General features: G+C 49.6%; 1 protein-coding gene across 2 annotated transcripts; it reads left to right on the top strand.

Annotated features, from left to right (window-relative positions):
• The first annotated feature begins 9,236 nt into the window (after positions 1 to 9,236).
• On the top strand, positions 9,237 to 60,664 carry KARS1 (lysyl-tRNA synthetase 1). Of its 2 annotated transcripts, XM_075326049.1 has the most exons (15): positions 9,240 to 9,344; positions 13,853 to 14,026; positions 18,138 to 18,264; positions 18,484 to 18,646; positions 18,869 to 18,962; positions 21,886 to 22,072; positions 28,506 to 28,631; positions 28,710 to 28,829; positions 28,904 to 29,066; positions 52,498 to 52,671; positions 58,834 to 58,919; positions 59,687 to 59,772; positions 59,852 to 59,978; positions 60,260 to 60,403; positions 60,477 to 60,664. In XM_075326049.1, the coding sequence occupies exons 2-15, from the start codon at positions 13,893 to 13,895 to the stop codon at positions 60,558 to 60,560; spliced, it is 1,815 nt and encodes a 604-aa protein (XP_075182164.1). In that variant the 5' UTR covers positions 9,240 to 9,344; positions 13,853 to 13,892; the 3' UTR covers positions 60,561 to 60,664. The 2 variants fall into 2 exon arrangements, with proteins under 2 accessions (XP_075182161.1, XP_075182164.1); XM_075326046.1 differs by lacking the exon at positions 13,853 to 14,026 and having other exon boundaries at positions 9,237 to 9,344.
• The last annotated feature ends 8,109 nt before the right edge of the window (positions 60,665 to 68,773 follow it).

The raw sequence follows: 68,773 nt of genomic DNA on the forward strand, positions 1-68,773 counted from the left end.
CTTGATGAGCTTCAAGAGGTAGTCACCGGAAATTGTTTTCCAACAGTCTTGAAGGAGTTCCCAGAGATGCTTAGCACTTATTGGCCCTTTTGCCTTCACTCTGCGGTCCAGCTCACCCCAAACCATCTTGATTGGGTTCAGGTCTGGTGACTGTGGAGACCAGGTCATCTGGCGTAGCACCCCATCACTCTTCTTAGTCAAATAGCCCTTACACAGCCTGGAGGTGTGTTTGGGGTCATTGTCCTACTGAAAAATAAATGATGGTCCAACTAAACGCAAACCGGATGGAATAGCACGCCGCTGCAAGATGCTGTGGTAGCCATGCTGGTTCTGTATGCCTTCAATTTTGAATAATTCCCCAACAGTGTCACCAGCAAAGCCCCCCCCATCACACCTCCTCCTCCATGCTTCACGGTGGGAACCAGCCATGTAGAGTCCATCCGTTCAGCTTTCATACAAAGACACGGTGGTTGATCCAAAGATCTCAAATTTGGTCTCATCAGACCAAAGCACAGATTTCCACTGGTCTAATGTCCATTCCTTGTGTTCTTAAAGCGGGAGCGGGAGCGGGAGCGGGTGCTTTACACACTGCGACATCGCTAGCCGATGCTAGCGATGTCGAGCATGATAGCACCAGCCCCCATTGTACAGCCGATATGTGGTGATCGCTGCCGTAGCGAACATTATCGCTACGGCAGCGTCACACGCACATACCTGCCTAGCTGAGGGGCAGAGATGAGCGGGACGAACATCCCGCCCACCTCCTTCCTTCCTCATTGCTGGCGGGACGCAGGTAAGGTGAGGTTCCTCGTTCCTGCGGTGTCACACATAGCGATGTGTGCTGCCACAGGAACGACGAACTACATCGTACCTGCAGCAGCAACGATAATTAGGAATAGGGGGGCATGTCACCGATTTTGAACAGTTTTACAACGATTCAAAATCGCTAATAGGTGTCACACGCAACGACATCGCTAACGCGGCCGGATGTGCGTCACAAAATCCGTGACCCCAACGAGATTGCTTTAGCGATGTTGTAGCGTGTAAAGCCACCCTTAGCCCAAACAAGTCTCTTCTGCTTGTTGCCTGTCCTTAGCAGTGGTTTCCTAGCAGCTATTTTACCATGAAGGCTGCTGCACAAAGTCTCCTCTTAACAGTTGTTCTAGAGATGAGGTATGTCCAAACTTTTGGTCTGTACTAATATATATATATATATATATATATATATATATATATATATATATATATATATATACACACACACACTGTGTATATGAAAAAGTTTGGGCACCCCTATTAATGTTAACCTTTTTTCTTTATAACAATTTGGGGTTTTGCTATTTCAGTCTCATATATCTAATAACTGATGGACTGAGTAATATTTCTGGATTGAAATGAGGTTTATTGTACTAACAGAAAATGTGCAATCCGCATTTAAACAAAATTTGACTGGTGCAAAAGTATGGGCACCCTTATGAATTTCTTGATTTGATCACTCCTAACTACTTTTTACTGACTTACTAAAGCACTAAATTGGTTTTGTCACCTCATTGAGCTTTGCCCTTCATAGGCAGGTGTATCCAATCATGACAAAAGGTATTTAAGGTGGCCACTTGCAAGTTGTTCTCCTATTTGAATCTCCTATGAAGAGTGGCATCATGGGCTCCACAAAACAACTCTCAAATGATCTGAAAACAAAGATTATTCAACATAGTTGTTCAGGGGAAGGATACAAAAAGTTGTCTCAGAGATTTAACCTGTCAGTTTCCACTGTGAGGAGCATAGTAAGGAAATGGAAGAACACAGGTACAGTTCTTGTTAACCCCAGAAGTGGCAGGCCAAGAAAAATATCAGAAAGGCAGAGAAGAAGAATGGTGAGAACAGTCAAGGACAATCCACAGACCACCTCCAAAGACCTGCAGCATCATCTTGCTGCAGATGGTGTCAATGTGCATTGGTCAACAATACAGCGCACGTTGCACAAGGAGAAGCTGTATGGGAGAGTGATGCGAAAGAAGCCGTTTCTGCAAGCACGCCACAAGCAGAGTCGCCTGAGGTATGCAAAAGCACATTTGGACAAGCCAGTTACATTTTGGAAGAAGGTCCTGTGGACTGATGAAACAAAGATTGAGTTGTTTGGTCATACAAAAAGGCGTTATGCATGGAGGCAAAAAAACACGGCATTCCAAGAAAAGGACTTGCTACCCACAGTAAAATTTGGTGGAGGTTCCATCATGCTTTGGGGCTGTGTGGCCAATGCCGGCACCGGGAATCTTGTTAAAGTTGAGGGTCGCATGGATTCAACTCAGTATCAGCAGATTCTTGACAATAATGTGCAAGAATCAGTGACGAAGTTGAAGTTACGCAGGGGATGGATATTTCAGCAAGACAATGATCCAAAACACCGCTCCAAATCTACTCAGGCATTCATGCAGAGGAACAATTACAATGTTCTGGAATGGCCTTCCCAGTCTCCAGACCTGAATATCATTGAAAATCTGTGGGATGATGTGAAGCGGCTGTCCATGCTCGGTGACCATCAAACTTATCTGAACTGGAATTGTTTTGTAAACTGGAATGGTCAAATCTACCTTCATCCAGGCTCCAGGAACTCATTAAAAGCTACAGGAAGCGACTAGAGGCTGTGATTTTTGCAAAAGGAGGATCTACAAAGTATTAATGTTACTTTTATGTTGAGGTGCCCATACTTTTGCACCGGTCAAATTTTGTTTAAATGCGGATTGCACATTTTCTGTTAGTACAATAAACCTCATTTCAATCCAGAAATATTACTCAGTCCATCAGTTATTAGATATATGAAACTCAAATAGCAAAAACCCAAATTGTTATAAAGTAAAAAGGTTAACATTAATAGGGGTGCCCAAACTTTTTCATATGACTGTATATATATATATTATATATATATATATATATATATATATATATATATACACACACACTCCGTTGCTAAGTTCCATAAGCGCCATACTGGGCCCATTCTGACAGTAGTAGTAACATTATTGGGGAAATTATGACATTTTGGAGAAAAAAAAAAAAAAATCACAAATTCTTTCTACTCCTTTCCATTGGTCATCCCATTCCATGCATGTGCGATGGAGTACACAGCGCCATACACGGTGTAGTGGCCGTTCTTAGATACTGCAGTCTGGTTCCTTTTGAAGTGAATGGGAGCTGTGCTGCAGTACCAATGTACACGTTGTACTGTGCTATTCTGTGTATTCAGGGGCTGCACACAGCTGATCATAGGGGGCGCCGGATCCTCACTAATCCGATGTTGATAAAGATATGCCTAAGTTTATCCGCTTCAATTTCTGGCTAATAGGAATGGCAAAACTGGGCATTTGCCGAAAAATCTGCTTATGTGGGGGCCAACACACAATGCCCTGAGCTGCGGTCAGGGAGACTTCACCAGTCAGTCGTAAACACAATGGTGTTAACCTGCCATCTAGTGGCCATATACATTAGTGCAAGGAATCAGCAATATACAGTTGTCCATGAGATTGTGGGAAGCCGTTTTATCAGTACTGAGTGTATTCTACAATCCTAACTGATCAGCTTCCATCCTCCTCCTCTTGCCCCCTCTCCAAGCTTTGTGATGGGGTCAAAAGTGAGGGCCACTGCTGGTGACAGCCACCCATAAAGAGGGGAATCAGTTCACATGACCCTGTGCCTGAAAACTCTCCAACCTGCCGGTATCCTCTTCTGATTGGTAGACCGTGGTGCATTATCTCGTGCGCGTTCCATTGTAAAGATGATAATCTAGAAATCAAGGGATTCTAGCAAGTAGGGGGCTAGTCTCACAGGGTTCTGATGAGGCAGCCACGGACTTCCCGAAGAGGAGGCTGGACTAGGGAATTTATTTTCTCAAGGCTTCATAAAGAAAAAATGGTAGTGGTGCGCCCTGTGTACTGCCTGTGCCTTTGTGGGCACCATTACTGATTGAGGGCAGCATCTGCAGAGCTGAGTCGTGGGTGTGAGAAGTGATCATGGCGGTCAGGAGTGGACTTAGAAGATAAGAACATCTACAATCACAGATGGCACCTAGAAGTCCCTTTCTAGGCACCATTATTGACTGGGGTCAGTATCTGCAGAGGTGAGTCGTGGGTGTGAGACGTGTTCATGGTGGTCAGGACTGGATGGAGAAGATAAGAGAGAAATATCTGCAAAGTGAAACCGAAAATGGGAGAAGTGTTCATGATGGTCAAGACTGGAGAGAGAGCTGAGTTGTGTGAGAAGTGATCATGGTGGTCAGGAGTGGTCTAAGAAGATAAGAGAAAACATCTACAATCACAGATGGTACCTAGAAGTCCTTTTCTGGGCACCATTATTGATTGCGGTCAGTAGCTGCAGATATGGGTTGTGGGTGTGAGACGTGTTCATGGTGGTCAGGATTGGACGAAGAAGATAAGAGAGAAATATCTGCAAAGTGAAGCTGAAAATGGGAGAAGTGTTCATGATGGTCAGGACTGGAGACAGAGCTGAGTTGTGTGAGAAGTGATCATGGTGGTCAGGAGTGGACTAAGAAGATAAGAGAAAACATCTACAATCACAGATGGTACCTAGAAGTCCTTTTCTGGGCACCATTATTGATTGCGGTCAGTAGCTGCAGATATGAGTTGTGGGTGTGAGACGTGTTCATGGTGGTCAGGATTGGACGAAGAAGATAAGAGAGAAATATCTGCAAAGTGAAGCTGAAAATGGGAGAAGTGTTCATGATGGTCAGGACTGGAGACAGAGCTGAGTTGTGTGAGAAGTGATCATGGTGGTCAGGAGTGGACTAAGAAGATAAGAGAAAACATCTACAATCACAGATGGTACCTAGAAGTCCTTTTCTGGGCACCATTATTGATTGCGGTCAGTAGCTGCAGATATGAGTTGTGGGTGTGAGACGTGTTCATCGTGGTCAGGATTGGACAAAGAAGATAAGAGAGAAATATCTGCAAAGTGAAGCTGAAAATGGGAGAAGTGTTCATGATGGTCAGGAATAGACGCAGAGGTGAGTCGTGGGTACAAGAAATGTTCATGGTGGTCATGACTGGATGGAGATGATAAGAAAGAAGTATCTGCAGAGTTAAGCCGAAAATGGGAGAAGTGTTCATGGTAGTCAGTACTGGACGCAGAGGTGAGTCGTGGGTACAAGAAGTGTTCATGGTGATCAGGACTGGATGGAAAAGATAATAGAGAAGCCTCTGTAGTGTTAAGCTGAAAATGGGAGGTGTTCATGGCGATCAGGACTGAACGGAGAACATAAAAGAGAACATCTACAATCACAGATGGCGCATAGAAGTCACCGAATGCCATAGATGTGTATATTATTTGCAACTAAATCAGCTCAGTATGTTAATACCCAGGGACAGTGCGAGAAGAGCTCCAAAAACCTTAAACATCAAGGCCCCACAGCACTTTTTTTTTTGTTTTTTTTTTTAAACTGAAGTGGTTAAAAGTCATTCTAAAGCCTAAACATGTGAACAGAGAGTCGTATTACACGGAGATGCTTGTGTATCTTTTTTGAGGTTTTTGTGATAAGTTTTGCAGAAAAGGCATTGAGCGCACATGCCATTAGCTTGGTGAAGTTTCCTTCAGAGGAGTGACGCACTTTCTTTTTTTGTCCTCCAGGAAATACAGTGCTGTCACAGTGTTTCTGAGTTGCATTTCACAGAGTTTCTGCTAAAAAAAAATCCTAAAAAATCCTAAACCAACGGCGGAACTAGAGTCCGATCGGCCCCGTTTCAATATTTGGACCTGGCCCCCCCTGCATGTTGCATGTTGATCAAAGGTATGGGCCTCTTATAACATTATAAATCCATTAAAGACAGAAGTGTTGCCCCCCCCCCTAACCCCCCCATAATGTAATAATGCCCGCAACCTTGGCCATTTTTCAATCTTTCAATAGTAATGTCCCCCATCCTGGGCCCATTCTGTAATAATGTCCTCCACCCTGGGCCTCTTTCAATAGTAATGTCCTCCACCCTGGGCCTCTTTCATTAGTAATGTGCCCCAACCTGGGCCTATTTCAATAGCAATGTGCCCCATGCTGGGCCCTTACCAGTAATAACGTCCCCCATACCGGGCCCACTCTGTAATACTACACCCCACCCTGGGCCTCTTTCAATTGTAATGTCCCCCATCCTGGGCCCTTACCAGTAATAATGTCCCCCATCCTGGGCCCTTACCAGTAATAATGTCCCCCATCCTGGGCCTCTTTCAATAGTAATGTCCCCCATCCTGGGCCTTTACCAGTAATAACGTCCCCCATACTGGGCCCATTCTGTAATAATACCCCCACCCTGGTCCTCTTTCAATTGTAATGTCCCCCATCCTGGGCTCTTACCAGTAATAATGTCCCCCATACTGGGCCCATTCTGTAATAATAGCCCTCACCATGTGCCTCTTTCAATTGTAATGTCCCCCATCCTGGGCCCTTACCAGTAATAATGTCCCCCATCCTGGGCCCATTCTGTAATAATGTCCCCCATCCTGGGCCTCTTTCAATTGTAATGTCCCCCATCCTGGGCCTTACCAGTAATAATGTCCCCCATCCTGGGCCCTTACCAGTAATAATGTCCCCCATCCTGGGCCCTTACCAGTAATAATGTCCCCCATCCTGGGCCCATTCTGTAATAATGTCCCCCATCCTGGGCCTCTTTCAATTGTAATGTCCCCCATCCTGGGCCTTACCAGTAATAATGTCCACCATCCTGGGCCCTTACCAGTAATAATGTCCACCATCCTGGGCCTCTTTCAATTGTAATGTCCACCATCCTGGATCCTTACCAGTAATAATGTCCACCATCCTGGATCCTTACCAGTAATAATGTCCACCATCCTGGATCCTTACCAGTAATAATGTCCCCCATCCTGGATCCTTACCAGTAATAATGTCCCTCATCCTGGATCCTTACCAGTAATAATGTCCACCATCCTGGATCCTTACCAGTAATAATGTCCCCCATCCTGGATCCTTACCAGTAATAATGTCCCCCATCCTGGATCCTTACCAGTAATAATGTACACCATCCTGGATCCTTACCAGTAATTATGTCCACCATCCTGGATCCTTACCAGTAATAATGTCCCCCATCCTGGATCCTTACCAGTAATAATGTCCCCCATCCTGGATCCTTACCAGTAATAATGTCCACCATCCTGGATCCTTACCAGTAATAATGTCCACCATCCTGGATCCTTACCAGTAATAATGTCCCCCATCCTGGATCCTTACCAGTAATAATGTCCCCCATCCTGGATCCTTACCAGTAATAATGTCCCCCATCCTGGATCCTTACCAGTAATAATGTCCCCATCCTGGATCCTTACCAGTAATAATGTCCCCCATCCTGGATCCTTACCAGTAATAATGTCCCCATCCTGGATCCTTACCAGTAATAATGTCCCCCATCCTGGATCCTTACCAGTAATAATGTCCCCATCCTGGATCCTTACCAGTAATAATGTCCCCATCCTGGATCCTTACCAGTAATAATGTCCCCCATCCTGGATCCTTACCAGTAATAATGTCCCCCATCCTGGATCCTTACCAGTAATAATGTCCCCATCCTGGATCCTTACCAGTAATAATGTCCCCCATCCTGGATCCTTACCAGTAATAATGTCCCCATCCTGGATCCTTACCAGTAATAATGTCCCCATCCTGGATCCTTACCAGTAATAATGTCCACCATCCTGGATCCTTACCAGTAATAATGTCCCCCATCCTGGATCCTTACCAGTAATAATGTCCACCATCCTGGATCCTTACCAGTAATAATGTCCCCCATCCTGGATCCTTACCAGTAATAATGTCCACCATCCTGGATCCTTACCAGTAATAATGTCCCCCATCCTGGATCCTTACCAGTAATAATGTCCCCCATCCTGGATCCTTACCAGTAATAATGTCCACCATCCTGGATCCTTACCAGTAATAATGTCCCCCATCCTGGATCCTTACCAGTAATAATGTCCCCCATCCTGGATCCTTACCAGTAATAATGTCCACCATCCTGGGCCCATTCTGTAATAATGTTCCCAATTCTGTGGTACTTCTCTAATACATTAAAAAAAACCCACATATATTCTTCTCACCTTCCCTGGCTCCCTCATTGTGTGCCATCCTCCTCTGTAGCTGGGGTAGCTGATATCGATGCCTGCTATGTCACTGCTATGTGCCGCCAGTGACTGCACGCTGACGTCAGTTCCCGGCCTCTGATTGGTCGGTGTTGTGGATTGCGGTGCAGGGAGTCGGCGGGTCTTTGTGCCACAATGCATTTGAGCTGAATATATCCATCTGAAATAGGCGCTGGCGTCTGTGGGACCCCCTCACGCACGGGTATTACCGCGATAATTATGCCCCTGTCCCAAACCATAGCCTCAGGGAGTGGTCACACCTCCCCGAGTTTTCTAGAGGTTTTTGGAGCAGAAACGCTACGTTTTAAAGTGGATTATGGAACATTTTCGTTAGGCTTCTACTTTAGAAACTTCTGAAAAAACCCTTTAAAGAATTTTCCTTTGCTGTTGAAACATTCAGTCTGTTGAGCCTTTTTTTTTAACCGCTTCAGGTTGCCAAAGAAACCTGGGCAGAAAAAAAAAAAGAAGTGAGAGTTATGGCCTCCTGGCGGTTTAATCTATGAAACCACTGGATCCTTTACAACAGGAAGACTCCAAAAATGTCACAAAACCGTGTTTTTTTGTTGTGAGGCGTTTTTGTGACATGAAACACTAGCTTTTTAATCATTGCTATAACAATGTGAGAAAATCTCTTCATAAAACTTTACAAAATGTTAACAGAAAAACACTCAGTAACAAAATTGAGCAAAATTGATAAAACTAAAAATGAAAAAAAATAATAAAAATAATAATAAAAAAAAGATCCAATCAAAGCGCAGCTTACATTTCATATTCTGCTCTTGGAAAATGAAAGCTGAGCTGTGATTGGTTGCTACAGGCAACAAGGCGCAGCTCTGTCCCATAAGACACATATCAGTTACTGCCCTTTATAACCGTACAGCTCGGTCGATGACGTAACCACCTGTCATATATTTACACGGTGTATGACGTAACCACCTGTCATATACATACGGCTCGGTGTTCGCACAACATCGCCGTCTCATGACAGGATCCAAAACCCGCCACATAAGGTATGTCACTCCAAGAACCAATCAAGCTCTGCTACGTCACAAAGCCCCACCCCTTTGGGCGGAAGTAGTTTTTGCGGCATCTCGCTGCGCAGGCGGAAGTGCTTTCTTTTCACCGGTGAGGGCTGAGGACATGGCGGACGTTCAGGAAGCTGTTACCGGCGACTGCGAGGGAAAACTGAGCAAGAAGTGAGTGCTGCAGAAAGAGCGACGACATAAATGTGAGGCGCAGCTCCTGCAGCAGGCGCTTCTCTGCGGAGCATGTGCTCTGCGCTTCCATGCCTGAGGGATTCTGGGAATTGTAGTTTTTTACACTTGTCAAAGAATAGACTTCAACGGGCAGGAAACTACAACTCCCAAGGGACGACGCCCCTGGCTGATGTAACGAAGCTTTCTCAGCTTTGTGCAAAAAATTCTGGAAAGTGAAAGCAGCTTGAAGTGGATTTTAATTTTTTCTTTTTTTTTTTCTTATTCTTGTAAAATTAACATTTCTGCACTTTTTGTATCAAAACTGCTATAAAGGGAAATTAGTGCAGTTACCCATGGCAACCATATTTGTCCTTTTCTGATTGGTTGCTGTGGGTACCTTTCACTTTTTTCTATTCCAGATTAATTTTCAAAACCTCTGGTTGGGAATTATTTACATCCAGAGGCTAGAATAGTGTGAGGTCCCCAGGGGCTGTAACAGCTGAGGGTTTGTTACTGTGTGTGTGTGTGTGCGCGTGCGCGCGCGTCCGATCGTCTCGAAGGCTTTTACTTAATTGGGGGCTTTGCAAAGAAAATTTCATGTGACTTCAGCCTATGTACAAATTTTATCAGACTTCCCCTTTAAATGACAGGCCTTAAATGACAGGCCTGACCGACAACAATCTGCCTTACCCACGTCTGTGCCAATCCGACTTTGCATTGAACAGTTGGAGCTGCGTCTTGACTGTCTGGTTGCTATGGCTTCTTTGCCATGGCGACAGCTGCAGTGGAGTTGTCAGACAATATCATTAGTAGTCGCATCTTCTGCCTGACCTGGAATTGAGGGGTGAAAAAAATAGTTATGTTTTGGAAAAATCTAAGAATACACCTGGGTGGAGACCCCTTTAAATAGGACCTGTCACTTGCCGTAAATATGGAATCCTTCATCTGGTATAAATGCAAAAGCTAAGAATACACTTGGGTGGAGACCCCTTTTAAATAGGACCTGTCACTTGCCATAATTATGAAATCCTTCACCTTGTGTAAATGCCGCTGTTCTCCTGAATCTGGCGTAGTTCTTCTTTTGGTCCTGCTCCTCTCCGTTCCTGAGATATGGCCCCTTCTTTCCTGCATGTAAGTTACTCTTGATGGCCAACTGGGTGGAGGCCTGAACGCTTCTCTGGGCGTCTTTTTAGGGCAACACCCTCTTGGCTAATAAGGCTAGTTTTATGTATAGGAGAGATGAGGCCATATCTCAGGAACGGAGAGGAGCAGGAACAAAATAAAAACATCGCCGGATTCCTGAGAGCAGCGGCATTTACACAAGGTGAAGGAACTCCTTATTTATGGCAATTGACAGGTCCAACTTAAAGGGGTTCTCCACCAAAGTGTATTCTAGCTAACACATTTATGCCCATTTTTTTTTTTTCATTCCTCAATTGAAGATGAGACTACTAATGACCTTGTCTGACGACTCCACTGCATCTGTCGCCATAGCAACCAGACAGTCAAAACGTGACTCCGACTGTTCAAGGCATTCAAATTGGTGTTATTGGATACTTAAACTAAATACAAACAATTTTGCAGTTTACTGCATATTATAATTGTCAGCTGTTTTTGCGATATATAGCACTTTTCGTTTGTTTACACCTCGTTGCCTTGGAGACCGACCACTGCTTCATGACGGCATTTGAGCTTGTAAGTGCGGTTTTGAAGCTGTCCAGAATCGCTGAAATGCGTTGTTACCTCCTAATCCTTTCCAGTGTCGGCACAGTGCTTACAAGCTAGACCGCAGCGGTGGTCGGTCTCCTAGGCAACGAGCTGTAAACAAAAGGAAAGTGTCAATATCTGAATAATGGCAGCAAATTTTAACAAGTAGTAAATGGAAAAAGTGCTAGTTTTTACATGACAGTATCAAACCATGAAGATGGGGAATAACCCTTTAAAGAAGTTTTCTCAAGTTTGGAAATTATTCCCTATGGCTGGGGCAAAAAAAAAACCAAACTTACAGGCGGTTATATAGAGGATAAGAAGAATATATGGTTCAGGGAAGAAGAGGGGGCAGGAAAAAACGAAAGTTGACTTGCGGCTAGAAGGGGCTAATGAACTTTTTAGCCTGTTTATTGTCCGCCCTGGATAGTGATCTTTATATTGTAGTTTATCTGTTTTGCAATCGGCTGGGTGGGTCATGTGACTTCTTGTAATTGTGGAACTCTGGGACGCACCCATGTTTGATAATTTTCACTTCTGGTTTTCGGTTGTCTGCAGAGTCTTGTTGATCTGTAATGTAATATCATATATATATATATATATATATATAGATAGATAGATATATATATTGATATAGAGAGATATAGAGATAGATATATTTTATATATAATATACATTATATATATATTATATATATATATATATATATATATATATAATATATATATATATATCTATATTATATATATATTTTTTATATATATGTATATCATATATATTATATATTTATATTATTATATATATATATTATTATATATATATATTTTTATATATATATATATATATATATATATATATATATATATATATATATATATATATATATATATATATATATATATATATATATATATATATATATATATATATATATATATATATATTAATATAATATAAATATATATATATATATATATATATATATACCTACCTTGCGAAAATATTCGGCCCCTTGAATTTTTCAACCTTTTCCCACATTTCAAGCTTCAAATGTAAAGATAAAAATGTTATTGTTCTGGTGAAGAATCAACAAGTGGACACAATTGTAAAGTTGAACAATATTTCTTATTTTAAACATTTCTAAAAAAAAACAATAACTGAAAATTGAGGCGTGCAATATTATTCATCCCCTTTAAGTTAATCCTTTTGTAGCGCCCCCTTTTGCTGCGATTACAGCTGCAGTCGCTTGGGGTATGTGTCTATCAGTTTTGCACCTCGAGAGACTGAAATTCTCGGCCATTCTCCCTTTGTAAAGAGCTGGAGCTGAGTGAGGTTGGATGGAGGCGTTTGTGAACAGCAGTTTTCAGCTGTTTCCACAGATTCTCGATTGGGTTCAGGTCTGGACTGTGACTTGGCAATTCTAACACCTGGATACGTTTATTTGTGAACCATTCCATTGTAGATTTTGCTTTGTTTGGGATCATTGTCTTGTTGGAAGACAAATCTCCGTCCCAGTCTCAGGTCTTTTGCAGACTCCAACAGGTTTTCTTCAAGAATGGTCCTGTATTTGGCTTCATCCATCTTCCCATCAATTTTAGCCATCTTCCCTGTTCCTGTTGAAGAAAAGCAGGCCCAAACCATAATTCTACCACCACCATGTTTGACAGTGGGGATGGTGTGTTCAGGGTGATGACCTGTGTTGCTTTTACGCCAAACACATTGTTTGGCATTGTGCCCAAATAGTTAGATTTTGGTTTCATCTGACCAGAGCACCTTCTTCCACATGTTTGGTGTCTCCAGGTGGCTTGTAGTAAACTTTAAATGACACTTTTTATGGATATCTTTGAGAAATGGCTTCTTCTTGCCACTCTTCCATAAAGGCCAGATTTGTGCCGTGGACGACTGATTGTTGTCCTATGGACAGACTCTGCCACCTCCGCTGTAGATCTCTGCAGATCATCCAGAGTGATCATGGGCCTCTTGGCTGCATCTCTGATCAGTCTTCTCCTTGTGTGAGATGACAGTTTGGATGGACGGCCGGGTCTTGGTAGATTTGCAGTGGTATGATACTCCTTCCATTTCAATATGATCGCTTGCACAGTGCTTCTTGGGGTATTTAAAGTTGTGGAAATCTTTTTGTAACAAAATCCGGCTTTAAACTTCTCCACAACAGTATCATGGACCTGCCTGTTGTGTTCCTTGGTCTTCATGATGCTCTCTGTGCTTTATACAGAACACTGAGACTATCACAGAGCAGGTGCATTTATACGGAGACTTGATTACACACAGGGGATTATATTTATCATCATCAGTCATATAGGACAATATTGGATCATTCAGAGATCCTCAATGAACTTCTGGAGTGAGTTTCCTGCACTGAAAGTAAAGGGGACGAATAATATTGCACGCCCCAATTTTCAGTTTTATTATTTTTTACATTTAAACTAAGCAATAAATTTTGTTTAACTTCACAATTGTGTCCACTTGTTGTTGATTCTTCTCCATAACATTAACATTTTTATCTTTATGTTTGAAGCCTGAAATGTGGGAAAAGGTTAAAAAATTCAAGGGGGTCAAATACATTTGCAAGGCACTGTATATACTGTATATATGTCTTATTTAGCGCGTTCCATGCATTTCCTGGGATTAGTGATGGTTCTACAGTTCTCATGAACTCGCGTCCTAATTCAGGGTTTTCCTCTGCTGATCAGTGATGTGATATCCCGGTGACATGTGCCGGTGTGTGGCGGCGGTGATTGTGCCTCTCTGTAATATATTCCGCCTTGTTGTCTTCCTGTTAGGTGGTAACGCTCCCTGGGGGTGGGAGTTTTATGGGCTGCGATGGCACTGGCTCTCCTCAGGCTGGTTAGGAGCCCGGTTTGGGCACACAGAGCACTCACAGAGAATATCCTTGGAAAACAGCTCTCTACTTTCTCCCCTCTCTACAAGGACCAGGCACTTCATGGGAAAAAAAGGTGGGTGCCTTCTGTTTCTATGCGCCCCACCAACTTTTTTTCCTTATGAACGTCTGTCCATCATATAACTAGTGATGAGCGGGCACTACCATGCTCAGTACTCGTAACTAGTGATGAGCGGGCACTACCATGCTCAGTACTCGTAACTAGTGATGAGCGGGCACTACCATGCTCGGTACTGGTAACTAGTGATGAGCGGGTACTACCATGCTCAGTACTCGTAACTAGTGATGAGCGGGCACTACCATGCTCAGTACTCGTAACTAGTGATGAGCGGGCACTACCATGCTCGGTACTGGTAACTAGTGATGAGCGGGCACTACCATGCTCGGTACTGGTAACTAGTGATGAGCGGGCACTACCATGCTCAGTACTCGTAACTAGTGATGAGCGGGCACTACCATGCTCAGTACTCGTAACTAGTGATGAGCGGGCACTACCATGCTCGGTACTGGTAACTAGTGATGAGCGGGTACTACCATGCTCAGTACTCGTAACTAGTGATGAGCGAGCACTACCATGCTTGGGTGCTCAGTACTCGTAACTAGTGATAAGCGAGCACTACCATGCTTGGGTGCTCAGTACTCGTAACTAGTGATGAGCGGGCACTACCATGCTCGGGTGCTCAGTACTCGTAACTAGTGATGAGCGAGCACTACCATGCTCGGGTGCTCAGTACTCGTAACTAGTGATGAGCGGGCACTACCATGCTCGGGTGCTCAGTACTCGTAACTAGTGATGAGCAAGCACTACCATGCTCGGGTGCTCAGTACTCGTAACTAGTGATGAGCGAGCACTACCATGCTCGGGTGCTCAGTACTCGTAACTAGTGATGAGCGGGCACTACCATGCTCGGGTGCTCAGTACTCGTAACTAGTGATGAGCGAGCACTACCATGCTTGGGTGCTCAGTACTTGTAACTAGTGATGAGCGGGCACTACCATGCTCGGGTGCTCTGTACTCGTAACTAGTGATGAGCGGGCACTACCATGCTCGGGTGCTCAGTACTCGTAACTAGTGATGAGCGGGCACTACCATGCTCGGGTGCTCAGTACTCGTAACTAGTGATGAGCGGGCACTACCATGCTCGGGTGCTCTGTACTCGTAACTAGTGATGAGCGGGCACTACCATGCTCGGGTGCTCTGTACTCGTAACTAGTGATGAGCGGGCACTACCATGCTCGGGTGCTCAGTACTAGTAACTAGTGATGAGCGGGCACTACCATGCTCGGGTGCTCTGTACTTGTAACTAGTGATGAGCGGGCACTACCATGCTCGGGTGCTCTGTACTTGTAACTAGTGATGAGCGGGCACTACCATGCTCGGGTGCTCTGTACTCGTAACTAGTGATGAGCGGGCACTACCATGCTCGGGTGCTCAGTACTCGTAACTAGTGATGAGCGAGCACTACCATGCTCGGGTGCTCAGTACTCGTAACTAGTGATGAGCGGGCACTACCATGCTTGGGTGCTCAGTACTCGTAACTAGTGATGAGCGAGCACTACCATGCTCGGGTGCTCAGTACTCGTAACTAGTGATGAGCGAGCACTACCATGCTCGGGTGCTCTGTACTCGTAACTAGTGATGAGCGGGCACTACCATGCTCGGGTGCTCAGTACTCGTAACTAGTGATGAGCGGTCACTACCATGCTCGGGTGCTCAGTACTGGTAACTAGTGATGAGCGGGCACTACCATGCTCGGGTGCTCAGTACTGGTAACTAGTGATGAGCGGGCACTACCATGCTCGGGTGCTCTGTACTCGTAACTAGTGATGAGCGGGCACTACCATGCTCGGGTGCTCAGTACTCCTAACTAGTGATGAGCGGGCACTACCATGCTCGGGTGCTCAGTACTCGTAACTAGTGATGAGCGGGCACTACCATGCTCGGGTGCTCTGTACTCGTAACTAGTGATGAGCGGGCACTACCATGCTCGGGTGCTCAGTACTCGTAACTAGTGATGAGCGGTCACTACCATGCTCGGGTGCTCAGTACTGGTAACTAGTGATGAGCGGGCACTACCATGCTCGGGTGCTCAGTACTGGTAACTAGTGATGAGCGGGCACTACCATGCTCGGGTGCTCAGTACTGGTAACTAGTGATGAGCGGGCACTACCATGCTCAGGTGCTCAGTACTGGTAACTAGTGATGAGCGGGCACTACCATGCTCGGGTGCTCAGTACTGGTAACTAGTGATGAGCGGGCACTACTATGCTCGGGTGCTCAGTACTGGTAACTAGTGATGAGCGGGCACTACCATGCTCAGCTGCTCAGTACTCGTAACTAGTGATGAGCGGGCACTACCATGCTCGGGTGCTCAGTACTCGTAACTAGTGATGAGCGGGCACTACCATGCTCAGCTGCTCAGTACTCGTAACTAGTGATGAGCGGGCACTACCATGCTCGGGTGCTCTGTACTTGTAACTAGTGATGAGCGGGCACTACCATGCTCGGGTGCTCTGTACTTGTAACTAGTGATGAGCGGGCACTACCATGCTCGGGTGCTCTGTACTCGTAACTAGTGATGAGCGGGCACTACCATGCTCGGGTGCTCAGTACTCGTAACTAGTGATGAGCGGGCACTACCATGCTCGGGTGCTCTGTACTCGTAACTAGTGATGAGCGGGCACTACCATGCTCGGGTGCTCAGTACTCGTAACTAGTGATGAGCGGGCACTACCATGCTCGGGTGCTCTGTACTCGTAACTAGTGATGAGCGGGCACTACCATGCTCGGGTGCTCAGTACTCGTAACTAGTGATGAGCGGGCACTACCATGCTCGGGTGCTCAGTACTCGTAACTAGTGATGAGCGGGCACTACCATGCTCGGGTGCTCAGTACTCAGTAACAGTAGTTGAATGCTCTTATGGGCATTACTCAGACGCTCGAGTTGCTCCCATCCAAGCATCCACCTGCTACGGTATTAAAGAGTACTGAGCACCCGAGCAAGCATGGTAGTGCCCACACATCACTACATTTAATGTCTATGTTGAGTAACTGCTTAAATGGCAGTTCCCTTCAAGGAGTTGTCTAATCTTATTAAATTGGGAAAAAAAATTGCAAAGGCCCTGTAAAAACAAGCAATTCTGCAGTTTAAGAAGAATCTAAAAAATTCCAAGACACCGATAAGCTCCTTTTCATTTATAAATCTTTTTGTTCCAGCATACAGAAGGAAAAAGTGCAAAACAAAAAGCAACGTTTCGGCCGACAAAGGGCCTTTATCAAGCCATAGAAATTACATATGGCTTGAAAAAGGCCCTTTGTTGGCCGAAACGTTGCTTTTTATTTTGCACTTCTTCCTTCTGTATGCTGGAACAAATAAAGATTTATAAGCGGAGAGGAGCTTCTCCGTGTCCTGTAATTTTTTGGATTCTTTACAAGGTTGCAGCTGGTGGAGAGGTGCACCAAGCAGCACGAGCGGTGGAGAGGTGCACCAAGCAGCACGAGCGGTGGAGAGGTGCACCAAGCAGCACGAGCGGTGGAGAGGTGCACCAAGCAGCACGAGCGGTGGAGAGCTGCACCAAGCAGCACGAGCGGTGGAGAGCTGCACCAAGCAGCACGAGCGGTGGAGAGCTGCACCAAGCAGCACGAGCGGTGGAGAGCTGCACCAAGCAGCACGAGCGGTGGAGAGGTGCGTGGGATACTGTTGATTCAAGTAATTCTGCAGTTTAAGCTTTCATTAATAATCCTTTCTGGAAGGATTTGTTTCATTCTATGACTTTGTCTAGGTTACCGGCCACCTCTGCAGTCTCAGAAGGGGCCAGTGTGCACAAGCTGTTTACTATCCGGTGCCCCTGCGCTGCTGCTCTGATGTTGCAGAGGCAAAATGTCTATGGTAGCAGCTCAGCCATGCCGCCAACTCGAGCGGTCAATCTTCTGAAGCACGCCGCTCCTGACAATAAGATCCTTTAGGCTAGCCTATAAATGAGATCCAGCCACAGCTTGCCCTCAGTCTGCACCTTATACCGTGTAATTGCTATTTGAGCACTTCCCTAACACATTCTCCGCGCAGCAGCTTTAGATCTGATTTATTATTGTTGCACCGTGATCTTGCGGCTATATAGATTTTTGCAAAACTTTGCTCTAATTCTCCTTCTGTCAACCTTTACAGTGAGCTGAAACGGCGAATGAAAGCCGAGAAAAAGGCGGCTGAGAAGGAAGCGAAACAGAAAGATCAGAATGAGAAGACGCCGGAAGCGGAAGCCGAAGTGGTGGACGAGGAAAGTCTGGATCCCAATGTAAGTTCCTGATCAGAAATACAAAAAATGTATACAACTGTCGCCTCCAACTGTCGCCTCCAACTGTCGCCTCCAACTGTCGCCTCCAACTGTCGCCTCCAACTGTCGCCTCCAACTGTCGCCTCCAACTGTCGCCTCCAACTGTCGCCTCTGTAGTTCGATAGGGAAAGATTCTGTGTTTCTCATATTTTTCGGGTTTTTTTCCCCCTTCGTTTGCAGCAATACTACAAAATCAGAACCCAGGCCATCCAGCAGCTGAAAGCCACCAAGGACGATCCTTATCCACACAAGTTCTCAGTCCAGATGTCTCTCACCGACTTCATCCAGAAATACAATGACCTGCAGGTCGGCGAACACTTGGAGGAAGTAGTCACGGTCGCCGGTAAGTCTCCTCGCAGCATTTGTCATCCAATTGATTGACAGGCATTTTCCATAGAATAACACAACCTTTATGTGACGGTTCTAATCATCTTTAAATGCTAATTGTAAAGTTCACAAAACCCCTGGAATTTCCTGTAAAGATCAAATCAACAAAACTTTTCTAACAGTCAAGTTTTTTGCCATTAAACAAATGTCTGCGTTTGCAATTTTGTCCTTATTTTAGGCAGAATCCATGCCAAACGTATCTCCGGGGCCAAGTTGATCTTTTACGACCTCCGAGGAGAAGGCATGAAGCTGCAGGTTATGGCCAATTCTAGGTAAGTCCTAAATGTTGTTGAATGTATGAACCACGTGATGGGTGGTAAATTATTGATCTGTGGGGGTGCAAGCCCTGGGAGCCGAACTGATCGGCAGAATGGGGATTATCCCTTCAATCCCCGTCATAAAAGGGAGCTTCACGTTGGACAACCCATAGGCGATCCATTCTTTCTCTATGGGGCTGCCGGAAATAAATAGAATGGATGGAGCAGTGGGCGAACATTCTCTATTCTAAAGGGGAGGGAAATGCCTTGTTTTGCCGATCAATCCTCCACCGACATATACGTTATCATCAACCTTCTGGATAAGTAATAAGTTGTATTCACCGGACAACCTCTTTATAGATCATAGAGACTTCTGGTGTTTTACATATAGTGGTTGCGACCTTTTAACAAATATACAGCTGCCCTCTGAACAATAAGGTATGCGAACATGGAATATAGGTATTTGGACATGCATTACTGCTAAGGGATTGAGACAGTGTATAAAAAAGGACAGTTACATGTCAGCCCAGCAACCAGCGTCAAGGCGTATCTTTTATGCTGGTTCCCTACCTAAATGTCTGTACCTGGGCTGAAATAACATTCAATTTTGTGGATAGATTAAAATCACCTTAAACTGATGAGAAGGGGTATTGAGTTAGGAGGCATGACCGTGTAATCTAAAATGATAAAAAACGGATGGCACTTCCTAACAGACAGATGTGAACAGGTGCAAACTGAACATGTAACATATTCTTATACATAAATAGATGCACTGTGAAATGCTAAAATAGGCAAACATTGAATAGAGGAATCTGGCCATGCATTACTGATAAGGAAATACATTTATAAATTGAGACAGCGCTTAAAAAGGCAGTGAGCCCAGTAGCCAGCGCCAAGGCGTATCTCACTTTGCTGGTCGCCTCTACTTTGGGCTGAAAGCCCTCTGATTTATGGCTAAACAGGAAACTGTTAATTGGAAATTAAAATGGCCTTAAGCTGATGGGAAGGAGTGCTCAGTCAGAGATACACCTTGATGCTGCCTGCTGGGCTGTAATGTCTTTATACTTCCTCCCGGCCCAGTATATGTGGTTAGCTTTATGTGAGCCCAGCAGCCAGCGTCAATGCATATCTCACTTTGATGTACCATCCTACTAATGCCTCTACTTTGGGCTGAAAACTTACAATTTTATGGGCAAACAGGAACCTGCTAATAGGAAATTAAAGTCGCTGTTGATGGGAAGGAGTGCTCAGTCAGAGATACGCCTCGATGCTGGCTGCTGGGGTGTAATGTCTGTATTCTCTTTTGTGTCCTCTTCTGCCAGGAGATGTTGTATGATCAGACCATGTCCCTGTACGGTCAGACACAACCATTACACAGCACATAGCAGAGACACATATGTAAGATTATGTCCGCGCAGGAACATTATTTTTAAACACATCCAATTGTGGAACTTATTATTATACCAAGATCTATTGATTAAATGAACGTTGGTCGCAGGGAAACCCCTTTAACCCCTTCGCGACCGGCCGATTTTTCGCTTTCCATTTTTTTTTTCGCCATTCTTTTTCTGAGACGTAACTTTTTTATTTTTCAGTCAATATGGTCATGTGAGGGCTCATTTTTTGCGGAACGAGCTGTACTTTTAAATGAAACCATCAGTTTTACCATAATAGTGTACTGGAAAACGGCAAAAAAATTCCAAATGCAGAAAAATTGCAAAAAAAGTGCGATAGCACTATGGTTTTTGAGATATTTTATTCACTGTGTTCACTATATGGTAAAACTGATGTGTGGGTGTGATGGCTCAGGTCAGTGCGAGTTCGTAGACACCAAACATGTCTAGGTTTACTTTTATATAAGGGGTTAAAAAAAATCGGAAGTTTGTCCGAAAAAAGTGGCGCACGTTTTACGCCATATTCCGTGACCCGTAGCGTTCTCATTTTTCGGGATCTATGGCTCAGTGACGGCTTATTTTTTGCGTCTCGAGCTGACGTTTTTAACGGTACCATTTTTGCGCAGATGCTACGTTTTGATCGCCTCTTATTGCATTTTGTGCAAAAGTTGTGGCGACAAAAAAACGTCGTTTTGGTGTTTGGAATTTTTTTGCCGCTACGCCGTATACTCATCAGATTAATTGATTATATATTTTGATCGGGCATTTCTGAACGCGGTGATACCAAATGTGTGTATTTTTTATTTTTTTAACCCTTTAATTTTCAATGGAGCGAATGGGGAGTGATTTGAACTTTTTAGGTTTTTTTGTTGTTTTTAAATTTTTTAAAACTTTTTTTTTTACTTTTTTTTTTTTTTTAATTATTTTACTAGTCCCCCTAGGGGGCTATTGCGATCAGCAATCCGATCGCTCTGCAGTATCTGCTGATCACAGCTACAAGGCTGTAAACAGCAGATACGCTGTCTTTCTCTTTTGCTGTGCCGCTGGCACAGCGAAAGTGAAAGCAAGTCAGGTGTAGTACAGGAGTCATCACATGACCCTGTGCTACCATGACAGCTATCGGAAGTCACGTGATCGCGTCATGTGACTTCCGGTATCGGGCGGTAAGTAAAAGTTTACCGCGATCGCGCTTATAATGGCGCTGTCACATATTGACAGCGCCATATAAGGGGTTAAACGGCACGAGCAGATAACGATTCTGCTCGTGCCTAGCAGGCACACATCTCGGCTGTGAAAATCAGCTGAGATGTGCGCCGATCGCGGCATGCTGCTGCCGGCAGACCGCGGGCAGTAACGTTATGCCCGCTAGGACGTAATTTTATGGCCCGCGGTCGTTAAGGGGTTAAGGAACTTGATCCTAGCAGCATGATGCCCTGCTAGTACAACATGTAAGCCGTTCCCTAAGGCAATAATTGGAGGAATGCAGGGTAACCTATAGTGTAACCTATAGGCCCTAAAGTAGCCACTTTTGCTTCTAATTTTAGGTTTTACAAATCCGAAGAAGAATTCTTTGCAGTAAATAACAAACTACGACGTGGAGATATTATCGGAGTGAAGGGAAACCCCGGCAAAACCAAAAAGGGAGAACTGAGCATCATCCCCCAGGAAGTGACGCTCCTGTCGCCTTGTCTTCATATGTTACCCCATCTGCACTTCGGGCTGAAAGACAAGGTAATGGCCGCCGTACACATCAGATGGCTGTCGGCCAGTGATTGTTTGCCTATTGCCATCACTGCTGGTTTCTTATACTCGGCCGAGAGCCTCTGATAATCTCCTGCAAAACTAAAGGGTCGGCCGGATCCATCTCTCCCCTAACGACATCTGTCCGGGGGGTCTGGAGGTCCCCATGCACATAAGACTGTTGGCCGAATCTGCCTAAATCAGTTTCGGCTAAATTCATTTTGTGTATGTGGGCCTTTAAAGGGGTGGTCCACTAATTGGATAACCCCTTTTAATTCCCCATGTTCTCTCCCTTATGAAATGGCAGCAGCTTTGCTCACCTCTGGGTCCTAGGGAGCTCGCTCGAGCCCTGCAACCAATCCGCGGGTTCCCTCACTCTCCCCTCCTTCAGACATAACTGACATGCGGAAGATGGTGCTGTTACTTTATAAGGAAGGGGAGCATGGTGATAGAGAAGAGGTTGTCTGAGTACCGGTCAACCCCTTTAAGGCCCCTATAGACAGGATAAATGCAGCCAAACCCAATATAGGCAGGATCAGCCAACAGTCCGAGTAGTGGACAAACCCTTTAAGGCTGCCATAGACGGAATAAATGCAGCCAAACCCAATATAGGCAGGATCAGCCAACAGTCCGAGTAGTGGACAAACCCTTTAAGGCTGCCATAGACGGAATAAATGCAGCCAAACCCAATATAGGCAGGATCAGCCAACAGTCCGAGTAGTGGACAAACCCTTTAAGGCTGCCATAGACGGAATAAATGCAGCCAAACCCAATATAGGCAGGATCAGCCAACAGTCCGAGTAGTGGACAAACCCTTTAAGGCCCCCATAGACAGAATAAATGCAGCCAAACCTAATATAGGCAGGATCATCCAACAGTCCCAAGTAGTGGACAACCCCCAGAACCTTTTAAAGGGAATCTGTCACCAGATTTTTGCTCCCCAATATGAGAGCAGCATAATATATAGAGAGAGACAGAGACCCTGATTCCAGCGATGTGTCACTTACTGAGCTGTTTGCTGTCATTTTGATAAACTCAGTGTTTTCTCTCCTGCAGATCTCATGAATAACATGAACTACCTGCAGCATGCCAAGTAGTCCTGTAATGATAATCCCCTGCTGATTAAACAGTGATTTTATCAAAAGTACACTAAACAGCCCAGTAAGTGACACATCACTGGAATCAGGGTCTCTGCCCCTATGTTATGCTGTTCTCAGATTAGGTGGCAAAAATCTGGTGACTGATTCCCATTAAGGGAAACATTTATATGGCATCATGTACTGGAGCTAGCCTGAAGGTAAAAAGTAATAAATATGGTAGTCTTATGACAATCAAAATATATTATTTATTAATAATAATAATAATAATAATAATATAATATTATTATTTATAGAGAACCATTGATTCCATGGTGCTGTACATGAGGGGGATACATACACAATACATATACAAGCTACTATAGACAGACTGGTACAGAGGGAAGAGAGCCCTGCCCTTGCGGGCTTACATTCTGTAGGATATTGGGGAGGAAACTGTAGGTGGAGTGTTGGTCATGCGGCAGTTCCGGCGGTGGTGAGGCAGCAGCTCCGGCGGTGGTGACGCAGTGAGGTCATTGGAGATGATGGGCATTTCTGAACAGATGAGTTTTCAGGTTCCGTTTTGAAGTTTGCAAGTGTAGTAAACAGTCTGACGTGTTGAGGCAGCCAATTCCGGAAGACTGGGGATGCTCGGGAGAAGTCTTGGAGTCGGTTGCGTGAGGAGCGAATGAGAGAAGAGGAGAAACTGAGATCTTGGGAGGACCGGAGATTACGTTTTGGAGTGTAGCGAGAGAGTAGTTCAGAGATATACGGAGGAGTCAGATTATGGACGGCTTTGTAGGTCAGTGTTAGTAGTTTGTATTGGATACGGTGGAGGATTAAGAGCCAGTGGAGGGATTTACAGAGGGGAGAAGTGGGATGGTATTGAAGAGAGAGGTAGATCAGTCGGGCAGCAGAATTAAGGATGGACTGGAGAGGTGCGAGAGTGTTAGCAGGGAGGCCACAGAGGAGGATGTTGCAGTAGTCGAGGCGGGAGATTATGAGGGCATGCACTAGCATTTTTGAGGATTGAGGAAAGGACGGATTCTGGAAATATTTTTGAGTTGAAGACGGCAGGAGGTGGTGAGGGATTGGATGTGTGGTATGAAGGACAAGGCAGAGTCGAAGGTCACTCCGAGGCAGCGAACTTTGGGTACTGGGGAGAGCGTGATGTTATTTAGTGTGTTGGTGAGATGGAGGAAAGATGATTAGTTCAGTTTTGGCCACATTTGAGCTTTAGGAAGTGAGAGGAGAAGGATATAGCAAACACTCCAGGATTCTGGACAGCAGAGATGGGACATCTGGACCAGAGAGGTAGATCTGAGTGTCATCAGCAAATAGGTGGTACTGGAAGCCATGGGACCTTATGAGTCGTCCCAGGCCGAATGTATATATGGAAAAAAACTAAGGGTCCCAGGACAGAGCCTTGAGGGACGCCAAAAGAGAGCGGGCGGGATGAAAGTGTGTGGGAGACACTAAAAAAGTGCGGTTGGAGAGGTATGAAGAGATCCAAGAGAGGCCGAGGTCTCTGACACCAAGGGAAGAGAGGGTCTGTAATAGCAGGGACTGGTCGACAGTGTCAAAGGCTGAGGACAGGTCTAGAAGGAGGAGTATGGAGAAGTCACTGTTAGCTTTGGCAGTAAGTCATTTGTGATTTTAGTCAGGGCAGTTTCGGTAGAATGATGTGGACGGAAGCCGGACTGTAGATTGTCATAGAGAGAGTTAGAGGAGAGGTGGGAGGAAAGTTCAGCATGGACGTGCTGTTCCAGGAGTTTTGAGGCAAACTGAAGTAGGGATATAGGGCGATAGCTGATAGCAGAGGTTGGATCGAGGGAAGGTTTCTTTAGGATGGGTGTTAGTGTTGTGTGTTTAAAGGCAGAAGGCAAGGTTCCAGAGAGGATAGAGAGAGGTTGAAAATATGGGTTAAGGCTGGAATAAGCATATTGGTGAGGTTGGGGAGGAGGTGGGATGTGGTCAAATGCGCAAGTGGTGAGGTGTGTTTTCGAGAGAAGACGTGCATGCTCTCCTTCGGTTATGGTGGGGAGGAAGTCCAATCCTTCCATTTTTTTTCTAATTTTTACCGACTTGCTGACAGATTACCGTATTTTTCGCTTTATAAGACGCACCTGATTATAAGACGCACCTGATTATAAGACGCACCTGATTATAAGACGCATCCCCAAATTTGGTGAAGGAATAGAGAATTTTTTCTTTTAATAAATGGGGTCCGTCTTATAATGCCAGTGTCCGTCTAACAAATCATATAGAGTATATGTCCTTCATAGCCCCCGCATCCTAAAATTAGCCCCCTTAATCTGGATATGGCCTCATTATATTGAATATAGCCCCCTTGTCCTGGCACACGGCCCCCTGTGGCTGGCACACGGCCCCCTGTGGCTGGCACACGGCCCCCTGTGGCTGGCACACGGCCCCCTGTGGCTGGCATACGGCCCCCTGTGGCTGGCACACGGCCCCCTGTGGCTGGCACACGGCCCCCTGTGGCTGGCACACGGCCCCCTGTGGCTGGCACACGGCCCCCTGTGGCTGGCACACGGCCCCCTGTGGCTGGCACACGGCCCCCTGTGGCTGGCACACGGCCCCCTGTGGCTGGCACACGGCCCCCTGTGGCTGGCACACGGCCCCCTGTGGCTGGCACACGGCCCCCTGTGGCTGGCACACGGCCCCCTGTGGCTGGCACACGGCCCCCTGTGGCTGGCACACGGCCCCCTGTGGCTGGCACACATCACCCTGTGTTAGATATCGCCCCCATGCTACTGCTTTTAGTAAAATAAACTCTTTCCTTACCTTCTCCAGCACTGTCCTCCCTCGTGTCTCCCTCCATGTGGTTGAGCTCCGGCCTCCTGCACTTCCTGGTTCCTGGTCATGTGATCGGCACAGCAGAGTGACATCTCTGTGTGCATGATCACAGCAGCAGGAGGGAGACCGGGGAGACACGCTGGAGGAGGTAAGTAAAGAGTTTTTTTTATTTTACTGTGGGCAGCAGCATGGGGGCCATATATAACACGGTGGGGGCATGTGCCATCAAAGGGGAGCACAGGCACATATAATATGCACCGCTCCCCCTGCCCATCGCCGCGGTGCGGTTTCAGCACCACGGTGATGGACAGCGGCTGTGCATATTATATGAGCGGGAGCAGGAGATCTCCCTCTGCAGCCGTCACCAGCTCACCAGCCTCTACCAGCCTCCAGAGCGGCCCCCATCTCCCCTGAACCCTGCAGTATATAATCTGTATATTCGGATTATAAGACGCACCCCCTACTTTCCCCCAAAATTTGGGGGAACAAAAGTGCGTCTTATAAAGCGAAAAATACAGTAAATGCAATTGGCAAAAATGGCAATTTAATTGTCACCAGGACCCCAATTCTCATGTCAACACGTAAAATATATCTTTGTGCCGTGTTAGCCAGTAAAGATAAAAAATTGTTTAAAAGAACTAAAACATTGAGCCTGAAGAAGAGACCTGAGTAGTCTCGAAAGCGGCTAATATTACCCTCTTTTCAGTTAGCCATTAAAAGGGATCAACCACTGAGGACTTCAGTTCTTTTAAACAATTTTTTTCATGCCAACATGGTCACTATTAAAGGGATGCCCCCACCAACATTTATAACCAATCCTCAAGATTGGTGATAAATCTATGATCCCTGTGGATTAGAGGTGCGATTCGGCCCGGTCAGTATTCTGCGGCCACCGGATGGGAGCCCGGTGATCTGCCTCCCACCTGCCGGCGTCTACTGTTCTTCTTTTGATTAGTTGGCCTATTCGAGCCCTACATGTAGGCGGCAGTTCAGCTACTCAAGAGGAACCGGAGAATGATGGCCGGTATGTCAGCTGTGAGCTACTAGCGATTACGTATATTGTGCATGCATGACCTCCATGCCATTCATCACTATGGGTCTGGGGGAGTGATAGTGTGCATGCATGACCTCCACTCCATTCATCACTATGGGTCTGGGGGAGTGATAGTGTGCATGCATCACCTCCGCTCCATTCATCACTATGGGTCTGGGGGAGTGATAGTGTGCATGCATGACCTCCGCTCCATTCATCACTATGGGTCTGGGGGGAGTGATAGTGTGCATGCATGACCTCCACTCCATTCATCACTATGGGTCTGGGGGAGTGATAGTGTGCATGCATGACCTCCACTCCATTCATCACTATGGGTCTGGGGGAGTGATAGTGTGCATGCATGACCTCCACTCCATTCATCACTATGGTTCTGGGGGAGTGATAGTGTGCATGCATGACCTCCACTCCATTCATCACTATGGGTCTGGGGGAGTGATAGTGTGCATGCATGACCTCCACTCCATTCATCACTATGGGTCTGGGGGAGTGATAGTGTGCATGCATGACCTCCACTCCATTCATCACTATGGGTCTGGGGGAGTGATAGTGTGCATGCATGACCTCCACTCCATTCATCACTATGGGTCTGGGGGAGTGATAGTGTGCATGCATGACCTCCGCTCCATTCATCACTATGGGTCTGGGGGAGTGATAGTGTGCATGCATGACCTCCGCTCCATTCATCACTATGGTTCTGGGGGAGTGATAGTGTGCATGCATGACCTCCGCTCCATTCATCACTATGGTTCTGGGGGAGTGATAGTGTGCATGCATGACCTCCACTCCATTCATCACTATGGGTCTGGGGGAGTGATAGTGTGCATGCATGACCTCCACTCCATTCATCACTATGGGTCTGGGGGAGTGATAGTGTGCATGCATGACCTCCGCTCCATTCATCACTATGGGTCTGGTCTGGGGGAGTGATAGTGTGCATGCATGACCTCCACTCCATTCATCACTATGGGTCTGGGGGAGTGATAGTTTACATGCATTGGCCATCACTGTGAACAGAGCGGTGGTTGGGTATCTGCGCTACCACAATCATAGATTTATCATATATACTGTATACCCTATATAGGAAAGCACATTGGAGGAAAAATGGGTATAAGCCTAGCTTATGCCAAGAGGAAACGCTCAGGACCATGGAGTCCTATGGAAAACGCCTAAGTCTGCCAAGTCCAGCATTACTACATGTTTTGCAGCAATACTGGATGCGTTATTGCAAGCAAATATTCCATTCTGGAGTCTAGGAAAGCTGGATCACAACCCAAGGAGGAGTAGTGATTGCAGTCAGACTCCTCACCTAACTTTCCAAACAGATATTACTGGGAAAGAGGTAATAAATAGCATCGGGATGAAATTGCCGGAAGAGGATGGGCCCGAGGAATCCCAGCTATTCGGCGTTATCTGTATTGCTTATCTTACGAGTTGGTGTCATCATTCACCGTCGTCCTCATCCGCCCTTATTTTCCAGGAGACCAGATTCCGCCAGCGTTATCTCGACCTCATTCTGAACGATTACGTGCGGCAGAAGTTTATCGTCAGGGCCAAAATCATCACGTACCTCCGCAGATTTTTGGACGATTTGGGATTCCTCGAAGTAATTAACTCTTTATCATCCAAATAGACAATGTTTTCCCGGCAAAGTGATCTAAATCTAGTTCTTGTATATTGACAGATCGAGACTCCAATGATGAATATTATTCCGGGAGGGGCAGTGGCCAAACCGTTCATCACTCATCACAATGAGCTGGACATGGACCTGTACATGAGAATCGCCCCCGAGCTGTATCACAAGGTACTTGTCAGGTCCGGTCATGGTCGTCCGAGGTGTCGCACTCCCCATTGGAGCTAACGAGTCTTTTTATTCAGATGCTGGTGGTCGGAGGCATCGACCGGGTCTATGAGGTGGGCCGACAGTTCAGAAATGAGGGCATCGACTTGACTCACAATCCTGAGTTCACGACCTGTGAATTTTACATGGCGTACGCCGACTATAACGACCTCATGGATATCACGGAGAAGTTGCTGTCTGGTACGTAGCACGCCCCATACGTAAGGGTATGGTCACACGTCTTATTCATCTGAATGGAGTCTGCAGGAATTTACTACATCGATTCTATTTAGATGAACTACCGTATTTTCATTTTATAAGACGCACTGGCGTATAAGACGTACCCCAAATTTGAAGCAGGAAAATAGGGAAAATTTTTTACTGTTAACATGAGCGTCCGTCTTATAATCCTAGTGCCTCTGAACTATCACCAGGGGGGAGCAGCGGTGGTGGAGCGGCTCAGAAAGGTCATGGGAGATAGGGTAGGCGATGCTGCGGGCTTGGAGGAGGGGGTATCACCGCTCAGGATGGTTGGCGATGCTGCGAGCTTGGAGGAGGAGGTGTCACGGCTCAACAGGGTCAGTGTGCAGAAGGTTGGTGATACTGCGGGATCGTGGGGTGTCACTGCGGCGGGCGTCAATGATCTGCTGGCGGACTGCGGGCTCATTTGAATCGCCAGTGGACTTCAAGAAAATGGACACGGAGGCGGCACGTGCGCTGATTGACGCCATAGACTTCAAACAAAATGGTTGAGGAGTCCTATTTGCGCATGCGCTGCCTCTGCGGATATTTTCTTGAAGTCCAGCGGCGATTAAATGGAGCCCGCAGTCCGCTGGCAGATCAATTGTGCTCTCCGCCACGACACTCCACGAGCCCCCAGTATTGCCGACCCTCCACTACCGCACACTGACACTCTTGTGCCGTGATACCACCTCCTCTGAGCCCGCCGGAAGATCAATGACGCCCTTCGCAGTCACACCTCAAAAGCCCGCAGTATCACCGACCCTGCACCACCACTGTCTTCCCGATATGTCTTATGCGGTTTGTAAGAGGCACCCACATTCCCTCCCCCCCTCCTCCCTTTTTGGGGGGGAAAAATAGTGCATCTTCCAAACCGGAAAATACGGTATTTTTTTTGCTGTTTGCAGAACTTCTTGCATCAAATCTCCCATGTATAACTGTTGTGTAATAGGTATTTAATAATAGGAATAACCATCCAGCTTTCCCAAATTCCTGAACAGCAAATTTGCTCAGTTTTGCAGTAATAAAAGGTTCAAGAGTTTTATCACTGCATAAATAGACTACAGTCTACAGCAGGGGTCTCAAACTCGGCTGGGTGTATGGGCCGCACACAGGAAAAAAATAATTTGAGGGGCCGCATTCCTTTCAGGACAAAGTGACATTGGTAGTGGTACCATTTTTCTTTTTCGCTCCTAATTGGGAGACCCAGACAATTGGGTGTATAGCTATTGCCTCCGGAGGCCACACAAAGTATTACACTTAAAAGTGTAAGGCCCCTCCCCTTCTGGCTATACACCCCCAGTGGGATCACTGGCTCACCAGTTTTGTGCTTTGTGCGAAGGAGGCAACACATCCACGCATAGCTCCACTGTTTAGTCAGCAGCAGCTGCTGACTATGTCGGATGGAAGAAAAGAGGGCCCATACAGGGCTCCCAGCATGCTCCCTTCTCACCCCACTTCATGTCGGAGGTGTTTGTTAAGGTTGAGGTACCCATTGCGGGTACGGAGGCTGGAGCCCACATGCTGCTTCCTTCCCCATCCCTTTTTACAGGGCTCTGGGTGAAGTGGGATTCTATCGGTCTCCAGGCACTGAGACCGTGCTCCATCCACAGCCCCTGGTATCTGCTGGACATGGAGCGGAGTATCTTCAGGGACATGGCCCTGCTACATGGAGGTACTCTGTGTCCCTGTGGGGACCGCGCAGACACACGGCAGCACTGCTGGGTGTGTTAGTGCGCCAGGGACAGCGGCGCTGTCCGCACTAGTGCCATCGCACACCACAGCGTTGCTGGGTGTGTTAGTGTATTGGGTGACTACTGCGCTAACCGCCGCTGCCATTTTTATTTAAGGCGCCGCTGGGATTTGTGGTGCGCCGGGGACTTCCGCGCCGGCCAGCACTGATATGCCGGCCGCGCTTATTAACTCGAGTCCCCGGCTTCTGGGCCTAGTCTCCCTTCGTTACCGCCCACAGGCCTGACAGTCAGGGTAGGGGCGTGACTCTGCATAGCACAGCAGCGCTGAGAGCTGGAGTATGTTTTGCATACTCCACCCCTCTCACTGTGTGCACTGTGAAACCGGATTCCCGCACTTTCTCAGGCACGCCCACGGCTTCCTTCTCTACAAGGACGCCGGCAGCCATTAGTGTCAGTTTCTGTACGATACAGAGACAAGTGTGGAAGACCCTGGCATTCTGATAGTCACACAATCGCTGCAACAGGCGTTAAGCAGCACCTGTGGTGCTAACCCCACTAGTGCAGAAGTGCACTTATAGATATGCTTGTACTATATACATTGCACTGTTTGGTCGCACGTTGTATATACCCTCCTGGATTGTGCGGAGGAGTTATCAGCATATTCTCTGTGTAAAACAAAGGTGCAGAACCACATGTTTTTCTATGCAGCCGGTACAGCATGTACGGCTATACGGCCGGCAGGTTACATAGACCCCCATTATATCCAACTCAGCCGGAGTCTCTGCTAATGGCCAGAGGATGAGGACGGTGTCTGCAGTATTTACTGACAGATTTTCTGAGACTATGGCTATGATACTAGAAGCCTAGCAGTCCGGACATGTCTCTCACAACATGGGCACTGTTGAATCATTGATCCATGGCCCCCCTCAGTGTGAACAACTAACAGCTCCGGGAATGTCACACGCATCCCAGAGTCACGGCTTTGCACAGACGTCAGTCCCAGACAGCCTAAGCGGGCTCACTATGAGCGGCCCTCGGTTTCATCAGGGTCCTAGCAGAAGGACTCTCTGTGTAATGAGGCGGAAGTAGCGGCTCAGGATTCTGATCCTGAGACCGCTCTCAATCTGGATACACCTAATGGTGACGCCATAGTGAATAATCTTATGGCGTCCATCAATAGAATGTTGGTTATTTCTCCCTCAGCTCCTCCAGTGGAGGAGTCAGCTTCACGTATTTTTCTGGACCACTCTGCCTTCAGAGAGGCAGTCCAGGAACACCACACTTATCCAGATATGCGCTTCTCCAAACGGCTTAGGATACACGTTATCCCTGCCCCCTGACGTGGTCAAGGACTGGACCCAGTGTCCCAAGCGGCATCCTCCAATCTCCAGGCTTGTAGCTAGATCCATAGTTGCAGTGGGAGATGGAGCTGCACTTAAAGATGCCACTGACAGACAGATGGATCTCTGGTCTAAATCCATCTATGAGACTGTCGGCGCACCGTTGGCCCCAGCATTCTCACCCTTGGGGCACTCCAAGCTATTTCAGCTTGTCTTACACAGATTGACACGGTTACACGTACATCTGTGCCGCAGGTGGCATCCTTAACCTCTCAAATGTCTGCATTTGTTTCTTACGCGATTCAGGTTGCCCTAGACTCTGCGAACCGTACGGCAGTAGCCTCCGCTGCTCCGTGTTTTTAAGCAGAGCCTGGTCTGCTCGTTAAGTGAATGGAAGGCAGATTCTGCTTCCAAAAAAGGTTGCTTAACCAGTTGCCTTTTTTCTGCTGACCGACTGTTTGGTGAGCGTTTGGATGTAACCATTAAACAGTCCAGGGGTAAGGATTCATCCTTTCCTCAGCCCGGACACAACAAACCCCAACAGAGCAGGAGGCAGTCGTGGTTTCGGTCTTTTCGAGGCTCGGGCAGGTCCCATTTTTCCTCGTCCAATGTGGACTCAAAAGGATCAGAGGAGCTCAGATTCTTGGCGGGCTCAGTCACGCCCAAAAAAGAGACAGTCTGAAAACCCGCTTCCAAGGCGGCTTCCTCATGACTTGCGGCCTCCTCTCTCCGCATCCTCGGTCGGTAGCAGGCTCACCCGCCTTGGCGATATTTAGCTGCCATAGGTCAATGACCGTTGGGTGTGAGACATTCTGTCTCACGGGTACAGGATAGAGCTCACTTCTCGTCCTCCAACTCGATTCTTCAGAACTTCTCCACCTCCCGGCCGAGCCGCTGCTCTTCTGCAAACAGGGTGCACTCTATAGGCAGAAAGAGTGATGACCCCCGTTCCTCTTCAGGAACAAGGTCACGGTTTTTACCCCAAATTATTTGCGGTGCCTATAAGAACGGGCCGTTCCGTCCCGTTCTGGATCTAAAACTGCTCAGCAAGCTCGTGGACACCAGGCGGTTCCGGATGGAATCCCTCCGCCATGTCATCGCCTCAATGTCCCAAGGAGATTTCCTAGCATCATTAGGCATCAAGGATGCTTATCCACACGTGCCGATTGATCCAGAGCACTAGCGTTTCTACGCTTCGTTATAGGAGACGAACACCTTCTGTTCGTAGCTCTACCTTCCGGCTAGCGACAGTCCCACTGGTCTTCGCCAAGGTCAGGGCAGCAGTAGTCACAGTCCTGCACTCTCAGGGTCACTCTGTGATCCCATATTTAGACGATCTACTTGTCAAGGCACTCTCTTAGGAAACATGCCGACACTGCCCGAACGTTGCGCTGGAGACTCTCTAGAGTTTTGGGTGGATCATCAACTTTTTGAAGTCAGATCCGACCCCGACCCTATCGCTAACATATCTAGGCATGGAGTTTCATACTCTCTCAGCGATAGTGAAGCTTCCGCTAGACAAACAGCATTCACTACGGGCTGCAATCTCTTCTTTAAGAACCAGTCGCACACATTGAGACGCCTCATGCACTTCCTACGTAAGATGGTAGCAATGGAGGCAGTTCTTTTCGCGCAGTTTCATCTGCGTCCACTACAATGTGACATTCTCCGCCAATGGGACGGGGAGTCGACCTCCCTCAACAGAGTCGTCTTTCTTTCTCAGGCGGCCAAGGAATCTCTACGGTGGTGGCTTCTTCCCACCTCATGGTCAAAAAGAAGGTCCTTCCTATCCCCATCCTGGGCGATAGTTACGACAGACGCGAGTCTATCAGGGTGGGGAGCAGTTTTTCTCTACCACAGCGCTCAGGGTACGTGGACTCAGCAAGAGTCCACCCTTCAGATCAATGTTCTTGAACACAGAGCAGTGTATCTTGCCCTACAAACCTTCCAACAGCAGCTGGACAGCAAGCAGATCCGACTTCAGTCGGACAACTCCACAGCGGTGGCATACATCAACCACCAAGGAAGAACGCGCAACCGGCAAGCCTTCCAGGAAGTCCGGCAGGTTCTGATGTGGGTGGAAGACACGGCATCCACCATATCCACAGTTCACATCCCAGGCGTGGAAAACTAGGAAGCTGACTTCCTAAGTCGCCGGGGTGTGGCCGAAAGGGTATGGTCTCTTCACCCGGACGGGTTTCGGGAGATCTGGCGCCGCTGACAGAGGCCGGACGTCGATCTAATGGCGTCACGGCACAACAACAATGTGCCAGCTTCATGGCACGGTTTCACAATCATCGAGCTCTGGCGGCAGACGCCTTAGTTCAGCATTGGTCGCAGTTCCAGCTACCTTATGTGCCACCTCTGGCATTGTTGCCCAGAGTGCTGCGCTAGATCAGGACCGACTGCGGCCGCGCCATCCTCGTCGCTACAGATTGGCCGAGGATGTTGTGGTTCCCGGTTCTGTGGTGCCTCACGGTAGGCTAACCGGGGGCACTACCAGACCAATCAGACTGGCTGTCTCAAGGGCCATTCTTCCATTTGAATTCTACGGCCCTCAACCTGATGGTGTGGCATTGAGTCCTGGAACCTAGTGTCGTCAGGATTACCTCAGGACGTGGTTGCCACCATGAGACAGGCTAGCATACCAACGTCCGCCAAGATTGACCACAGGACGTGGAAGATATTCTTATCTCGGTGCTCGGCGCAGGGTGTTTCTCCCTGGCCGGTTGCATCGTCTATGTTTCCTTCCTTCCTGCAATCTAGGTTGGAAAAAGGGTTGTCGCTCAGTTCCCTTTAGGGACAAGTCTCAGCGCTATCTGTATTTTTTCAGAAACGACTTCCTCAGGTACGCACGTTCCTACGGGGAGTTGTCGTCTCAGCACTCCGTACAAGCGGCCGTTAGAGCCCTGGGATCTGAACAAGGTTCTAATTGCTCTCCAGATGCCGCCTTTCGAGCCTTTGAAAGAGGTCTCCCTTCCCGCTTTTCTCGGGAAGTGGCCTTCTAGTAACGGTCTCGTCTCTTAGGAGAGTTTCCGAGCTAGCAACGCTCTCATACAAATCTCCCTTCCTGGTCCTTCACCAGGACAGGGTAGTTCTGCGTCCGATTCCGGAATTTCTCCCTAAGGTGGTATCCCACTTTCATATCAATCAGGATATCACCTCACCTTCTTTGTGTCCTCGTCCAGTCCATCAATTTCAGAAGGATTTGCATCTGTTGGTTCTGGTGAGAGCACTCAGGTTCTACTTCCCGCATGGCGCTCCTGCGCCACCCGGATGCACTCTTTGTCCTTGTCGCTGGTCGGCGTAAACAGTCGCAAGCTTCTGAATCCACCCTGGCTCGGGGGATCGAGGAACCAATTCTTGAAACCTACAGTTCTACTGGGCTTCTGGTTCTCTCAAGGCTGAAGGCCCATTCTACCAGAGCCGTGGGTGCATCCTGGGCATTACGGCACCAGGCTACGGCTCAGCAGGTGTGTCAGGCACCTACCTGATTGAGTCTGCATACTTTTACCAAGCATTTTCAGGTGCATACCTACGCTTCGGCAGACGCCAGCCTAGGTAGATAAGTCCTTCAGGCGGCGATTGCCCACCTGTAGGAAAGGGCTGTTTGACGGCCCTATCACGAGGTATTCTTTTACCCACCCAGGGACTGCTTTTGGACGTCCCAATTGTCTGGGTCTCCCAATTAGGAGCGAAAAAGAAGGGAATTTTGTTTACTTACCGTAAATTCCTTTTCTTCTAGCTCCAATTGGGAGACCCAGCACCCGCCCTGTTTTCTCGGGGTTTTTCTGTTTTTTTCGGGTACACATGTTGTTCATGTGGTATGGTTCAGTTCTCCGATGTTTCCTCGGATTGAATTGGTCTTTAAACCAGTTATTGGCTTTCCTCCTTCTTGCTTTGGCACTAAAACTGGTGAGCCAGTGATCCCACTGGGGGTGTATAGCCAGAAGGGGAGGGGCCTTACACTTTTAAGTGTAATACTTTGTGTGGCCTCCGGAGGCAATAGCTATACACCCAATTGTCTGGGTCTCCCAATTGGAGCTAGAAGAAAAGGAATTTACGGTAAGTAAACAAAATTCCCTTCTTTCTTTCTATACACCCTTGAATCACTGTTTTTGAACATTTTTCATTTGTCCATTATAACAAGTGTGTGTGTGTGTGTGTGTGTGTGTGTGTGTGTGTGTGTGTGTGTATATATAATCTCTCTACATACATACACACTTTTTCTTTGTCGCTCTATTGGGAGACCCAGACAATTGGGTGTATAGGCTATGCCTCCGGAGGCCGCACAAAGTATTACACTTAAAAGTGTTAAGCCCCTCCCCTTCTGCCTATACACCCCCCGTGCTCCCACGGGCTCCTCAGTTTTTTGCTTTGTGCGAAGGAGGTCAGACACGCACGCACAGCTCCACATATTGGTCAGCAGCAGCTGCTGACCATGTCGGATGGAAGAAAAGTGGGCCCATATAGGGCCCCCAGCATGCTCCCTTCTCACCCCACTCTTGTCGGCGGTGTTGTAAGGTTGAGGTATCCATTGCGGGTACAGAGGCTGGAGCCCACATGCTGTTTTCCTTCCCCATCCCCCTCAGGGCTCTGGTGGAAGTGGGATCCTATCGGTCTCCAGGCACTGAGACCGGGCTTCATCCACAACTCCTGGGAGCCTGATGGATAGGAGCCGGGTATCGTTCAGGGACATGGCCCTGCTACTTGGAGATACTCTGTGTCCCCGTGGGGACCGAGCACAGCAACACTCCAGCATTGCTGGGTGTGCTAGTGCACCGGGGACCGCGGCGCTGACCGGGTTAATGTGCCATTACACACTCAGCATCGCTGAGTGTGTTTATGTAGGGAGACTACCACGCTGACTGCCGCCGCCATGTTTAACACTGAGGCGCGGCTGGGACTTGTAGTGCGCCGGGGACTTCCACGTGGCCGCGCTTTTACGGCGGCCGCGTTTATTACTCGAGTCCCCGGCTTTTTGCGGCCTAGTCTTTCTTCCTCCCGCCCACAGCCCTGACAAGCAGGGGAAGGGCGGGACGCTGCACAGGACGAGCAGCACTGAGGGCTGGAGCATGCTTTGCATACTCCACTCCCCTCACTTTGCACAGTGCAGGCACCAGCTCCCGCACTTTCTGGGTCACGCCCACGGCTCCCACCTCTCCTCAGGACATTCCTGTCAGCTCCTTGAACGCTGCAGAGGGGGACAAATTCTGACAGACCCAGGCAGGGACCCTGGTGGCCTCACAACCGCTTTAAGCGGGGGGTATGCAGCATCTGTGGTGCTAGCCACATTTCTGCAGGAGTGTAATTTTAAATTATATGTTTATAAGATATACTTTACACTTTATGGTGCACAGTTGATTCTGGATATATATATTGTGTTGCTCAGGGAAGACAACAGCATGGCGCCCATAAAAGGCAGGAGTGCCAAACACAGGCTTACTATGCTGCCTGCGCCGCATGTACGACCCCGCTACCGGCAGGATCCACTGAGCAATCCAGACCGGTATCTCAGCACAGGGGCACTGTTGAATCATTGCTCCCTGGCCCCCCTCAGTTGGACCAGCAAGGTCCCCCCGGGGTGTCTCATAGATCCCAGAGTGAGGTCTCTGATACAGACCCCAGCCCCTGACCGACTAAGCGAGCTCGCTGGGAAATCCCCTGGACATCTTCATATTGGTCAGGGTCTCAGCGGGGGAACCTCTGGTTGATGAAGCGGAGACAGTTGATCAGGATTCTGATCCTGAGGCCGCTCTCAATCTTGATACGCCTGACGGGGACGCCATATTGAACGATCTTATTGCGTCCATCAATCAAATGCTGGATATTTCTCCCTCAGTTCCTCCAGTGGAGGAGTCAGCTTCTCACAGGAGAAATTCCGTTTCAGGTTTCCCAAGCGTACACCGAGTATGTTTCTGGACCACTCTGATTTCAGAGAGGCAGTCCAGAATCACCGTGCCTGTCCTGATAAGCGTTTTTTTTCTAAGCGCCTTAAGGATACACGTTATCCTGTTCCCCTGACGTGGTCAAAGGTTGGACTCAGTGTCCCAAGGTGGATCCTAGCCTGGCGGCTAGATCCATACTTGCAGTGGAAGATGGGGCTTCACTCAAAGATGCCACTCACAGGCAGATGGAGCTCTGGTTGAAATCCAGCTATGAAGCTATCGGCGCTTCTTTTGCCCCAGCATTTGCAGCCGTATGGGTGCTACAAGCTATCAGCAGGTCAAGCGCAAATTGACGCAGCCACACAGACGTCGGCATTTGCGTCTTACGCTATTAATGCTGTCCTGGTCTCTGCGAGCCGTACGGCGGTTGCATGCGCCAATTCGGTGGTACTCCACAGGGCCTTGTGACTACGGAAATGGAAGGCAGATTCTGCTTCCAAAAAAGCGCTTAACCAGTTTGCCAATTTCTGGCGACCGATTGTTTGGCGAACGTTTGGATGAAATCGTCAAACAATCCAAGGGAAAGGATACATCCTTACCCCAGCCCAAACCGAACATACCCTAACAGAGGAAGGGGCAGTCGAGGTTTCGGTCCTTTCGGGGCGCGGGCAGGTCCCAATTCTCCTCGTCCAAAAGGCCTCAGAAAGATCAAGGGCACTCCGATTCATGGCGGTCTAAGTCACGTCCTGAAAGACCACCGGAGGTGCCGCTACCAAAGCGGCTTCTTCATGGCTTTCGGTCTCCTCAATCCGCATCCTCGGTCGGTGGCAGGCTCTCCCGCTTTTGCGACACCTGGCTGCCAAGGGTAAAAGACCGTTGGGCGAGAGACATTCTGTCTCACGGTTACAAGTTAGAGTTCGCCTCTCGTCCCCTGACTCGATTCTTCAGGTCATCCCCGCCTCCCGAGCGAGCCAAGGCTCTTCTGCAGGCGCTGGGCACTCTGAGGGCAGAAGGAGTGGTGGTCCCTGTTCCTCTTCAGCAACAGGGTCAAGGTTTTTTCCACCAACCTGTTTGTGGTTACAAAGAAGGACGGGTCTTTCCGTCCTGTCCTGGACCCGTAACTGCTCAACAAACACGTAAAGACCAGGTGGTTCCGGATGGAATCCCTCCGCTCCGTCATCGCCTCAATGTCCCCAGGAGATTTCCTTGCATCAATCGATATCGAAGATGCTTATCTCCACGTACCGGTTGCTCCAGAGCACCAACGCTTCTTGCGCTTCACCATAGGAGACGAACACCTGCAGTTCGTGGCACTGCAGTTCGGCCTGGCTACAGCCCCACGGGTTTTCACCAAGGTTAGGGCTCCCGTAGTAGCGGTCCTCCACTCTCAGGGTCACTCGGTGATCCCTTACTTGGACGATCTGCTGATCAAGGCACCCTCTCAAGAGGCATGCCAACACAGCCCCGACGCTTCTCTGGAGGCTCTCCAGAGTTTCGGGTGGATCATCAATTTTCCAAAGTCAAATCTGACACCAGCCCAATCGCTGACATATCTTGGCATGGAGTTTCATACCCTATCAGCGATAGTGAAGCTTCCGCTGATCAAGCAGCGTTCACTACAGAAAGGGGTGCAATCTCTCCTTCAAGGTCAGGCACACACCTTGAGGGGCCTCATGCACTTCCTGGGGAAGATGGTGGCAGCAATGGAGGCAGTCCCTTTCGCGCAGTTTCACCTGCGTCCTCTTCATTGGGACATCCTAACCAAAGCTTCCCTTCGGGGGTGGCTTTCTTCCCACTTCTTTATCGCATGGGAAATCCTTCCTACCCCCATCCTGGGAGGTGGTCACGACGGACGCGAGTCTGTCAGGGTGGGGAGCGGTTTTTCTCCACCACAGGGCTCAGGGTACGTGGACTCAGCAAGAGTCCTCGCTTCAGATCAATGTTCTGGAGATCAGGGCAGTGTATCTTGCCCTAAAAGTGTTCCAGCAGTGGCTGGAAGGCAAGCAGATCCGAATTCAGTCGGACAACTCCACAGTGGTGGCTTACATCAACCACCAAGGCGGAACACGCAGTCGGCAAGCCTTCCAGGAAGTCCGGCGGATTTTGATGTGGGTGGAAGCCACGGCCTCCACCATCTCCGCAGTTCACATCCCGGGCGTCGAAAACTGGGAAGCAGACTTTCTCAGTCTCCAGGGCATGGACGCAGGGGAATGGTCCCTTCACCCAGACGTGTTTCAGGAGATCTGTTGCCGCTGGGGGAGGCCGGAAGTCGACCTAATGGCGTCCCGGCACAACAACAAGGTCACGGCATTCATGGCACGATCTCACGATCACAGAGCTCTGGCGGCAGACGCCTTAGTTCGGGATTGGTCGCAGTTTCAACTCTCTTATGTGTTTCCTCCGCTGGCACTGTTGCCCAGAGTGTTACGCACGATCAGGGCCGACTGCCGCCGCGCCATCCTCGTCACTCCAGACTGGCCGAGGAGGTCGTGGTACCCGGATCTGTGGCATCTCACGGTCGGCCAAACGTGGGCACTACCAGACCGACCAGACTTGCTGTCTCAAGGGCCGTTTTTCCATTTGAATTCTGCGGCCCTCAACCTGACACTGTGGCCATTGAGTCCTGGATCTTAGCGTCTTCAGGATTATCTCAAGAGGTCATTGCCACTATGAGACAGGTTAGGAAACCAACGTCCGCCAAGATCTACCACAGGACGTGGAAAATTTTCCTGTCATGATGCTCTGCTGGGGGTTTTTCTCCCTGGCCTTTGGCCTTGCCCACTTTTCTGTCCTTCCTTCAATCTGGACTGGAAAAGGGTTTGTCACTAGGCTCCCTTAAGGGACAAGTCTCAGCGCTCTCTGTGTTGTTTCCAGAAGCGCCTAGCCAGACTTCCACAGGTACGCACGTTCCTGCAGGGGGTTCGTCACATCGTTCCTCCTTACAAGCGGCCGTTAGAACCCTGGGATCTGAACAGGGTGCTGATGGTTCTTCAGAAACCACCATTCGAGCCAATGAGGGATGTTTCTCTCTCACGCCTTTCGCAGAAAGTGGTTTTTCTAGTAGCAGTCACTTCACTTCGCAGAGTGTCTGAGCTAGCTGCACTGTCATGCAAAGCTCCCTTCCTGGTGTTTCACCAGGACAAGGTGGTTCTGCGTCCGGTTCCGGAATTTCTCCCTAAGGTGGTATCCCCCTTTCATCTCAATCAGGATATCTCCTTACCCTCTTTTTGTCCTCATCCAGTTCACCAATGTGAAAAGGATTTGCACTTGTTAGATCTGGTGAGAGCACTCAGACTCTACATTTCTCGTACGGCGCCCCTGCGCCGCTCGGATGCACTCTTTGTCCTTGTCGCTGGCCAGCGTAAAGGGTCACAGGCTTCCAAATCAACCCTGGCTCGGTGGATCAAGGAGCCAATTATCGAAGCTTACCGTTCGGCTGGGCTTCCGGTTCCCTCAGGGCTGAAGGCCCATTCTACCAGAGCCGTGGGCGCGTCCTGGGCTTTGAGGCACCAGGCTACGGCTCAGCAGGTGTGTCAGGCGGCTACCTGGTCGAGCCTGCACACTTTCACGAAGCACTATCAGGTGCATACCTATGCTTCGGCGGATGCCAGCCTAGGTAGACGAGTCCTTCAGGCGGCGGTTGCCCACCTGTAGGAAGAGGCCGTTTTTACGGCTCTCTTACGAGGTATTATTTTACCCACCCAGGGACTGCTTTTGGACGTCCCAATTGTCTGGGTCTCCCAATAGAGCGACAAAGAAGGGAATTTTGTTTACTTACCGTAAATTCCTTTTCTTCTAGCTCTAATTGGGAGACCCAGCACCCGCCCGTTTTTTTGTGTACACATGTTGTTCATGTTGAATGGTTTCAGTTCTCCGATATTCCTTCGGATTGAAGTTACTTTAAACCAGTTTATAATTCTTTTCTTCGGCGCTCCATTGGGAGACCCAGACGATTGGGTGTATAGCACTGCCTCCGGAGGCCACACAAAGCAATTACACTAAAAAGTGTAAGGCCCCTCCCCTTCTGGCTATACACCCCCAGTGGGATCACTGGCTCACCAGTTTTCTGCTTTGTGCGAAGGAGGTCAGACATCCACGCATAGCTCCACTGTTTAGTCAGCAGTAGCTGCTGACTCTATCGGATGGAAGAAAAGAGGGCCCAGATAGGGCCCCCAGCATGCTCCCTTCTCACCCCACTTGCGGTTTGTAAGGTTGAGGTACCCATGGCGGGTACGGAGGCTGGAGCCTACATGCTGCTTTCCTTCCCCATCCCCCTGAGGGGCTCTGTGGAAGTGGGATCTTACCGGCCCCCAAACCCTGAGGCCGAGCTCCATCCACAGACCCAGAGACCCTGCTGGAGGAGCTGAGTACAGTCAGGGACAAGGCCCTGCAACGTTCAGGTACTCTGTGTCCCCGCACAGACAAGCCACGCACACTCCAGGCTTGCTGGGTGTGCTAGTGCGCCGGGGGCACTAGCGCTGCGCGCTCGGGTTAGAGTCACTACAGCTTAGCTGAGTGATTTTATGTCTTGGGAACTACCGCGCCGGCCGCTCCGGGAGCGGCGGCGCCGCTGGGACTTGTAGTGCGCCGGGGACTCGCGCTGCCCGCGCTTTTACGGCGGCAGCGCTCATAAATCTAGTCCCCGGCTTTTGCGGCCTAGTTACGGTTCGTTCCCGCCCCCACCCTGTCACTCAGGGAAAGGGAGAGACGCTGTGCAATAGGCAGCGCCGAGGGCTGGAGCCTTATTTACATGCTCCAGCCCTCTCACTGGGCACAGTGGGGACGCAAGTTTCCCGCTCTTGGTCTCAACACGCCCAGGGCCCGCCCCTCTCCACAGGACGCCGGCAGCCATTCCTGCATGCAGTCTGGCTGGAGAACGGACACAGGCTCTGGGGGACTCAGACAAGGGATTCTGGCGACCACACACCCGCGTTTATGCGGGCGGTAAGCTGCACATAAGTGCTGGCCCCACTAGTGCCACAGTGTTATTTGGTGCATTTTTTCCCTGTACCATATATATTTATATTGCACTGTACAGTCGCTTCTTGGCTTATACCCTCATTGCTCTGAGGAGACAACAACATGTCATCCGCAAAACGCAAGGGTGCCAAGGCACAGGCGGTATGCACTGCTTGTGCCGCATGTGGGGCTAATCTACCGGCAGGTTCCACTGACCCCCATTGTGTGCAATGTTCCATCCCTGTGCCACTGCGTCAGCCAGAGTCTATGGTAGTAGTGGCCCAGGCAGAGACGCCTGTGAACCCTGCCCCGGTGACGGGGACAGAATTTGCAGTTTTTGCTGATAAGATGTCTGTGACTATGACAAAAATCCTGGAAACCTTGCAGTCCAGGCCAGTTTCTCAGACCATGGACACGGCTGTGTCTATGCTCCCCGGTCCCCCTCAGTTGGAACTAATCCGTACTTCAAGGGGGTCCCAGGCATCACAGGCTGAAGACTCTGACTCGGATGACAGTCCCAGGCAGCCTAAGCGGGCTCGCTGGGAAAGACCCTCGCCGTCATCACACTGGTCAGGGTCTCAGCGAGACGAGGCTCTGTATGAGGAGACAGAGGTGGGTGATCAGGAATCTACTCCTGACACCGCTCTCAATCTAGATACCCCTGATGGTGACGCTATGGTAAATGACCTTATAGCGGCCATCAATAGACTGTTGGATATTTCTCCCCCAGCCCCTTCAGCAGAGGAGGCAGCTGCACAGCAGGAGAAGTTCCAGTTCCGGTATCCTAAGCGTAAATTGAGTACTTTTCTGGACCACTCTGACTTCAGAGAATCAGTCCAGAAACATCATGCTTATCCAGATAAGCGTTTCTCCAAACGTCTTAAGGATACACGTTATCCCTTTCCCCCTGACGTGGTCAAACGCTGGACCCAGTGTCCAAAGGTGGACCCCCCAATCTCCAGGCTTGCGGCTAGATCCATAGTTGCAGTGGAAGATGGGGCTTCACTTAAAGATGCCAATGACAGACAGATGGACCTTTGGTTAAAGTCTGTCTATGAAGCTATCGGCGCGTCGTTTGCTCCAGCCTTTGCGGCCGTGTGGGCACTCCAAGCTATTTCAGCTGGCCTGGCACAAGTGGACTCTATCATACGTCCAGCAGTGCCGCGAGTAGCGTCCCTAACCTCGCAAATGTCTGCGTTTGCGACTTACGCTATCAACGCTGTCCTGGACTCTACGAGCCGTACCTCAATGGCGTCTGCCAACTCTGTGGTTTTGCGCAGAGCCTTGTGGTTAAAGGAATGGAAAGCAGATTCTGCTTCCAAGAAATGTTTAACCAGCTTGCCACTATCTGGAGACAGACTGTTTGGTGAGCAATTGGCTGAGATCATTAAACAGTCCAAGGGTAAGGACTCCTCCTTACCCCAGCCCAGATCGAGCAAGCCTCAACAGAGGAAGTGGCAGTCGAGGTTTCGGTCCTTTCGAGGCTCCAGCAAGACTCAATTCTCCTCGTCCAAAGGGACTCAGAAGGAGCAAAGGAGCTCAGATTCCTGGCGGGCTCATTCACGCCCCAAGAAAACAACCGGAGGAACCGCTTCCAAGGCGGCTGCCTCATGACTTTCGGCCTCATCCCTCCGCATCCTCGGTCGGTGGCAGGCTCTCCCGCTTTTGCGACATTTGGCTGCCACAGGTCAAAGACCGGTGGGTAGCAGACATTTTGTCTCACGGGTACAGGATAGAATTCAGTTCTCATCCTCCGCCTCGGTTCTTCAGAACCTCCCCACATCCCGACCGAGCAAATGCCCTTCTGCAGGCGGTGTGCTCACTAAGAGCAGAAGGAGTGGTGATCCCTGTTCCTCTGCAGGAACAAGGGCAAGGTTTTTACTCCAATCTCTTCGTGGTTCCAAAAAAGGACGGCTCGTTCCGTCCTGTTCTGGACCTAAAGCTGCTCAACAAGCATGTGAACGCCAGGCGGTTCCGGATGGAATCCCTCCGCTCGGTCATTGCCTCAATGTCTCAAGGAGATTTCCTTGCATCAATAGACATCAAAGATGCTTATCTCCACGTGCCGATTGCTACAGAGCACCAACGTTTTCTACGTTTCGTGATAGGAGACGACCATCTCCAGTTCGTAGCTCTGCCATTTGGTCTGGCGACAGCCCCACGGGTTTTCACCAAGGTCATGGCGGCAGTGGTAGCAGTCTTGCATTCTCAGGGACACTCGGTGATCCCTTACTTGGACGATCTACTTGTCAAAGCACCCTCTCAGGAGGCATGCCAACTCAGCCTGAACGTTGCACTGGAGACTCTCCAGACTTTCGGGTGGATCATCAACTTTTCAAAGTCAAACCTGGCACCGACTCAATCACTAACGTATCTTGGCATGGAGTTTCATACTCTCTCAGCGATAGTGAAGCTTCCGCTGGACAAGCAGCGGTCTCTACAGACAGGGGTGCAGTCTCTCCTTCAGGGTCAGTCGCACCCCTTAAGGCGCCTCATGCACTTCCTAGGGAAGATGGTGGCAGCAATGGAGGCAGTCCCGTTCGCGCAGTTTCATCTGCGTCCACTTCAATGGGACATTCTCCGCCAATGGGACGGGAAGACAACTTCCCTAGACAGGAAAGTCTCCCTTTCTCAGACGGCCAAGGATTCTCTGCTATGGTGGCTTCTTCCCACCTCATTATCGCAGGAAAGATCATTCCTGCCCCCATCCTGGGCAGTGGTCACGACAGACGCGAGTCTGTCAGGGTGGGGAGCAGTTTTTCTCCACCACAGGGCTCAAGGGACGTGGACTCAGCAGGAATCCACCCTTCAGATCAATGTTCTGGAGATCAGGGCAGTGTATCTTGCCCTATTAGCCTTCCAGCAGTGGCTGGAAGGAAAACAGATCCGAATTCAGTCGGACAACTCCACAGCGGTGGCATACATCAACCACCAAGGAGGGACACGCAGTCGGCAAGCCTTCCAGGAAGTCAGGCGGATTCTGATGTGGGTAGAGGAAAGAGCATCCACCATATCAGCAGTTCACATCCCGGGCGTAGAAAACTGGGAAGCAGACTTCCTCAGTCGCCAGGGCATGGACGCAGGGGAATGGTCCCTTCATCCGGACGTGTTTCAGGAAATCTGCCGCCGCTGGGGGGTGCCGGACGTCGACCTAATGGCGTCTCGGCACAACAACAAGGTCCCGACCTTCATAGCGCGGTCTCGCGATCAAAGAGCTCTGGCGGCGGACGCCTTAGTGCAAGATTGGTCGCAGTTCCGGCTCCCTTATGTGTTCCCACCTCTGGCACTCTTGCCCAGAGTGTTACGCAAGATCAGATCCGATTGCGGCCGCGTCATACTCGTCGCCCCAGACTGGCCGAGGAGGTCGTGGTACCCGGATCTGTGGCATCTCACGGTCGGCCAACCGTGGGCACTACCAGACCGTCCAGACTTACTGTCCCAAGGGCCGTTTTTCCATCGGAATTCTGCGGCCCTGAACCTGACTGTGTGGCCATTGAGTCCTGGATCCTAGCGTCTTCAGGATTATCCCAAGGGGTCGTGGCCACCATGAGACAGGCTAGGAAGTCCACTTCTGCTAAGATCTACCACAGTACGTGGAAGATTTTCTTATCCTGGTGCTCTGCACAAGGAGTATCTCCCTGGCCATTCGCGTTACCTGTCTTTCTTTCCTTCCTGCAATCTGTGTTGGAAAAGGGCTTGTCGCTCGGCTCCCTTAAAGGGCAAGTCTCGGCACTATCCGTGTTTTTTCAGAAGCGTCTAGCACGACTTTCTCAGGTGCGCACGTTCCTGCAGGGGGTTTGTCATATCGTACCTCCGTACAGGCGGCCGTTAGATCCGTGGGATCTAAACAAGGTCCTTGTTGCTCTCCAGAAGCCGCCCTTCGAGCCTCTGAGGGATGTGTCACTTTCTCGACTCTCACAGAAAGTGGCCTTTCTGGTAGCGGTCACGTCTCTTCGGAGAGTGTCCGAACTAGCAGCGCTGTCATCCAAGGCTCCTTTCCTGGTGTTCCACCAGGACAAGGTAGTGCTGCGCCCCATTCAGGAGTTTCTCCCTAAGGTGGTATCCTCTTTTCATCTTAATCAGGATATCTCCTTGCCTTCCTTTTATCCGCATGCAGTTCATCGGTATGAAAAGGATTTACATTTGTTGGATCTGGTGAGAGCACTCAGAATCTACATTTACCGCACGGCGCCCCTGCGCCGCTCGGATGCACTCTTTGTCCTTGTCGCTGGTAAGCGCAAAGGGTCGCAGGCTTCCAAAGCCACCCTGGCTCGATGGATCAAAGAACCAATTCTTGAAGCCTACCGTTCTGCTGGGCTTCCGGTTCCATCAGGGCTGAAGGCCCATTCTACCAGAGCCGTGGGTGCGTCCTGGGCATTACGACACCAGGCTACGGCTCAACAGGTGTGCCAGGCAGCTACCTGGTCGAGTCTGCACACTTTCACCAAACATTATCAGGTGCATACCTATGCTTCGGCGGACGCCAGCCTAGGTAGAAGGGTCCTGCAGGCGGCAGTTGCCTCCCCGTAGGGGAGGGCTGTCTTTGCAGCTCTAACATGAGGTATTTCTTTACCCACCCAGGGACAGCTTTTGGACGTCCCAATCGTCTGGGTCTCCCAATGGAGCGCCGAAGAAGAAGGGAATTTTGTTACTTACCGTAAATTCCTTTTCTTCTAGCTCCTATTGGGAGACCCAGCACCCGCCCTGTTGTCCTTCGGGATTTTTGGTTGTTTTTCGGGTACACATGTTGTTCATGTTGAATGGTTTTCAGTTCTCCGACGTTACTTCGGAGTGAACTTGTTTAAACCAGTTATTGGCTTTCCTCCTTCTTGCTTTTGCACTAAAACTGGTGAGCCAGTGATCCCACTGGGGGTGTATAGCCAGAAGGGGAGGGGCCTTACACTTTTTAGTGTAATTGCTTTGTGTGGCCTCCGGAGGCAGTGCTATACACCCAATCGTCTGGGTCTCCCAATAGGAGCTAGAAGAAAAGGAATTTACGGTAAGTAACAAAATTCCCTTCTTTCCTCCTTCTTGCTTTTGCACCAAAACTGAGGAGCCCGTGGGAGCACGGGGGGTGTGTAGGCAGAAGGGGAGGGGCTTAACACTTTTAAGTGTAATACTTTGTGCGGCCTCCGGAGGCATAGCCTGTACACCCAATTGTCTGGGTCTCCCAATTAGAGCTAGAAGAAAAGGAATTTACGGTAAGTAAACAAAATTCCCTTCTTTTTACATTTTCTCACCTTTTTATAAGTAATACAGTTTTACAATAACCACCGCATAGTAATTTTGGCCAACATCTTGTAGTAATGTGCCCCATCTTGTTTCCCATTCTGTAAAAATGTGCGCATCCTTGTCCCCTTGTAGCAATGTGCCCCAGCCTCAGCTCACACACACACCCCACCCTGTGCAGCCTCAGCTCACACACACACACCCCCCCACCCTGTGCAGCCTCAGCTCACACACACACACACACACCCCCCCCCACCCTGTGCAGCCTCAGCTCACACACACCCCCCCCCCACCCTGTGCAGCCTCAGCTCACACACACACACCCCCCCACCCTGTGCAGCCTCAGCTCACACACACACACACACCCCCCCACCCTGTGCAGCCTCAGCTCACACACACACCCCCCCCCACCCTGTGCAGCCTCAGCTCACACACACACACACACCCCCCCCCACCCTGTGCAGCCTCAGCTCACACACACACACATCCCCCCCCACCCTGTGCAGCCTCAGCTCACACACACACACACACACCCCCACCCTGTGCAGCCTCAGCTCACACACCCCCCCCCCCACCCTGTGCAGCCTCAGCTCACACACCCCCCCCCCCCCACCCTGTGCAGCCTCAGCTCACACACACACACACCCCCCCCACCCTGTGCAGCCTCAGCTCACACACACACACCCCCCCCCCACCCTGTGCAGCCTCAGCTCACACACACACCCCCCCCCACCCTGTGCAGCCTCAGCTCACACACACACCCCCCCCCACCCTGTGCAGCCTCAGCTCACACACACACACACCCCCCACCCTGTGCAGCCTCAGCTCACACACACACACACACACCCCCCCCCCACCCTGTGCAGCCTCAGCTCACACACACACACACACACACACACACACCCACCCTGTGCAGCCTCAGCTCACACACACACCCCCACCCTGTGCAGCCTCAGCACACACACACACACACACACACACACACACACACACACACACACACACACACATACATACACACACACACACACACACACACACACACACACACACACACACACACACACACACACACACACACACACACACACACACACATACATACATACATACATACATACACACACATATACATACATACATACATACATACATACATACATACACACACACACACACACACACACACACACACACACACACACATACACATATACATATACATATACATATACATATACATATACATATACATATACATACACATACACATACACATACACATACACACACACACACACACACACACATATACATATACATATACATATACATATACATATACATATACATATACATACACATACACATACACATACACATACACATACACATACACACACACACACACACAAACTGCAGCCTCAGCCAGCAACAGAAACACACACACGAAAACATTCTTCTCACCTGTTGTCAGCGGCATGCAGGCACGTGGACTCGGTGAAGCCTCAGCTACCACACACACACACACACACACACACACACACACACAGTGCAGCCTCAGCCAGCAACAGAAACACACACACACGGCATGCCACACACACACTGCAGCCTCAGCCAGCAACACAGAACCCCACACACACACGAAAACATTCTTCTCACCTGCTGTCAGCGGCACGCAGGCACGTGGACCCGGTAATGATCACAGCTGCTGTCATCGCTGAACTTTCGGCCGGCGCGTGCAAAGCAGTTCTCACTGCACAACAGCCACAGGCCAATCACAGGCAATCATCTGAGGTCATATGCAGCAGGTGCTTGCCTCTGATTGGCAGGCGGCTGTTATTGCGTTCTGCAGTGAGAACTTCACTGTGCGCGGCAAAGACAAAACTGTAGGCTGAAATAAATAACTGGCAGCTGCGGCCCCTGCACCGGTCGCCATCTTTACCAGGTCCACGGGCCTGCGGGCCGCAAGAAGCCACCTGAAGGGCCGCATGCGGCCCGCGGGCCGCGTGTTTGAGACCCCTGGTCTACAGGGAATGGGTGAGGACACAGTAGGTGAGGGTAGAGAAGGTCGTGCGGCGTTATGGAGGACTTCAGGTTGTAGGCTTGTAGGAAAAGACTGTTCTTCAGCTTCCTTTTGAAGCTTTCCAAGGTAGGCGAGAGTCTGATATGCTGGGGTAGAGCATTCCAGAGTATGGGGGAGGCATTGGAGAAATCTTGTACGCGATTGTGGGAAGAGATGAGAGAGGAGCAGAGGAGGAGATCTTGTGAGGATCGCAGGTTACGTGCAGGTAAGTACCAGGAGACTAGGTCACAGATGTAAGGAGATAGGTTGTGGATGGCTTTGTAGGTCATGGTTAGGGTTTTGAACTGGAGTCGTTGGGCAATGGGAAGCCAGTGAAGGGATCGGCAGAGAGGCGAGGTCAGTGAATTGTGTGACGCCCTGGACTAGTCAGGTCGTCCCAGGTAGTCACACACAACACCACACCCCCTCACGATTAGGTGACATCAGTCAAACTAAAAGCCTTGTCACCATCCTCCAGGTTTGATGTCCACACCAGCGGAGCCAGGTGGTTGGCTCTGCCCACCGAGGAGTTCACAGGCCTGGAGGCGGGAAAACACACAGTCAAGTTTAAGTTCTAGAGGAGAGTAGTCTGGAGGAGGGAGAGAGCAGTCAAGTTCACGGGCAGTCCTGTGTCCAGGCCTGCCAAGAGACTACCGGGTGGCTGGGTCGGAGCCCAGTCGCCATTGGCAAGGAGGCAGATGGTGGTGGCCGCCTGCAGGAGCTGGGATTACAGCCGGTGGAACCGTAGTGACCGGGGTCGGGCAGTGGCCCGCTGGTACCGAACCAGGGGTACTCAGACGAAGCCCCGAACCAACAGGGCCGAGTCAAATTAACTGATTGCTGACTGGACTTTAGGACCTGTCCCACACAAGCCCCGTTAGAAGACAACAACCCAACCATACAGGGTAAAGCCACCGCCAAGGCATAGAGACCCAAAGGGCCAGTGTCTGTGGGCAAACGGGCTCCTACGGCATATAAAAGTCGGGGAGCGGACTACCGGTGCCTAGGCATAGGAGTCAAAACATTTACACACAGAGGTACAGGAGAAAGGCGGAAACCACCAACCTATTCTGGGAGAAGCTGCAGCCGGCTGCGGGCCCCGTTCATCACTCCGTTTGGTTTACCAGAGACTCTGGTGTCTTGTGTCAGAGTGAGTACATCAGGCACCGCACCGCAACACTTCACCCTTCACCCCGGCCCTCGCCAACCGGGCCCCGGGACCAACACCCCCTACCCACAGAGGGGTCAACGCCTAGCTGCGCCATTACACCGCTCCCGGGAGCCCCCATACCTTCACCGCAGCGGTGGTGTCTACAATCACCACAACCCGTGGGTGGCATCACGAACTTACATCCCAAACCAAACCACCGCGGCCCCCGGCCGTGGAACCCCTCACCCAAGTCCCCGCATGTAGCGCCAACTCCCTTGCAGAGCGACGTGACCCCTGGGTCCGTGAGAGGCTCGAGCCACCACCCGCAGTACGAGCACTGATCCGAGCGGCTCGGCGGTCGCAGCTGAGCCCACGGGGCGGTACAATTGCGCGGGGACAGGGGGATTAGTTGGGCATCAGAGTTTAGAATAGATTGTTTGGGTGCGAGACGGTTAGAGGGAGGCCAGAGAGCAGGAGGTTGCACTAGTCCAGGCGGGAGATAATAAGGGCTTGCACTAGTGTTTTTGCAGCTTCTTGGGAAAGGAATGTATGAATCCGGGAGATATTTTTGAGTTGAAGAGGGTTTGGATGTGTGGCTTGAAGGGGAGATCAGAGTCTAGAGTTACTCCCAGGCAGCGAGCACGTGGGACTGAGGAACCTGAGCAGCCATTGACTTTGATAGGTCAGTTGTGGGGGTTGATATATCTGCTACAGATGAGCAATTTGATTCCCAGGGTCAGTGTTTGGTTCTCTGTGGGAGTTGAGCTATACTTCTGCGCCCGGCATCCTAGATGCATCTGGTCTCACAAAGCCGAGGACACGTCATGTCGTCAATTGAAGCCTAGTGACTATTCCTCATGCGACGCCATGATGTCACTGGGCCCGATAAGCATCAGAGGTGCTGAGGATGTCGAGCCCAGAAGTGGAAACGGACTTCAAACCAGATCCAATTTTTCATCTTTTAATTCCATTTAGCATGAAATTGTGATAGGAGCACATGTTTTATATCATTCGTGTATCACCTTTCTGATGAATGTTTCTGTTTTTGTTATACTATGACTATACAGGCATGGTGAAACACATCACCGGTGGTTACAAAGTGACGTACCACCCGGAGGGTCCAGAAGGACCGGCCCAGGAGATTGACTTCACTCCACCGTTCAGGAGGATCAGCATGGTCCATGAACTGGAAAAGGTTCTGGGAAAGAAGCTCCCGCCTACAGACCAATTTGACACTGAAGGTAAGAATATTGGGGCAATGTATGAATGCGTCGGTTTTACCAAATTTTTCTTCAGCGCTCTATTGGGAGACCCAGACGATTGGGGTATAGCTACTGCCCTCTGGAGGCCACACAAAGCACTACATCAAAAGTGCAAGGCCCCTCCCCCTCTGGCTATACCCCCCCCCCCCGTGATATCACGGGTTCTCCAGTTTTAGCTTTGTGTGCGAAGGAGGTCAGACATTCCATGCATAGCTCCACAGTTTTTAGTCAGCAGTAGCTGCTGACTATTTCGGATGGAAGAAAAGAGGACACATATAGTGTCCCCAGCATGCTCCCTTCTCACCCCTGGATGGTGTTGTAAGGTTGAGGTACCTATTGCTGGTACAGGGCTGGAGCCTGACATGCTGTTTTCCTTCCACATCCCCTGGTAGGGCTCTGTGGAAGTGGGATCCTGCCGGCCTCTCAGCTCTGACGCCGGGCTCCATCCACAGACCCATTAGAACCTGATGGAGACGGAGCAGGAGTACGATCAGGGACAGGCCCTGCATCATACAGGTACTCTGTGTCCCCGGCAGGCACAGACACACTCCGGGCTGGCTGGGTGTTGTAGTGCGCCGGGGACCGCAACGTTGGAGTTAGTGTCCCTACAGATTACTGGGGGATTTTTTGTGTATGGGAACGCAGCGCCGACCCCCTCTGGACCGGGCGGCGCTGCTGTGACTTGTGGTGCGCCGGGGATCCGCCGTCCGCGCTTTTACGGCGGCGGCGGTTATAAATTGAGTCCCCGGCTTTTTGGGCCTAGGACGCCGGCAGCTCCGATTCGTTCCCGCCCCCACCCTGTCATTCAGGGTAGGGGAGAGACGCTGTTCGCTAGCAGCGACGAGGGCTGGAGCCTGATTTACATGCTCCAGCCCTCACACTAGGCACAGAGGGAAGCAGGCTTCCCGCTCTTAGCCAGGAACGCCCAGGGCCCGCCCCCCTTCTTCCCTCAGAACGCCGGCAGCCATTACATGCAGTCTGGCTGGAGGAAGGACGCAAGGCTCTGGGAGACCTGGACTAGGGGCTATCTGGCGACCACACACCCGCTTTTTAAGCGGGCGGTAAGCGATTTTTCTGTGCTGGTCCCTCTAGTGCCTCACGGTGTATCGGTGTACTGTGTACAGATATATAGATATTGTTTTTCTTGCACTGTGAGGTCGCTTCTGGCTGCTCTCCCAGATCCCTCTGTGGAAGCAACAACATGCCATCCTCAAAACGCAAGGCTGCCAAGGCCAGGGCTGTGTGTACTGCGTGTGCTGCATGTGGGGCTGATCTACCAGCAGGCTCCCATTGTGTGCAATGCTCCGACCCGGTGCTGCTTCGCCAGCCGGAGTCAGGAGAGGTAGTGACCCAGGCTGAGACGCTTGTAAGTTCTGCCCCGGTGACAGGGACAGACTTTGCAGTTTTTGCTGATAATATGTCTCTGTCTATGGCAAAAATCCTTGAAACCTTGCAATCTATGCATGGGGCTCAGTCTTTGGGCACGGCGAGGCCTCTGTCCTCAGGTCCCCCTCACTTGGAATTAATCCAGCCCACAGGGGGGTCCCCGGCTTCACAGGCCGAGGATTATGACTCAGATGATAGCCCCAGCCACCCTAAGCGAGCTCGCTGGGAAAGACCCTCGACGTCATCACACTGCTCAGGGTCTCAGCGCAATCAGTCTCCCTGTGATGTGTCTGATGAGAGTGATCAGGAATCCATTCCTGGAACCCCTCTCAACCTGGATACCCCTGATGGGGATGCCATGGTAAACGACCTTATCTCAGCCATCAATAGGCTGTTGGATATTTCTCCCCCAGCCCCTTCAGCAGAAGAGGCAGCGGCAGAGCAGGAGAAGTTTCGTTTCCTTTATCCCAAGCGTAAATTGAGTGCTTTCTTGGATCACTCTGACTTCAGAGAATCAATCCAGAAGCACGACGCTCACCCAGATAGGCGTTTCTCTAAACGATCTAAAGATACGCGTTTCCCTTTCCCCCCTGAGGTGGTCAAGCGCTGGACACAGTGTCCAAAGGTAGACCCCCCGATTTCCAAACTCGCAGCTAGGTCCATAGTTGCAGTGGAGGATGGCGCTTCACTTAAAGATGCCAATGACAGACAGATGGACCTTTGGTTAAAATCTGTCTATGAAGCTATCGGCGCGTCGTTTGCTCCGGCATTCGCAGCCGTATGGGCACTCCAGGCTATTTCAGCTGGCTTAGCAAAAGTGGATGCTATCATACATCCAGCAGTGCCGCAAGTGGCGCATCTTACCACGCAGATGTCGGCGTTTGCGTCTTACGCTATCAATGCGGTCCTAGAATCTACCAGTCGCACCTCAATGGCGTCCGCCAATTCGGTAGTTTTGCGCAGAGCCTTGTGGTTAAAGGACTGGAAAGCAGATGCTGGTTCCAAAAAATGTTTAACCAGTTTGCCTTTATCTAGAGATAGACTGTTTGGCGAGCCATTGGCTGATATCATTAAGCAGTCCAAGGGTAAAGACTCCTCTTTACCACAACCCAGAACAACCAAACCTCAGCAGAAAAAGTGGCAGCAGAGGTTTCAGTCCTTTCGAGGTTCGGGCAAGACACCATTTACCTCGTCCAAAGGGACTCAGAGGACGCAAAGAAACTCAGATTCGTGGCGGGCTCACACGCGCCCCAAGAAAGCAAATGGAGGTACCGCTTCCAAAGCGGCTACCTCATGACTTCCAGCCCCCTCCCTCCGCATCGCCGGTCGGGGGCAGGCTCTCCCGCTTTTCCGGCATTTGGATGTCACAGGTCAAAGACCGGTGGGTGACGGACATTTTGTCTCGCGGGTACAGAATCGAGTTCAATTCTCGTCCTCCAGCTCGGTTCTTCAGAACCTCCCCACATCCAGACCGAGCAGATGCTCTGCTGCAGGCGGTGGACTCCCTAAGAGCGGAAGGAGTGGTGATCCCAGTCCCTCCTCAGGAACAAGGGCAAGGGTTTTACTCCAATCTCTTTGTGGTTCCAAAAAAGGACGGCTCGTTCCGTCCTGTTCTGGACCTAAAACGGCTCAACAAACATGTGCACGCCAGGAAGTTCCGGATGGAAACCCTGCGTTCTGTCATTGCCTCAATGTCCAGAGGAGACTTCCTTGCCTCAATAGACATCAAAGATGCTTATCTCCACGTGCCAATTGCTACAGAACATCAACGTTTTCTACGTTTTGTGATAGGAGACGACCATTTTCAGTTCGTAGCTCTGCCATTTGGTCTGGCAACAGCCCCACGGGTCTTCACCAAGGTCATGGCGGCGGTGGTAGCAGTCTTGCACTCTCAGGGACACTCGGTGATCCCTTACCTAGACGATTTATTGGTCAAAGCTCCCTCTCAAGAGGCATGTCAGCACAGCCTGAATGCTACGCTGGAGACCCTACAGTCTTTCGGATGGATCATCAACTTTCCAAAGTCGATCCTATCACCGACACAATCACTCACGTATCTTGGCATGGAGTTTCATACTCTAGCAGCGATAGTGAAGCTTCCGCTGAACAAGCAGCGGTCACTACAGACAGGGGTGCAATCTCTTCTGCAGGGCCAGTTGCATCCCTTGCGGCGCCTCATGCATTTCCTAGGGAAGATGGTGGCAGCCATGGAAGCAGTTCCCTTTGCGCAATTTCATCTGCGCCCACTTCAATGGGACATTCTCCGCCAATGGGACGGGAAGTCAACGTCACTGGACAGGAAAGTCTCGCTTTCCCAGACGGCCAAGGACTCCCTACAATGGTGGCTCCTTCCCACCTCATTGTCTCAGGGAAGATCCTTCCTGCCCCCATCCTGGGCAGTAGTCACGACAGATGCGAGTCTGTCAGGGTGGGGAGCGGTATTTCTCCACCACAGGGCTCAGGGGACGTGGACTCCGCAGGAGTCCACCCTTCAGATCAATGTTCTGGAGATCAGAGCAGTGTATCTTGCTCTACTGGCCTTCCAACAGTGGCTGGAAGGGAAGCAGATCCGAATCCAATCGGACAACTCCACAGCGGTGGCATACATCAACCACCAAGGAGGGACGCGCAGTCGGCAAGCCTTCCAAGAAGTCCGGCGCATTCTAATGTGGGTGGAGGACACAGCATCCACCATATCCGCGGTTCACATCCCAGGCGTAGAAAACTGGGAAGCAGACTTCCTCAGTCGCCAGGGCATGGACGCAGGGGAATGGTCCCTTCACCCGGACGTGTTTCAGGAAATCTGTCGCCGCTGGGGAGTGCCGGACGTCGACCTAATGGCATCCCGGCACAACAACAAGGTCCCGGCATTCATGGCGAGGTCGCGCGATCAAAGAGCTCTGGCGGCAGACGCCTTGGTTCAAGATTGGTCGCAGTTTCAGCTCCCATACGTGTTTCCGCCTCTGGCGCTCTTGCCCAGAGTGCTACGCAAGATCAGATCCGAGTGCAGCCGCATCATACTCGTCGCTCCAGACTGGCCGAGGAGGTCGTGGTATCCGGATCTGTGGCATCTCACGATCGGTCGACCGTGGTCACTGCCAGACCGACCAGACTTACTGTCCCAAGGGCCGTTTTTCCATCAGAATTCTGCGGCCCTGAACCTGACTGTGTGGCCATTGAGTCCTGGATCCTAGCATCTGCAGGATTATCTCAAGGAGTCGTTGCCACAATGAGACAAGCTAGAAAGTCGAATTCGGCTAAGATCTACCACAGAACGTGGAAGATTTTCTTATCCTGGTGCTCTGCTCAGGGAGTGTCTCCCTGGCCATTTGCATTGCCCAAGTTTCTTTCCTTCCTGCAATCGGGGTTAGAAAAGGGCTTGTCGCTCAGCTCCCTTAAAGGGCAAGTTTCGGCACTATCCGTGTTTTTTCAGAAGCGTCTAGCACGTCTTTCTAAGGTGCGCACGTTCCTGCAGGGGGTCTGTCATATTGTGCCCCCGTACAAGCGGCCGTTAGATCCATGGGATCTGAACAGGGTACTAGTTGCTCTCCAGAAGCCGCTCTTCGAGCCTCTGAAGGAAGTTTCCTTTTCTCGGCTGTCACAGAAAGTGGCGTTTCTTGTTGCGATCACATCGCTTCGGCGAGTGTCTGAGCTGGCAGCTCTGTCATCCAAGGCTCCCTTCCTGGTGTTCCACCAGGACAAGGTAGTGCTGCGCCCTATTCCGGAGTTTCTCCCTAAGGTCGTATCCTCTTTTCATCTTAATCAGGATATATCCTTGCCTTCTTTTTGTCCTCATCCGGTTCACCGGTATGAAAAGGACTTACGTTTGCTAGATCTGGTGAGAGCACTCAGAATCTACATTTCCCGCACGGCGCCCATGCGCCGTGCCGATGCACTTTTTGTCCTTGTCGCTGGTCCGCGCAAGGGGTTGCAGGCTTCTAGAGCCACCCTGGCTCGATGGATCAAAGAACCAATTCTAGAGGCCTACCGTTCTGCGGGGCTTCCGGTTCCTTCAGGGCTAAAAGCCCACTCAACCAGAGCCGTGGGTGCGTCCTGGGCATTTCGTCACCAGGCTTCGGCTCAACAGGTGTGCCAGGCAGCTACCTGGTCCAGTCTGCACACTTTCACCAAGCATTATCAGGTGCATACCTATGCTTCGGCGGATGCCAGCTTAGGTAGAAGAGTCCTGCAGGCGGCAGTGACACCCCCGTAGGGGAGGGCTGTTTTGCAGCTCTAACATGAGGTATTTCTTTACCCACCCAGGGACAGCTTTTGGACGTCCCAATCGTCTGGGTCTCCCAATAGAGCACTGAAGAAGAAGGGAATTTTGTTACTTACCGTAAATTCCTTTTCTTCTAGCTCTTATTGGGAGACCCAGCACCCGCCCTGTTGTCCTTCGGGATGTTTTTTTGTTGTTTGCGGGTACACATGTTGTTCATGTTGAACGGTTTTTCAGTTCTCCGATGTTATTCGGAGTTAATTTGTTTAAACCAGTTATTGGCTTCCTCCTTCTTGCTTTAACACTAAAACTGGAGAACCCGTGATATCACGGGGGGGGTATAGCCAGAGGGGGAGGGGCCTTGCACTTTTGATGTAGTGCTTTGTGTGGCCTCCAGAGGGCAGTAGCTATACCCCAATCGTCTGGGTCTCCCAATAAGAGCTAGAAGAAAAGGAATTTACGGTAAGTAACAAAATTCCCTTCTTCACTTGTCTTTTAAAGTTTGCAAATCGTTTTTGTTGATTTCTCTTAATCAGAAACCCGCAAGTTTCTGGATGACGTCTGTGTGGAGATAGGTGTGGAGTGTCCCCCTCCCAGGACCACGGCGAGGCTGTTAGATAAGGTATGTGATGGGTAGAAGTGCTGCGCCTACTCTTCTCATCAGCTCGTTGCTATATAAAGCGCAACAATCACCAGGATTTTCCTCTATAACCTAAAGCCAGTGCTATACTGGCACTATCAGGCTGATTCTATACATACCTTTAGTTGTCAGCTCGGATGTATAGGTTTTGAAACACAAGCAAGTAAAGTTTGTAAAATGAGCAGCTTTTTGAGTGATCGCAGCTGATAGCTGGGGTGGGTATTCATAGTTATCTCCTCCTGTTATTTATGCTAATTCTATTATAGAATAATTTTACTAAGTGACTAGAAGGACCTGTGATGATGTCATACCCATGTGCCCAGAAGGGCCTCAGCCAACAGAAAAATAATGTTGCTTCCTGGTAGCAGCTATGTTGGCTGAGGCCCCGCCCCTTCTGGTCACATGGGTATGACATCGGCACAGGTCCTTCTATCCACTTAATAAAATGATTCTATAATAGGGGACAATGGACAGGCAGGGAGGCGGGATTCACTATGAATACCCCCACCCCAGCTAGCAGCTTCTGCCACTCAAAGTTGCTCATTTTACAAACTTTACTTGCTTGTGTTTCGAAACCTATACATCCAATCTGACCACGAAAGGTATGTATAGAATCGGCCTGATAGTGCCAGTATAGAACTGGCGTTAGTTTATATGGGAAAATCCTGGTGGTTGGTGTTCTTTAAAGGGATACTACACTTTGGTATTTTGTTCCTTCTACATCTTTTCATACTTTTCTTTTCTTCTAGCTTGTTGGTGACTATTTGGAAGTAACGTGCATCAACCCGACTTATATCATTGACCATCCGCAAATTATGAGCCCTCTAGCCAAGTGGTAAGGCCCGAGCTACCGCCTGACAGTCCACGTCGGGTCTGCAATATTATGTTGACTTGTAACCTGTTTTTCTTGCCAGGCATCGATCGGAGAAGGGGCTGACGGAAAGGTTTGAGCTGTTTGTCATGAAGAAGGAGATCTGCAATGCGTACACCGAACTGAACGACCCGGTCAGGCAGCGCGAGCTCTTTGAAGACCAAGCCAAGGTAAATTACTAATCTGGGAAGCGTCCTCTTTAATTATACTGGGATCATCAAGTACTAACGTGATGGGAAAGCTTTTGTAAGGGGGGTGGGGGAAGGGTATGCTAAAAGCAGAGCTGGCGGAGGATGGACCCTTATCTTAAAAGATGGGGGAAACTTCTTCAGATCTTGAGAAAGGTGAGAACTTGCAATGTTGATTGTCTCGCCGGACTAAAATTTGGTCACAGGCCATAGGACTATCTCCTGGCGGTCTCGAATCCTAAAACTGTTCCCATTTCTCTTAGGCCAAAGCAGCCGGCGATGATGAAGCCATGTTCATCGATGACAACTTCTGCACCGCCCTGGAATATGGCCTACCACCCACCGCCGGCTGGGGGATGGGCATCGATCGACTCACCATGTTCCTAACGGACTCCAATAATATAAAGGTACTGGGCTTGTCCCATCGCTCTGGGGTTCTCCTGACTTTTTGGTCTAATACCGGCTTTCCCATTTCTGTAGGAGGTCCTCCTGTTCCCAGCCATGAAGCCCGAGGACAACAAGAAGGACTCCGCACCCAGTCAGAGCTCCGGGACGTCGGTGTAACTTTTGGGATCTGTCTGCTTTTAAGTTGTTTGATACATATTTGTCGGGGCGCCGTCTACAGCTCTGTGCTGCTTTATACTGAAAAATAAATTATATACACTGTGCTCTTGGCGTGTGGAGTGTTAACGTAGTTGTATCAGAACGGTGCTGTTCCTGTACAGACAATGGTCCGGAGCCACCATCGCCGCTCCTCATGTTCTCTCGTGATCCAATTCCTGCCCTTATGTACAAAACCGGTCACAAGCTTGGTCCGTGAAATAGTTTAAGGTGCACATTGTAGATTCAGACTGAAGACAGCAAAACAACAAACATGCACATATGGAAACACGGCTTCACGACATACTGTCACCTTCTGTACGTAAACGCCGAATCCTCCCGGCGTCCTGAAAGCCAGAAGTCTCGGACAGCGGGAGAGGCCGAGGACTCCGGATCGAGGGGAGGAGGATCTGAAGATGCGGTGGTGACCGGACGGCTGGCGCTGAGCGTTAATTAAAAAAAGAAAAAATGCTTAAAATTTGCAGTAAACCTAATAAAAAAATAAAGTGTGTAGGGCAATAATCATGAACAAATTTGAATTGAGAATTTTAGTGTGGACACCTGCAAAACAAGAAAAAAAGTTTGATACGTAGGATGGGGCGTAACGACCGAGGTCGCCACTGCGCCTGGGCCCGGGCAGGTGTGGGGCCCGCGGCCGGCGCCCGCCGTTCAGAGAAACAGCCGGCTCCTCTCAGCAGTTACTTTACTTTCAAACAGTAGCGCAGCTACCGGGGGAGGGGGGGCCCGAGCTCAGAGGACGCCCATCCGGAGCTGCGCTACTGTTAACTATATCGGCGCATACACTGCTGCATGAGCGCACACACAGGACATACATCAGAGTCCCAGCGTGGTGACGTCACCGCAAAGCGCCAGGACTTTGATATCTTGCGCGCACGATGAGACTGCTCCGATCCGTCGACGCTGGGGCCACCAGGAGAACCCTGAAGCAGGTGAGTTTGAAGGCTTTATTTGTTCAATACAGTATGGGGGGCATATATATAGATATATATAATATAGCAGCGTAGGGGCCAGCCTGGGGGATATATATACTATATATATATATATATATATATATATATATATATATATATATATATATATATATATATATATATATATATATATATAGCCTTATTCTGTCTGTCTGTCTTGCTCCAAAAATTGTGTCCTTACGGTGACACAGCTGATTGGCCGCTGGGCTCGCCATGGCCCCGCACGGATTGGCCGCTCGCCTCGGCTCCGCCTCCCCCCACGGATTGGTCGCTCGCCTTGACCTGGCCCTGCCCTCCGCATGGATTGGCCGCTCGCCCCGGCCCTCCGCACGCATCGCCAGACATAACCTTGCGCTGCTAGGATCGTGACGGACCCGGTGTACGCTGGTAACCATTATACACATCGGGTAACTAAAGTCCCTTAGTTACCCGATGTGTATCATAGTTACCAGTGTACACCGGCTCCGTCAGGATCCCAGCAGCGCCAGACATACCTTTGCGATGCTGGGATCGTGACGGAGCCGGTGAACGCTGGTAACCATTATACACATCGGGTAACTAAGGTCCCTTAGTTACCCGATGTGTATCATAGTTACCAGCGTACACCGGCTCCCGGTACACATGTGCAGGGAGCCGGCATTCTACTCCTCTCCCCCTAGAACTACTCCTCCTATTATAGTCCTCCTATTATACTCCTCTCTGAGTATAATAGGAGAACTATTATAACATGGGGGATGGAGCACGATGGGGGTGCGCAGCATGGGGGATGTAGCACGATGGGGGGTGTGCAACATGGGGAATGGAGCACGATGAGGAATGCGCAGCATGTAGGATGGAGCACAATGGGGAGTGCACAGCATGGGGGATGGAGCACGATGGGGGGTGCGCAGCATGGGGGATGGAGCACGATGGGGGTGCACAACATGGGGAATGGAGCACGATGGGGAGTGCGCAGCATGGAGGATGGAGCACGATGGGGAGTGCGCAGCATGGGGGATGGAGCACGATGGGGGTGCGCAGCATGGGGGATGGAGCACGATGGGGGAGTGCGCAGCATGGGGGATGGAGCACGATGGGGAGTGCGCAGCATGGAGGATGGAGCACGATGGGGAGTGCGCAGCATGGAGGATGGAGCACGATGGGGAGTGCGCAGCATGGAGGATGGAGCACGATGGGGAGTGCGCAGCATGGGGGATGGAGCACGATGGGGGTGCGCAGCATGGGGGATGGAGCACGATGGGGGTGCGCAGCATGGGGGATGGAGCACGATGGGGAGTGCGCAGCATGGGGGATGGAGCACGATGGGGAGTGTGCAGCATGGGGGATGGAGCACGATGGGGGGTGCGCAGCATGGGGGATGGAGCACGATGGGGAATGCGCAGCATGGAGGATGGAGCACGATGGGGAATGCGCAGCATAGGGGATTGAGCACGATGGGGGGGGTGGGCAGCATGGGGGATGGGGCACGATTGGGGGGTGCGCAGCATGGGGGATGGAGCACGATGGGAGGTGCACACCTCCCCCCAACAGACACACACACACCACACACACACTGGGAACCACAAACACCGCCCTACACAGACACCCACACACACAGACAACGCCGCACACACACAACACCCAACACACAAACACCGCGGCATACATAAATATACGCACATACCGCACAACACACACATTGCACAAAACACCTCCCCCCAAAACACACCACACCCACACAAACCGCGCAACACACACACACACACAACGCTACAGACACACAGCGCTCCACAAACAACGCAACACACACACAACACCGCTCTCACCCCCCCCCCCCCCGCCACACCCAGACAACACCCAGAACATGTACAGCGCCCTGCACAAACACTTGGTAACTACACACAACAACAGCTATATATATATATATATATATATATAACAAAAATCATACATGAACTACACAATACGTAAATTCTAGAATACCCGATGCGTAGAATCAGGCCACCTTCTAGTATATAATATATATATTTTATTTATATATATATATATATATATATATATATATATATATATATATTTATTTGTGAGGCAGTGACAGGGGTAATATTTTGAAGACCGCTATGTGTCCCCCAGAATGTGTCTGGAAACCCTCTGAGTTTGCTATAGCTATTACTGGGAGTATAGCACAAAGGGTAACAGGGAGACAGATCCCTCCTCCCAGTCCAGGTTTTTGTAGCAATCCTCATGTCCGGCATTTTCATTTAAACTCATGCAGAGCACATCAGGGTGTGTCTCAGATGAGAGCCAGGCTTGGTGAAGCTAACACATGCGGTGTGAGCTGGGCTGGCTCTGTGTGGAGTGAACACAGGCCAAGAGTGTGAGCCTAGGAGAACCTTATACAGATCCCTGCGGTTATCGGGGTCCTAAGGTAACAAGACTTTTGATATAAAGGATTTGTGTATATGCACCGGCTGTGATCCGGAAGAGACTTTGACTGTGGGAAATTGGATCTATTTATGCTGCAACAATAAATAGACTGTTGGTGTGAACACGCTGCTGCCTCACTGCCTCACGTTTTTTGCCCAAACAACGCTGCTACCTCACAATGTATATATAATATATATATATATATATATATATATATATATATATAGTATAATCCCAGCCTAGTGTATGTATGTATCATATATATATATATACATAATATACACGCACACTAGGCTGGGATAAATGTATATATACTGTATATATATGTGTGTATATGTATGTATGCATGTGTGTATGTATATATATATATATATATATATACTAATAGAGGTGGCCCGATTCTACGCATCGGGTATTCTAGAATTTACGTATTGTGTAGTTCATGTATGATTTTTTGTTTTTTATATATATATATATATATATATATAATTAGATAGATGTTGTTGTGTGTAGTTACCAAGTGTTTGTGTAGGGCGCTGTACATGTTCTGGGTGTGGCGGGGGGGTGAGAGCGGTGTTGTATGTGTGTTGCGTTGTTTGTGGAGCGCTGTGTGTCTGTAGCGTTGTGTGTGTGTGTGTGTGTGTTGCGCGGTTTCTGTGGGTGTGTGTGTGTTTTGGGGGGAGGTATGTTTTGTGCAATGTGTGTTGTGCGGTATGTGCGTATATTTATGTATGTCGCGGTGTTTTGTGTGTTGTGTGTGTGCGGCTTTGTCTGTGTGTGTGGGTGTTCTGTTGTAGGGCGGTGTTTGTGGTTCCCAGTGTGTGTGTGTGTGTGTGTTGGGGGGAGGTGTGCAGCCCCCATCGTGCTCCATCCCCCATGCTGCGCACCCCCCATCGTGCTCCATCCCCCATGCTGCGCACCCCATCGTGCTCCATCCCCCATGCTATAATAGTTCTCCTATTATACTCAGAGAGGAGTATAATAGGAGGACTATAATAGGAAGAGTAGTCCTGGGGGGAGAGGAGTATAATGCCGGCTCCCTGCACATGTGTACTAGGAGCCGGTGTACGCTGGTAGCTATGATAACACATCGGATAACTAAGGGACCTTAGTTACCCGATGTGTATAATGGTTTACCAGCGTTCACCGGCTCCGTCACGATCCCCAGCATCGCAAAGGTATGTCTGGCGCTGCTGGGATCCTGACGGAGCCGGTGTACACTGGTAACTATGATACATATCGGGTAACTAAGGGGACCTTAGTTACCCGATGTGTATAATGGTTACCAGCGTACACCGGCTCCTCCGTCACGATCCCAGCAGCGCAAGGTTATGTCTGGCGATGCGTGCGGAGGGCCGGGGAGTGAGCGGCCAATCCATGCGGAGAGGGCGGGGCCAGGCCGAGGCGAGCGACCAATCCGTGGGGGGGCGGAGCCGAGGCGAGCGGCCAATCGCCGCGGGGGGCGGGGCCGAGGCGAGCGGCCAATCCGTGCGGGGGGCGGGGCCATGGCGAGCCAGCGGCCAATCAGCTTTGTATCACCGTAAGGACACAATTTTGGAGCAAGACAGACAGACAGAATAAGACAATTATATATATATAGATATATATGTAAATTTGTCTCACAGACTGGGGCCCTATTGTGACATATATATAATATGACTTAGAACTCTACTGACCAACGTTCGGAGGGGGGCCCAGGTCTAAATTTCGCATCGGGGCCCATCGCACTCTAGTTACACCACTGGGTGGGAACATACCAAAGGGTCGTCATAGCGAACTGACTGGTTCTCAGTTAACTCATTCTACAATCAGAGGCTATAGAAGGTAAACGGTGCCAAATTTTTAAAGAAATCTAATTGCAAAAATGATTTTCAGCCCAAAATAAGGGGCCGACCTCTTTAAATGCTCCAAATCCTGACAACTCAGGTGGGGCCATTAGCCTGAATACTTGGGGGGTGGAGCCATTAGCCTTGTGGGTGGAGTCATTGGTCTGATTACTCAGAGATGGTGCCATTAACCTGATTACTTGAAGATGGAGCATTAGTGTAATTACTCAAAGGTGGAGTAATTCGCCTGATTACTTGGGGAGCCATTAGTCTGTTACTAGCATTGGATCTATTTTTCTGATTACTCGGGGGTGGAGCCATTAGCCTGATTACTCGGGGGTGTATACATTAGCCCAATTACTTCTGATGGAGCCATTAGCCTTATTATTCAGAGGTGGAGCCATTAGCCTCATGGGTGGAGTCATTAATCTGATTACTCTGGAATGGAGCCATTGACCTGAAGCATTAGCAGAAATACTCAAGGGTGAAGTAATTAGCCCGATTACTTGAGGAGTCATTAGTCTTGTTACTATGATTGGATGTGTTAGCCTGATTACTCGGGGGTGGAGCCATTAGTCTGATTACTCGGGGGTGGAGCCATTAGCCTGGTTACTCAGGGGTGGAGCCATTAGCCTGGTTACTCAGGGGTGGAGCCATTAGCCTGATTACTCGGGGTGGAGCCATTAGCCTGATTACTCAGGGGTGGAGCCATTAGCCTGATTACTTAGGGGTGGAGCCATTAGTCTGATTACTCGGGGGTGGAGCCATTAGCCTGGTTACTCAGGGGTGGAGCCATTAGTCTGTTACTCCAGCTTTCATTAGCTGCATAAAAGATTGATTTAGGATCCAGTTTCTTCCCATAGATAAAGTTAAAAACTATTGTGATGTAGCCTGCAGTTATCAAGGCATGCTGTGAGTTGTAGTTCTACAATCACTAGAGATCTACATATTGCTCTATAACAACAAAACCAAGTGCCCCAGCTCCCGGGAGAGACCATTGTTTGGCGCCTCCTCCCCCTTCTTACTATTCAGGTGTGTAAATATAGATTTTAATAATGTGAGTGTATTCCCAGTGTGAGGAGCGGTAACCACTAGTGATTGTTTCCTCCAGCTGTCTCCTCTTGTTCACTGTGCCAGGGATTGTGGGTATTGTAGTCCTGCAAGTACCATCTGCGCTTGTGCACCAACGTGAGGAGACTACATCTCCCAGAATCCCTCACGTGTGACGTCTCCATTGCCGTTCTGGCGCTAAGTCTGAGGTGAAACCAAATGCTGAATAGACGGGAAGAAGCCGCGGAGCCTCGTGTGTGCGGAGACGCCGGGTGGACGCTCTGCAGCCGCCGCTAGCGCTTTCCTGGCCTCCGTGATCGTCGTCGCGTGTGGTGACGTCATTACCAATGGCGGGGTAAACAGAGGGGAGCGTGCTCAGTGATGCCCAGGACCCTCGTATAGTCTCCATGACAACCAAGCAGCCATTATTTCTTAATGGAAGTGTTACTATTAATATTTGTAGTAATTGTTGCCATTTTCCACAGAGTATTGGGACGGAAATTACCATCTTTATGGCCAGAATGATGCACTTTATGGGCTTTCATTAGACACTTGGGCTATGATCACGTGACATTCACCTGAATTAAAGGGATTGTCCATATCTTGGAATCCTTTGCAGCGGGAGGTGAGCATCATCGTCATTGCTACATATACCTGTGTAGTGAGCGGCAACGAATAATCCCTTTAATTCAGTCAAATGTTGTGATCGCTCTGTGACTTGCAGGGCATGCAGCAAGCAAGGCGCCATCATTCCTTGCGGGTCATGATGTGCACCCTCTTCCCCCATGCCTCCTTCGCCCAGGTTAGGCTCCGTTGCTCGTGGCTTATGATGAGATTGTTTCTATGGTTACAGGTCGGCCGATGAGATCGCTGCTTTGTGTTATGAACATTACCGCATCAAACTTCCTAAACAGGGTCGATCGGATCCCGGCAAGGAATGGACCCTGATGGCGGCGGTGATACAGGTGGAGTCTGCGCCCGACGTCAAGAAAGGTGATGGTGACACTCAGCCCCGACGTGTGTGTGTATAATTATATACAGTATTTTATATATATATATATATCGTATATATACACAGTGTGTCCACCCATTAACGTGAGAACGGCGGCAGCTATAGGCATAGAAGTGGTGTCTAGGTATAGTAACGTAGCCATACGCTACGCAATGAAACCTCCTATAGCGCCACCTGGTGGAAAACAACGGCGTTAGCATTTTTATCTTGAAAACGGAACGAGATAGAGAAAAAAAGTGAATTACAAAGTTGTAGGGCATCATCAGTTCAATACAAGTCGACACCTTGCATACAGAAATGCTATGATGTGAAACCCATGACCCCCCCCCCCAAAAACATTGAATGCTGGGCACGCATATGGCGCTCATTTAACTTTGATGCTCACAGTGTCCCCCGTCAGCTGCAATGCACATCTGGACTCTGGACAGCATACTGTATCTTGCTGCACGTTGGGCAATATGGTAGGTGACACGCTTGCACAAGCATCTGTGATACGTGGTCGTAGGTCCTGCAATGTTGGTGGAGGGGTCGCATACACCTGCTGTTTGATGTGACCTCACAGAAAGAAGTCCAATGGGGTCAGGTCAGGTGAGCGGAGGCCACTCCACACAGCCACCATACCCAGTGACTTGTAGGAAGGTCTCCATGAGGTATCGCTTCACGTCCGCAGCCTTGTGAGCTTTACGCGTCCTAATCATAGCATTTCTGTATGCAAGGTGTCGATTCGTATTGAATTGATGATGCCCTACAACTTTGTAATTCACTTTTTTTGTCTATTTCGTTCCGTTTTCGAGATAAACATGCTAACTCCGTCGTTTTACACCAGGTGGCGCTATAGGTGGTTTCATTGCGTAGCGCATGACTACTTTACTATACCTAGATACCACTTCT

The sequence above is a fragment of the Anomaloglossus baeobatrachus genome, chromosome 10 (assembly GCF_048569485.1).
Source record: "Anomaloglossus baeobatrachus isolate aAnoBae1 chromosome 10, aAnoBae1.hap1, whole genome shotgun sequence".
NCBI classification, from domain to species: Eukaryota; Metazoa; Chordata; class Amphibia; order Anura; family Aromobatidae; genus Anomaloglossus; species Anomaloglossus baeobatrachus.

Excerpts from the sequence above, each read along its gene's own strand:
- KARS1 (XM_075326049.1), top strand. The coding sequence starts at position 13,893 with ATGGCACTGGCTCTCCTCAGGCTGGTTAGGAGCCCGGTTTGGGCACAC. Across the intron at positions 14,027-18,137 it reads GCACTTCATGGGAAAAAAAG|TGAGCTGAAACGGCGAATGA; the intron begins GTGGGTGCCTTC and ends CAACCTTTACAG. Across the intron at positions 18,963-21,885 it reads CAGGTTATGGCCAATTCTAG|GTTTTACAAATCCGAAGAAG; the intron begins GTAAGTCCTAAA and ends TTCTAATTTTAG.